The sequence below is a fragment of the Peromyscus maniculatus genome, chromosome 1 (genome assembly GCF_049852395.1).
Source record: "Peromyscus maniculatus bairdii isolate BWxNUB_F1_BW_parent chromosome 1, HU_Pman_BW_mat_3.1, whole genome shotgun sequence".
Taxonomy (NCBI): Eukaryota; Metazoa; Chordata; class Mammalia; order Rodentia; family Cricetidae; genus Peromyscus; species Peromyscus maniculatus.
Genome location: NC_134852.1, coordinates 38708800 through 38780888, shown reverse-complemented (window position 1 = coordinate 38780888; position 72089 = coordinate 38708800). Strand labels below are relative to the sequence as shown.

The 72089-nt window shown below is 42.6% G+C and overlaps 2 protein-coding genes, 1 long non-coding RNA gene and 1 pseudogene across 4 annotated transcripts; 3 read left to right on the top strand and 1 right to left on the bottom strand.

The window, feature by feature from the left end:
• Nucleotides 1-19221: 19221 nt before the first annotated feature.
• On the top strand, nucleotides 19222-25358 carry LOC102919384 (uncharacterized protein C2orf78 homolog). Its single transcript, XM_076576847.1, has 3 exons — nucleotides 19222-19411; nucleotides 21246-22007; nucleotides 23261-25358. The coding sequence occupies exons 1-3, from the start codon at nucleotides 19405-19407 to the stop codon at nucleotides 25138-25140; spliced, it is 2649 nt and encodes an 882-aa protein (XP_076432962.1). The 5' UTR covers nucleotides 19222-19404; the 3' UTR covers nucleotides 25141-25358.
• An 8291-nt stretch (nucleotides 25359-33649) lies between these two features.
• LOC143274309 (uncharacterized) lies at nucleotides 33650-49698 on the bottom strand. Its single transcript, XR_013052900.1, has 5 exons — nucleotides 49599-49698; nucleotides 48257-48367; nucleotides 46163-46327; nucleotides 43814-44021; nucleotides 33650-34505 (listed from the first exon to the last, which is right to left on the bottom strand). It is a non-coding gene; the product is annotated as an uncharacterized LOC143274309 (long non-coding RNA).
• Nucleotides 49699-49744: 46 nt separating this feature from the next.
• Nucleotides 49745-58710, top strand: LOC102914354 (ribonuclease P protein subunit p29). Of its 2 annotated transcripts, none has more exons than XM_006986147.4 (7): nucleotides 49745-49995; nucleotides 52268-52320; nucleotides 53929-54152; nucleotides 55323-55400; nucleotides 55551-55612; nucleotides 57087-57188; nucleotides 58227-58710. In XM_006986147.4, the coding sequence occupies exons 1-7, from the start codon at nucleotides 49989-49991 to the stop codon at nucleotides 58361-58363; spliced, it is 663 nt and encodes a 220-aa protein (XP_006986209.3). In that variant the 5' UTR covers nucleotides 49745-49988; the 3' UTR covers nucleotides 58364-58710. The 2 variants fall into 2 exon arrangements, with proteins under 2 accessions (XP_006986209.3, XP_076432999.1); XM_076576884.1 differs by lacking the exon at nucleotides 58227-58710 and adding an exon at nucleotides 58013-58140 and having other exon boundaries at nucleotides 49800-49995.
• A 2011-nt stretch (nucleotides 58711-60721) lies between these two features.
• LOC107402381 (coiled-coil domain-containing protein 50 pseudogene) lies at nucleotides 60722-61973 on the top strand (annotated as a pseudogene).
• Nucleotides 61974-72089: the final 10116 nt, after the last annotated feature.

The following is a 72089-nucleotide window of genomic DNA, read 5'->3' as shown; positions in this document are numbered from 1 at the left end:
TTGGATGGCATCTAGGATTTCTCTATGCATTTCCCTGATTCCTCCTCAATCTGAACCATTGTATGTCCTCACTCTCTTTGAAGAAATCAGGGAGGACTGTCTTTCTCTTTGCACTGTACTACCTGGGTTGCCTTCTTTCTTATGATTTATGTATTTTATCTAATTCTAAATAATCTAATATTAATCTTCTTACTGGGGTAGCAACAGCAAAGATGTCCTCCTCCTCTCTAGGATCATCTCTCAAATAAATGTTTCTTTTTTTTTCTGGGATCAAATGCTTTATTTCCCTGCGAGACCATCTGTCAACTACAGCCAGGATTTCTTGAGTGGCCCATGTGTTGCTCCATTCTGGTCTGTCTGTGAACATTCAACACTTTGGCACACTCTGTGCTCTAATATTATCAGGGATACTCACACTATTGCCTCTGAGGCATTTGGCACTTCTTTGAGGGGGTGACACACAGGAAATATAACCAATTGATTTGTTATTTTGCTTTTAGTTTCTTGAGACAGGTTCTCTCTCCATAACCCTGCATGTTCAGGAACTATCTATGTTCATCAGGCTAGCCTTGAACTCCCAAACATCATCCTGCCTCTACCTATGCCAGTACCTTTGCCTCTATTTATGGCTCTTCCTCTGCCTCTGCCTCTGCAACTTCCAAGGTACTGACCCTGCCTCAAGAGTGCTGAGACTAAAGGAATGCTCCAACAAGCCAAATGGAATCAAGTCTCTTTCTGTCTATGTGGATATCCAGGTTTCCCAGTATGATTGGATGAAGAGGCCATGTGTAAGCGAACATGCATTGGTACCTACCCAAAACCTGAAGAGATTTAACAGAATGTGTTTACAACTGGAACTCAACTCAGGCTGATATTTCTGAATATCTGCAGCTAAATCAGAGTTCCTAAGAATGTCATCCAGCTGTTGTAGGGGCCTAAGTGCAGAGGTGCACTGAAAGGAGGGGGCATCCCACTTACCAGGTACTGACTTCTTCCTTGATTCTTATTCAGTGATGAAAAGGGAGACTTCCGTGAAAATCACACCTCAAGCCAGATATTCTGTCTGCTGCAGAGCAGAACTCTGCTACTCCTGCACTCTGGATTTCCAGATGAGTACACCACCTGTTGATAGGCACAAGTCATTAACTGCCCCCATCCACAACCTTCAGAATTCCTGGCATTGCCACAAGCCCCATGCCTGGAACAAACAGAGAATGACAACCTGCATGAGATGGCAGCAAATCTATCAGTGCCTCTGGATGCCTATGAGTGCATGAAAGAACACCAAGACCCATCTCTCCTCCCTTTAGCACACCCTGACATGTCTGTACTTCACTGATGCTGGGAGCCTAGGGCAGAAGCTTGCTTCTGACAATGCCACATAGCGAAGCAGCAGTCTTGGTCAGGATGAGCCTGGGTTGCACAGTGTGTTGGCCTCCAGCATGGACTTGCAGTCATGACTACACTGGTCGCAGATGTTCACATTCCTCAACTGCTCAACTCCTTCACTGAACTACATTAATTCCAGGTTCCCACAGTCACCCAATCCACAACCTCCATAGTCATCAGGAGCAATCACTTCCAGTAAAGATAGGGTATCATCAGCACACCATTAAACCATTTGAGGAAAAATGAAGAGAAAGTTTCTAATCTGCTTTATGGAGCTTCTGTGAGCAGAATCCAATGTTAGGATCTGGTGGAGGGAAAGAGGCTGGGACCAGTGTTGTGGCCAGACAAGGGGCTATTTACAACATGGCCAAGCAAATAGAGGGTAAAGCTCAGAAAGCCATACTCTGTAGGCCCAGCAGACCTAGGGTTCATGGGCAAGACCAGACAAAGAGAACTAGAGAAAACAACTCCAAGAAAGCTGAAGGAGCTTAAGCCATGAAGTCATAGAGTCACATCAAGAGGAAGCAGGATCTACCTGAGCTCAGCCATGATACCTGTAAAAAGCCTCAAACCAACCTCACTGTGCACATGCTGGAATCTGTGAAGGTCTGTCACTCACTGTGGAAGAAGGGAGAGAAGAAAGCTGGCATCACCTGAACCTTCAACTCTTTGAACTACTCTGTGCTCTAACAGTATCAGAGTTTGTTACACTTTGGCCTCTGAGGCATTTGGCATTATCTGTTTCCAAGGTTACATATAATAAACAGAATTCATTTATTTATTAACTCACTTTTAGATTCTTGAGACAGGGATCTTCTCCATAGCCCAGCATGTCCTGTGTGGTGGTAATCTAATTGTACTGAAATGTGATTTTGATTGTATGTTAATAAATAAAGTTGCCCGGGGGTCAGAGCTATTAGAGCCATAGCAAGAGTGTGGCGATGGTGGCACATGCCTTTAATCCCATAGATCTCTGTGTGTTCAAGGATACAGCCAGCATTGGAGACATATGCCTTTAAGACCTAGGGGGCTGTACATTCAGACAGTGACGAGGCAGTCACGTGTTTGGGTTTACAACCAATGAGAAGGCAGAACAAAATACTATAAATAGACGAACAGACAGGAAATAGGTCTCTTTCGGGAAGCTGGGACACCACAGGCGGAAGGGTGAGATTTTAGCTCTGAGCTCTGACCTCTCGGCTTTCTCCTTTACATTGTTTCTGTGTTTCTTATTTAATAAGACGGTTAGTTACAGCTATATCTGGTGCCCAACGTGACAAGAATCCATTAAAAACCGCTTGGCTTGGCGGCAGGTCCGCTTTCCCGCAAGGGCGGCAGACCGGGCGGCCGGCGTCCTAGTCCGAGCGCCGACTTCCTAGTCCCAGCGGCGGGCCCCTAGTTCTTGTCCTCAGGCCGGACTAACTGAGCTGCATGCTTAAAGCCTGCCAACTTAAAGCTGGTGCTACAAACAACTCAGACCTGCCCTGCCGAACAGGGCCCTGCCTGTAAAGCCAACGCACATGGTCAGAGCGTAAGGAAGCCAGACCCAAGCCTTGACTCGGCACAAGAGGGAACACGTGGCTGCATTTAAGCTTTAGCCGGCTATGCTTTCTTGTGCGTTCTCTCTTTCCTCTCTCTCTCTCTCTCTCTCTCTCTCTCTCTCTCTCTCTCTCTCTCTGGATTTACACCTTGGACACTAGGTGGCTGCTTTGAAAATCCCCTCGGATTTCTACTGTTCTACGCATATTTGGTAAGTCATAACATATCAGATGTTTTAAAGGAAACTATCTAAAAGAGAATTTTTTCCACATTAAAAAACAAATGGGTTTTATGTGTACATTGGAAGAAAATTGGTTTTTGTTCGATATTTTAGACAGTCTGATAATGGAACAACTATATAATATTAGTATTGGTGGAATTATGCAGGTTATCACTATACTAATCCACATTTTAATATTTAAAAAGATAGTCAATTTAAGTGCCAGGATAACAGCTTTAGAAGAACTTGTTAAACCTGTAAAAATTCAGACAGAAGAAATTAACAGTGAAGTTGTTTCAAGTCGGGATCATAAGGTTGCAGAAAGAAAGCCTGTTTTCACACAGTCACCCTTAATTTATCCTGTAACCATACAGCAGATGCCTGATCAAATGGCTACACAAAATATTTGGGCTCCAATTGAAATGTTGGATTTAAAAAGGTTAAAGGAGGCAATAGTATCCTATGGCATGCATTCCCCATATGTAAAGCAAATGTTAAACTCTTGGTCAACATATAATAGGATAGTACCACAGGACTGGCGGGACCTTGCACAAGGTGTTCTGGAACCCAGCCAGAGACTTCAATTTCAGACTTGGTTTAAGGAGGAGGCTAAAAACATAGAAAAACAATGGAGGGATAAAGGAATAAAAGTTTGCCAGGATCAGCTTATTGGCGAAGGCCAATATGCTTCAGCACAAACACAATGTTTATATGATGTCCAAACCCTAATTTTATGTCGAACGGCAGCCTTGAATGCATGGGACAGAGTTGAGGAACCAGGAAAAAAATCTGAGTCATTTACAAAGGTGATGCAAGGCCCAAAAGAGTCTTTTACAGATTTTTTACAAAGACTGGCTTCAGCAGTAAAGAGAATGGTCTCGGATTCAGAAGCTGGTAAGGCAATAATTGAATCTTTGGCCTTTGAGAATGCGAATGCAGCATTCAAAAGAATAATCAGGCCATTAAGGGCAAGATCTGCACCTATGGAAGATTGGATTAGAGAAACAATTAATGTTGAGGCTGATGAGCATGATGATACATGGGTAGGAGAAGTAATTTCAAAAGGTTTGAAGAGTGTTAGATGTTTTGGATGTGGAAAGCAAGGACATTTGAAAAGGGACTGTAGACAGGTCATTCCGAGAAACAATGTTTCTTCAAGGAACAATGGCAACAGAATGCCCCTTCCTTCTGGAGTATGCAGAAGGTGTGGTAAGGGAAAACACTGGACCAACGAATGTAGATCAACAAAGGACAGACAGGGTAATCCTTTGCCTCAGTCTTCGGGAAACTCCCAGAGGGGCCTCGCACAGGCCCCCGTCGCAAATCCAGTTCAAACCTTTCCTGCAGCCATAGAGGAAATCCCTGCTCTGGAGAGCGATTAAATAACCAAATGCCTATTGGAATAAATCATGCTGGTCAGGATGATGAAACAGAGAGAATAGAAAATTCAGGAGAATACAAAGAAAATTTTTTGGCAAACTTCTATTAATGAACAAAGACCAAAATTAACGATAAAAATAAATGGTGTTTTGTTGTCTGGTCTGGTAGACACAGGTGTGGACGTTGCCATAATTGCACCAGAATTTTGGCATCCAACTTGGCCTCTTCAGGCGGTGAACATTCAACTGTTAGGAATTGGGACATTATCTCAGGTAAAACAGAATGCAAGATGGCTCGAATGTATAGGTCCAGAAGGACAGGGAGGAAAATTAAAACCATATGTGGCTAACATAACTATGAACCTGTGGGGTCGAGACTTGTTGCAACAATGGAATACTCAGATTAACATCCCTCCAATCTCAGAAACAAATCATAAACTAGCACATGTTACTGAGAGAAATATTAGAAGATATTGTTCTAATGAGTGGTCACCAGCCATCCATATTATACAAGAACAGGGCACAATAACTGATGATCTTCCAAAGACACCAACAGCTCTACCGTTAAAATGGTTAACAGACAAGCCTGTATGGGTCCAGCAATGGCCTTTAACAACAGAGAAACTCCAGGCTTTAGAAGAGCTGGTAGAAGAACAGTTGAATGCTCAGCATATTGAAGAATCAACCAGCCCTTGGAATTCTCCTGTATTTGTTATTAAAAAGAAATCTGGTAAATGGAGAATGGTAACAGACCTCAGAGCAATTAACAAAGTAATTCAGCCAATGGGCTCTCTACAATCTGGGATGCCTTTGCCTACTCTGTTACCAAAAGGATGGCCTCTCATAGTTATTGATTTAAAAGACTGTTTCTTTTCAATACCCTTACAAGAAAAAGACAGAGAAAGATTTACTTTTACAGTACCTACTTATAATAATTCTCAACCAGTTAAAAGATTTCAGTGGAGGGTCCTCCCACAGGGAATGTTGAATAGCCCAACTCTGTGCCAATACTTTGTACAACAGCCATTGGAAGTGATACATAAAAAATTTCCTAAATCTATAATTTATCATTATATGGACGATATTTTACTAGCTGACTCAAATGCAGATACTGTAGAAATAATGTTTGAAGAAGTAAAGAAAATTTTGCCTTACTGGGGATTACAAATTGCTCCTGAAAAGATACAAAGAGGAGATTCTATTAATTATTTAGGATATAAAATAGAGCTACAAAAAATTAGACCCCAAAAGGTGCAAATTCGGAGAGATAGACTACAGACACTTAATGATTTCAAAGATTATTTGGAGATATTTCTCATCTACAAACTATTGTTGGGGTAAAAAATGATGAACTGACTAATTTGTTCAAAACCTTAGAAGGTGACAAGGACTTAAATAGTCCAAGAGAATTATCACCTGAAGCTGAGAAATAATTAGCCTTGGTAGAAAAGAAAGTGCATGAAGGACACATGGATCGTATTGATCCAAAGCTGGATTGCATTTTGGTTATTTTACCTTCTAGGCGTTCTCTTACTGGAATATTAATGCAGAGGGAAGATATTATATTGGAATGGATATTTTTACCAAATAAACCAAATAAAAAATTAAAAACTTATGTGGAAAAAATCTCTGACTTGATTTACAAAGGAAAACTGAGACTTCGTCAATTAGCAGGCATAGACCCAGCAGAAATGGTTGTACCATTAACTAAGGAGGACATTGAAAAATTATGGACAGAAAGTGAACCTTGGCAAAGAGCTTGCAGTAATTTTTTGGGAGAAATTAACAGCAAATATCCCAAAAGCAATAGAATTGATCTTATAAAGAGAGCTGATTGGATCTTGCCTCGAATTGTACGGCAAAAACCCATATCTGGAGTTCGTACATTTTATACAGATGCCAACAAATAAGGAAAGGCAGGTTACAAATCAGAAAATTTAAGTAAAGTGGTTCAAAGTCCATATAATTCAGTTCAAAAATCAGAATTGTATGCTATTCTGTTGGTATTAATGGATTTTTCAGAACCTCTCATCATAGTAACTGACTCTCAGTATGCTGAAAGAGTGGTGTTACATATTGAGACTGCAGAATTTATCCCTGATGCTTCAGAATTAACTTCAGTATTTATTCAATTACAAGATACAATCAGGAAAAGGAATAATCCTTTATATATAACTCACATTCGATCCCATACTTGTCTGCCAGGCTCTCTAGCACAAAGCAATGATGAGATTGATAAATTATTGATAGGAAATGTGCTGGAAGCCTCAGAATTTCATAAAAAAACATCACGTTAATAGTAAAGGTTTAAAAAAGGATTTTTCCATAACCTGGCAACAAGCCAAAGAAATAGTAAAGAAATGTCCTACTTGTTCCTTCTACAATCAAACTCCATTACCAGCAGGATGTAACCCAAAGGGTACTCAGAGAAATGATATCTGGCAGATGGATGTGTTTCACTTTGCAGAATTTGGAAAATTGAAATATGTACACCACACTATCAATACTTATTCAGGATTTCAATGGGCAACTGCTTTGAGTTCTGAAAAAGCTGATTCTGTAATCACTCATTTGCTAGAAGTTATGGCCATCATGGGTATACCTGCACAAATCAAAACTGACAATGCTCCATCATATGTCTCTGTTAAAATGAAACAGTTTTTTGCTTATTACAATATAAAGCATATTACAGGCATACCACATAATCCTACAGGTCAAGCAGTTATAGAAAGATCAAACAGAACTCTAAAAGATATGCTAAATAAACAGAAATGGGTAACAAAAAAACCCCAGAAATAGACTACATAATGCTCTACTAACTTTGAAGATAAGCTGTGGGTACCATCAAAATGGATAAAGGTTCTATTTGAACAAGAGAGACCTCTTAATTAGAGGAGGTGATAGTTCATCAACCAGCATGAACATCCAATTTAAACTAACTTGTATCAATAACACATGCCTTTTCATTTAATCAGATAATAACTTGTCAAAAGGAAACATCCCCAAAATTAGTCTTGGGGAAAGGTTTTTGTTTTTGTCTTTTAGGAGAATGAAGGTTAAGTAATTTGAAGAACACTGGACAAATGAGACAACTGAAGAAAAGGGACAAATCATCTATCCCAAGAAACAGAGTGAAACGGTGTATGGGTATATATTATCTAAAAAATTTTATGTCTTCCTAAATGTTTGTTTCTGCTTTTCTCTAAAGATTTAACACTATTGGTCTTCTAATAGTCCCAGTTCAATTAAAATTTAAAGCTGACTTTGGAGTTGGAGAATGGCTCTCTCCTTCTTTAAACTCAAGCATGTTGTTAATAGGAAAATGCACACTCCCTGTATCATGCCAGAATAAAAGAGCCATCTTCTGCTATGGTACAGGACAAAAGCAAAATTAATTAAGGGACTATTCTATTACTAATCTCAACTCTTTGATTCTATTCTGATTCTTTAAACTTTTTTCAAAGTATAAATTTTATATCAAAATTTACAAGATTAATATATATATACATTTTAAACTTTGTTAAGATATGAATGGTCATATAGAGTACTAACTAATTCTAGAAAAAAAGGCTAGCTGTATATATATGATTTTGTGTTCGAGTCTTTTATCAGTTTTCGGCAGGAAATCATGGCCAGGCCTAACATCAACTGAAGTCTCCAGAAAGAAGATGGGGCCCCACAACAACAACAATTCCACGTGGACAATAATAATATCATTAAGCTGACAAACATCATCCACAGATCAGCTTTGAACTACAAGGTGCTCAGAGCAATTTTGAGATGACTAGCTGAGATGATCCAGTCTCAAAGACTACTTGAATAAGGACTTGAGATAAACCCTGAACTATGGCATTATACACAGGCTGGATAATGAAGGATATAGTTACCTTTCCTAGAATTTGACAATTAACCTAAAATTTTTCTTTCAGGATAAAGAAAACTTCGCCCATACCCAGCAGGAAGCAATTTTAAGAATACGACGCCCACATTCCCAAAGAGGTGGTGTGGGGCGCGTGGTTTTTTGGTCTTTTTAATGGGTTTTGGGTCTGGCATAATTTTCAGTATTTAGGGGGGTTGCTTATAAGTTATTGTCAAGGGTTAGGAAAAAGGCTAAGCAAAGGAGATTAGATTTAAGGTTCTTGTTTAAAAAAAGAAAGAAAGAAAGAAAGAAAGAAAGAAAGAAAGAAAGAAAGAAAGAAAGAAAGAAAGAAAGAAAGAAAGAAAGAAAGAAAGAAAGAAAGAAAAGAAAAAGACAATTACTAGTTTTAAATACTTTACATTGGATTGAATTGTTTTATATTGTATACAAATTTGAAACTGATATTGTTAGAAAATGCTATATGTATATTTCTAATTGTATTTATACCATTCATTTAACAATGTAATGCAAATTTCTGATCCTTGAATGTTATTATTATCAACTATTAGGATATAAAGAAATGAAAGCTAGTAGTTAGACATTACAATAGAACTTGTAGTCATATTAGATATGTTTTAAAAATTGAGCAGAGATGTTTTAGACAGGTCATCTTCAAACCCTTCAGAGATCTACAGAATATGGCATTTAAAATGTTTTAATAACTTAGGAAATTTTTCTTTTATGAGACATGTCGGCTCCTGGCAGTACTAATCTACTTCAGAGAAAATATGGGCATTGAAGAAACTGCATATGGAGTCAACTTTCGTTGTGGCAAAAGTTAGCCACTGGACAACAAAGTATCCTCGAATCAACAGGACAAAATGGACAGACAGAACACGAAACAAGGGACTACTGATTCTTGCCAAAACAAGTGTGGTTATGGCTTTATCAAAAGGCATCTTCTGAGGCCAGGACAATATGGCCCCATCCCTGAAGTGGCCTTCGCATCCGGAAAAGGTTCGGTGCCCTTTTCTTAGAAGGCAGCTTAACAGGCAGAGGGCCGATGGATTCTGTTGTACAATGGAACAGCAGCTGAAAGCTCATGCCTCTCAAAAGTAGACTGGCATTTAATAGAGGGATGTGGAGAAGAAGGGGATGCTGAGATGAAGCCATATATACACATCCAAGAAGAATGGACAGCTGAATTTAAAAACTGTCAACAATTTCCAGAATTTAAAATCCTGAATCATGACAGGACACTACTGGAATTCAGGTGTTTCTGGTACGTGGATTGCTCTCACCCAATGTGAGGTTGAACTGTTGACCTTGTATACATCCTACATCACAAATGAGTCTGTCAGATACACTAAGCCTATAGGCTGAAGATGATGCCCAACACTGCGGAGAAACCTCAGGTGACTGCCCAGGCAGCTGGCTGTTTCTGTCAACTCACAAATTTTTTGGAAGTTGCTTGCATGCACTTCCTGTTTTTATTATTGTTAGCTAATATTATTCCCTTCTTGGGTCTCTGATGGAGTTGAAGATTAGTTAGTTATGGTTGAAGATTAGTTAGTTATAGTTGAAAATTAATTAGGATACAAAGTGCATTAGATACATCTTGGATTTACCAAAATAGGATAGATAATGGAATTATTTTCTCTGATTTGTTTAGGTATTTATTACTTGTATAAATTGTATATAGTTATTGTACTTTTGTATATAGTTTTTCTTTTGTTAGTTATAACCTTTTGCTTTTTTTTCTTTTTATTAATATAGAAAAGGGGAAATGTGGTGGTAATCTAATTGTACTGAAATGTGATTTTGATTGTATGTTAATAAATAAAGTTGCCTGGGGGTCAGAGCTATTAGAGCCATAGCAAGAGTGTGGTGGTGGTGGCACACGCCTTTAATCCCATAGATCTCTGTGTGTTCAGGGATACAGCCAGCATTGGAGACATGTGCCTTTAAGACCTAGGGGGCTGTACATTCAGACAGTGACGAGGCAGTCACGTGTTTGGGTTTACAACCAATGAGAAGACAGAACAAAATACTATAAATAGACGAACAGACAGGAAATAAGTCTCTTTCGGGAAGCTGGGACACCGCAGGCGGAAAGGTGAGATTTTAGCTCTGAGCTCTGACCTCTCGGCTTTCTCCTTTACATTGTTTCTGTGTTTCTTATTTAATAAGACGGTTAGTTACAGCTATAGTCCTGAAACTGTATGCACTGACCAAGTAATCATTGAACTCACAAAGATCTTTCTGCCTCTACCTCCTCCTCAGCCAATGCCTCAAGAGTGCTGGGACTAAAGGAATGCTCCAACAAGCCAAGTGGAATCAAGGTTCTTTCTGTACATGTGGATAACCATGTTTCCCAGCAAGCCTCGATGAAGAGACCATTTGTAATTCATGGTGCATTTTTTATACATACCTAAAATCCAAAGAGACTTAGCTGCATGTGTTTACAACTGGAACTTAACTTGGATTCATTTTTTTCTGACAATCTGTTTTGTTTCAGTTGTAGGCTGTACTTGCTACAATGTCTGTGATGCACTGACCTCTAATGAGGTAGGCTTATGCTATGTTGGGGACTTTGTGCTTTTATGGTGAAGTTTTTATTGCTTTTCTACTTCTAAGAAGTAGGGCATCACAATTTTGCTGAGCGATTATATTCAAGCTGTCAATAGAGTTTCATCATCTATCTATCTTAAAAATATCTAAACCCTAACTACTGTGTAGGCCCCAAAATGTCCATTCCAACAAAGGTTATATACAGAGTCACCCAATTAGAAAATGCTAACAAAGACACCATGAAAAGATCCCACCTTCTGTATGCAATGATCCTCACAGGAACAATTTGCGAATAATAGAATGATGAATAGCAATGGCTTAGGAAGGCCTCTGGTTTTATCTCTCTATGTGTGTGGCTTTAACTACAGATTTGGACACTACTGTGCTTCACTTTACACCTTAGGAACAATAGAAAGGTATTTGGACAGATATCTTCCAATCTTGATATTATTATTTTAATCTTTATGTTTTCAAATTAAGTATCTCATAGAACAATCCTTATTAAATAAATCTCAGGAAGCATTTTTCTTATTAAAGCTATTAATACAATGCTCTTCTTATTTGTAATTCTTCTCAGTGACTATTAATTCTCATTGTACTATTCATTGAACATGTTTTTCTTAATTTATGACATTGTATACTGAGCCAAGAAACTCGGTTATCTATACCTACTCATTCCTTACCTCTCAACACAAATCTTAGCAATTGTTCTGCTCCATAGAATTGCCTCCGGTGTCATGAATGGAACCATGTAGGTGTGTGTAATCTAGGATTGATATATAGGGACAGCATCAGGAGATATTTGTCTGGGATTGGATATACTTGGTACAATAAGATTATCTCAACTTAAAAGAACTCTCCTGCAATCACCTTGACTGCATTCATCACTTGAGATGAAATGAATGGTGTGTAGACATCACACATTCCTTATCCATTGCTCTGTTATTGGACAGCAAGATCAGGCCCTAACATAGATATTCCTGGAAAAGGCTGCAATCTGCACTGATGTGCAAAGCAATAACATGATCAATTTCTTGTAATAGTAAGGATGGGATATGTGGAAGACCAGGTGTTGGTGTTTAAAGGCTCTCCACACTGAAATTCATAGAAGGTAGAATACTTCACATTATATCCACCAACTTATTGGTGTTTCCTATGGAAGCAATACTTGGAAGCCCCCTACTTTCAGTTAACTCTCCACTTCTATTCTCAAAACGACCATTTTCCACCAGGGCCTGGTGTTCAAATACAAGTAATGTCTAGAACGACAAGTTTTCATGAATCTCCATGGCTCCTTCTACTATGTACAGTTAAGCTTCACAGCCACAGAACTGGCTATCACTGTGTCCATCTCTTCAATTACTTTCTAAGGTCTCCATGCATCTAAGGTAATCACTTCTAAGACATCACAATGGGATGTTCACTTGATTTTGGAATAGAAAGCCATGCTACACTATTCTACCCTACTGCTCTAGCTCTCAATTCCATTGGGCTCCTACTTGCAGGACAATCCCTGAGCTTTGGATGGACTGCTTTGTGCATGATCCATTTATGAATACCAGCATGCCATCTCACCACAGCCACTAAGTCTCAGCAGCCTAAACAATGTCAACTCTCTCCAACAGCAACAGAAACAAATACCAAAGGAAGAACAGCAAGGAGTCAGACTGTAGCAATTACATCTGCACCTGAAACTACATTAATCTCTTACAAAAGCAAGGTTCAGAAGGGATAATAGAGACCCAGACACTCCAGTGAATGAAACATTAGCAATTGTCTTCTAACTGGGACCTAGAACCTGCTCACTCAAAGGAGATTTTATGGTGGATCATATTACAAAGATAAGAATTCCCTTCTGTGCATGTGCACACATATCAAATTGAAGAGTTGTTGCGAGTATACCTAACCAATGTGCATTCTCTGCACCAGTGTATACATCTCTCTTGACATTTTACTATATGGGGGAGGCAGCCAACAACCTAATAGGACAATTCTTGAGCATTCTCCCCCAAAATGATAGAAGAGCCTGCTTGGTCTATGAAAGCCAGCCTGCAATCAGAAAGGGGGTTCCAGCTAAGGGCAAGTCAGATTCTTCATATCAGATTGGCACTATTCTACTTCTGGTTCATAACTTACAACAGGATCGAAATAGCTTTCATAATCTGGAAGGACCTAAGGACCTTCTTGGCCAACATATCCTGAGGCTTAATCCCACCTCTGGCACTTAACATTTAGCAGGCATATGTCTTCAGGGAGTGCCACTTTCCACCCATACAGGATACCATCTTTCAAATTCTTAACTTACTTTTACTCTTCTTGGAGATGCTGTCCCAAATCATCAGGCACTTGGAGGATATAATGATACCATCCAGGAAAGACTGATTTCCTAACAGGGTGCCTAGGGTCTGTAAAGACCTACCACTGCCTATTCTATCAGGGGACAGGCTTCCTGCAAAGTCACACACTAACCAGATTCTCTAAGAAGGAGGGCAAATCTTGTCCTCTACAGCTGGAAAAGATCCAACCCTTAGAGCTACAGATTCCTCACTAGGACAGAATTCACAACAAGGGTAGGTATGGATAGGAAGTCCTATCTTAAGAAATAAAAAAGTCTTTGTATTCTAGATCCTAGACTTCTATGACAAGTCTCTTTAACTCCTAGTTTTCATGACTCTAGTAGGGCCATTGTGGATCGTAACATCTCTTAGGACTCTGGTAACATTAACCCAACCTCTTCTCACTGAAACAAATACAAGAGCATGGCCACCGTCTGCCCATCCACTTGAGTTTATGCACACATCTGACACACACCACAACACTGAAGAAGCAGGTGCCTCACTCTCTTTTCCTGAACAAACCAGGCCACTGAGAAGGCTCAGAATGAGCAAGCAATCTCTGACCCCAGCACATTATCTCTAATGAAAACATATATCCAGGTTATTCTGTGTGTATTGCTAAACACAACATGGCATGTGCTTACTTTGCTCTCAGAAGTCAACATTTTACATGCATGTTTTCTATCTATTCTGATTTATGGACTTCAGAAGCCCACTAGCTCGGCATGTGGTTTTCTTCCTGAAAATTTAGCCAGCACAAGTATTATCACATGTGTGTCTCCATAACCATATCTATTCCTACAGTGGGGGGGGGGACAAAGGTCTTCTCACCTGACATAGAACACCATTGATACAGCAAGAAATAATTGCACCCAAGTCAACAGTAATGAACTTGTTAAATACCAAAGTTATTTAAAAGTGAATGGTGGATGAGTTACTTGCACTAGGTACCATGATTTAGATGTAGCTGCACGAAGCAAAACCTCACATGTGCATCAAATAAAGAACAGGAAATCCCTAAGTGCTCTTTCATGATTGGAAGCCATCAAGACGAGTGTGAAAAGTGTCTCCCAGGTAATGCATTAAAAACTTCTATGAGCTTAAGGAGGATTCCTGTGAACTTTGCACTTCAGTTTTTCTAAAACTGGGAATTCTAGCTGCTTTGAGTCTCATAGGATCCTCAACCTCCACAAAGAAAGTTACAGTGTGGAGGAAACTGTTACTCAACAAACAGGGATGGCCCTGATCTCTTGGCTTTCCCTCTGTTGGCTTCTCTTGGTTGCTTTACCTCTTTAGATCACCAATGTGCACATTGGATTGAATCGTGCACAACTACCAAGGCCTCCCATAGCTTCCAAAAAACATAACAGACCATAGGATCAGCAAATGTACCAAAGACCCATAGCACTCCAAGGTCCCAGTTGAATTCATCTCATTCCTAAGACTAGCATGAATACAGGCGCATCCATTTCTGGGAACTATACCTCAGAGACCACCCACAATGTACTCTTCCATCAACAAATCTATCCACTGTTGCCTTTTCAGAACCTGTTTTTAACAGGAACCCCAAAACATAAAGAATAATAAACAAACGGGCCAGAAAAATGCTTATATTTTCATATTACTTTGAACACACCTGAGGGGCCATGCTGACTACTGCAATTGAAGTACCAATGCACACTGTCCTACTGAGCTTTTGTTAATATAACACAAACCAGAGTGCTGAGGAAAGACAAAAAAATCAACTCAGCAGTTGCCTACCTGATTTGAGCTTCTAGGAATGACTATGGAACATGATCTTTAATAATATTTGATAGACAATGTTGGGCAATGTTGGGCAATCCTATACCAAAACAGTTGGACTAGAAATATATAAGAATGGTCACTGAGCAAGCCTAAATAAGCATGCCAGTAAGCAACAATACTCTGTGGTCTCTGCTTCAGTTCCTGCCTCAAGGTCCTGCCTTGTACTCTGGTTTGGATGCCTAGACAATGGGCTATAAATTATAAGCAGAAAGACACTCAATCCTGCCACAATTTGATTTTGCTCAGTGCTTTATTATAGTCATGGAAACGCAACATAGACCACACACAAACACACATATACACACAATCACAAACACATACACACACACACACCCCAAAACAAAAATTCTCGTGCATTCTAATGCACTACATTAAGAATAGAATCCTCATCTCAAACTGTAAATAAAAAGAAGGCATAGAATAATCCATTTAAACACACAAGGAGACAGACAGCTCACCTACATTAATATGTCCACCATAAATAAGCCTTGGTTAAAGGAGAAAGTAGAACTTTCCTTGAACACACAAACTACAGGAATTAATAACCACTCAGTCGTGATTTGAAAAGATGACCTGTGGGAGCCCATTGTCAGGTTCCTCGTGGCTTTACCCAGCAGGTCCTCATAGAGAGGATGATTAGGACCAGGGGCCTGAGTACAGGTGTCTGAGATGGTCTGCATTTGGCTGTGCTGGGGGGGGTCTTTTGTTCCACCCCCTTGGCCTCTCTATAAATACCCTGGGACACAGACAGTTGGGGCCCATTGGAAAGGGTTCGGGGCCCTCTTGAGGCTATCCTTTATTTTCTATATGTTTATCTCTGCAATATGAATCCTTCTATCTAATATTTCCTGCTGCTCACACTCAAGAAAACTCTGGGGAGCTATGGGGTTGGTGGGTAAACACCCCACAGACCTGAAGATGACTTATGCACTGAGAGAGAACAACAGCCCTATGAAGTCACAGGATGAAATAAACTGTGCTATAAGAGTAAAGAAGCAAATGAATGTTTGGGAATTGACAAACTGCAACATCATGTGAATCAACAGTCACCCATTAATCTGAACTCTGATAATGGGGTCAACTATCTATGAAAGTCTCAAGGCCATGCCTGATGGAAACCCATGTAGGCTGCCTGCAAACCTTCTCTTCTCTCTCTAATGCCCAGATCCAATCCCACAAACTCATCCTGAGTTCTGTAACAGAACACACTTACAAACCTGGCCTTCTGACACATGCTACTCAATAAAGTAGATCCCACAGCTATATCCCTTGGGCAACAAGTAGGAAGAGGGGAGAACAACAACACTCAGACATCCAGTGTTGATCATCCTTCCAGTCTCTAGCCTGCTCCATTGCCTAGGATAACAACCCACACACAAACTGAGCATGAACATTTTAACCTGGTGCCTACATGGAGCCTTAACCCCTACAATCAAGGGTCGTTGGTGTGAGAAGGTATTCTGCAAGTTGATGAATGAGAAATTGGAAAACCAACAGAGCCACAAACCCTTTGGCTTTATCTGTCTTGCCTGAAAATTACTGTAGGACAATGGTGACACAGAACATGGTGGAGGAGCCAATCAACTTCTGATTTAATTTAAGGAACACCACAAGAGGGAAACCATACCCAACACCACTTGTCTAACAAAGAACCAGGAATGAGATAGCCCAGAGTCTTAGGCTAAGGGCAGACAATACTCATCTAAATATAAAGTAAAAAATTACCAATCAGTGTATGTATTGTAGCTATTAGCTTAGAATTTCATGGTACTCTGAACTCAGAGAACAAATGGGTCTCTGATTCATGTGCCAGCACTCACAACCCTTTCCTCCCATTTGGTAGCCATGTTCAATTTGGTAAAAATAAATGTACATTCATCTTATTTTACTTTAATTCATCATATTTGGTTGTTATCTCTTGAAAACCTTTTCTTTTCTAAAGAGGGACAGGAAGGGAGTAGGTACTGAGAAGTGGGGACTCGGAAAAGAATTAGAGGGAGTAGAGGTTGGGGAAACTAAAATCACTATAGGTTGTTAGATGAAATAAGTTCATTGTTACATTGAAGGAGAAATAATATGCAAATATTTAAAAATAAAAAACACAGAAATGATGGGAATTATAAACAGCATAGTTCTATTTTTCCATCCATCTATCTATCTATCTATCTATCTATCTATCTATCTATCTACTATCTATCTATCTATATCTCTCATTTTCTCTCCACTTTCAGACTTCTCAATAACACAGACCTAGTGATGGTCTACTCATTTGGGTCTACGCTGCTACAAGAGGACACTTTTTTTCCTGAAAGGTCTACAACCTGGAACCTGGATGAACCTTCTGACTTTTAGTCATTGACACTTGGAATGTGTCACATTATCTGACAAGTGGTCAGTCATGAAGGAAACTGCAAGGGAGAAACACAGAGGCAGCCTGCTGGACTATGAAAAAGGACAGTCATTGCAGAGTTTTGCCAAGAACTACAAAACATGAAACAATATGTATAGAGGAACTGCTCTACTGAGCTATGCGTGTAGCTGCATGCCCAGTAATAGTTACAGTAATAGCTCAGTGTAAAGGAGATCCTGAGTGAAAGTTCTGACAACTCATGTGAATGCAGGAGGACATATAAACAGGCTCCAGGGTCAATTTCAGTAAGGACTGACGGACATTGTCATATTAGTAATTTTTCGGGCAGTTAGAATAAGAAATGTATATAAATGCGTACTACAAACATGCCAAAATACAGTCTATAAAACCACCAGTCAGTGACAGAAAAGAATGAAAACAATCTAAACCAAAATGAGGAAACACAAGATTTCCCCATATTTCAACAAAAGATCACATTCCTGTCTGAGAAGATACACTGAGATGGGAAACTGGTTGTTCTTTTCCATACATACAAAGAAAAATAAATACTGGTTTTTTCCATGTCACCCAGCACCTAGTACCAAAAAAATGACTTCTTTCTCCAGATGTTCTACTCTCTATTTATCCTGATCTCAGACTTATGCTTGGCAGAGAATGCTAGAGGCCCAGGATTCTGTAGAGACTGTTGCCAGAAGGAAGAAGGTTCAGTAACTGTCACATTCAATATACTTGTGGATGATGAGAGAAGGCAGCCAGACTCAATGGCTAACAACCTCAATATTGTAAGAAAGGAGGCAAGATACAAAGAATGCCCACATGTCTGAATGCAGGGTGAGACACACAGTGAGTTTCAGAATAACAGGGGCTACAGAGACTTGCCTATCTCAGGAAAACAAAAGTCAAGAAGGAGAGAAAACAGCCAGAGGTATACGAGTCTGGGCAGCAAAAAAGCAACAAGTTTGAAAAAGGTAACATGTGCAGCAAGGTTCACCATCAGCCCCTCAAGCGTTTGCTTCAATGACCAGCACCCAATTACAAGCATCTTCATGATGAACAGAAGACCACTGCTTCTGGAAGTTCACCATGATACTGCCCACCACTGTAAGGATATAGGTTCTCACTTGTCCAAGGATCAAACCCTACCAAAAGGGGGTGAAAAGCAGAGAAGAGAGATGTGAGTCCTGCCTGGAACAACACAGACTAAGGCAGGCCTCTAGGAGAACACACCCAAAGAGAAGATTCTTGGAGTTCATCATCCAAGGTGCACTCAATACACTCAGTCCTGTCCTTCAACAAAGTCACAAAGGAGACCTTTGATCTCTTTCTTGGGTCATGGACAGAGGATGACAGCTCATAAATCTGATCAACTGAAATGGTTTCTCACCTGAGTTCCGTCCACCTAGGTTTTCACCTCCTTCGTGCTCAAGACTACTGACTGTATGTACAGTGCATGCTCATGGGACACTGTCTGCTGCAAGGTGATACCTCAAAGAAACAGAAGACCCAGCTTCAACATGGAACCTTATTTAAAAAAAAAAACTCTGCCAATACCCTAGAGTAAACCTCATGGGAAGGGAGACTTCCATGCCAGGATTGCCTCATTTCACTAGTATACACCTCAGCCTCCATGGCTACTGTTGGTCTCCTGGCATCCTCTCCAACCAAGTCCATCTTTTAGCTCAGAATCCAACATTCCCATTGGCTGCTGCCCTGTTTATGACATCATTGACCCTTCAATCTTACCACCACCTGGTAGGTTCTTGGGGTTTCCATGGAAATGCCTGTAAACAAATTTGGACCATCACAGGTCACCTGTGACAAGTAAGTGCTGTCTGATACCGGACACACTTGCCACTCAGGTCAGCTGATCAGACAAGGACAAACAATTATCTTCCTCTATTGTACTGTGGGTTGCTGATACTCTTCCTCCAACCATGGCAGGTAAGGAAAGAAACTTTAAATGGTTCATTTGATCATGTCTCCCCTTATTTTTACTATTCTTTTAAATCTTTGTTTTGGGGATATCACTTATTCTGATAGTGATATCTTGAATTGAATGTCACATTTAGGTTTGGTTCTGACTAGGTATGTGAGCTTGGACAGTTTAATCTCAAGTGTTTTCCATCAACCTCAGGGAGATGAGAGTGTCACTAAGCTCTGGGCTCTGTACTGTCAAGTCTCAAGAGGCAAGTGAACAGGGAATATAATCAGGCCCTTCTTGACGATGCTAAGTTCAAGAGACACAGGAAAACAAACAAGATGTGCAGAGATCTAGCACTCCTTAACAAGAATGGGACAAGCTCCCTTGCATTCTATTTCCCATTTATTGTTTCAAGTTCAGGGCTGCTCTAAAAGTAATGTTCACACCAGGAATGGTGACACACACTTGTAATCACAGCATGTAGAGCTTGAAGGGATGAAGTTCAGTTCAAGTATAACTTGGTCTACACTGGCCTGTCTCCACATTCACCAAAATAAATATTAAAAATAGACAAAGAGAATGGCTGCCATATTTTGGAGTTACTTGGACTTCCCTAGATTAAAAAGGGCAACTGGGAGAGACTTAAAAGGCATGGATTCTCAGAAGGCAGTTATTGTAGTGGAAGATATATTGAGGGAGTTACATGTAAGACAGACACACAGGAAATTGGGGAAGAAGAAAATAAAGTATGAGGAGTGAGAAAATATAGATATACAAGAAGGCACACTGCAGAGTGTCCCTGGAGGCACACAAAGGTAGTTTGGAACAGAAGGTTGCAGACAACCACAGATGTTAAATCAAAATAACACAAGGCATTATATACATTGTACGTATATACATTTTATAATTCCCAAGCCATGTACAGGCAACCACACTGTTAAAATCAGTCTGAAAAAGGTTCCATGTCACATACACAAAACAATATCCTGCTCTGTTTCCGGCTGTCCAGCTAAATTCTGCAGCATTCCTGGTGTCATATGGGCACTGGTGGTGTTGGATATTGACAACTGGAACTGGGCACTCTGACAGACAGTTGTACACTGCACTATGGCAACTGGCATGCCATTGTGTGGGAGCAATTCTCACAAGGGTTCCTCACTAGAAGAGTTATACGAAATTAACAGTTACTGAGGAATTAACAAAAAAAATTGTCCGAGTTAAATTGAGAAACAATCTAATTCAGAACGCAATATGGATTAGAAATATCAAGAAGTCACACTACACAGGTGCAAACAAGACAAAAATGTTATCAGTTGGTTGTATTCATGAACTCATGTACCCATATGTGTTTATGGGTTACATAAATAGCAAGAACATTAATTATAGAAGGCATGCGACAGGAACAGTGGGAGTTAAGAGGAGAAAGAGATTCTTGTACCTGTCTACATTGAGGAAGATCTGCACAGAACAGGACAAAGGCACAGACATGAGAAACTGTCTAAGGTTCTCCTACTTTAAACACTTCTGTTCTGGGACAGAGGTGTGAGGCAGTGCCACAGCAGAAATCAGAACAATACAAAGCAGGGCAAAGAAGTGTGTTGTCTAGTCAGAGCAAGAGTCAACGTGGATCAACTAGGAAGTCCATGCCAGCACAGAAAGAACAGGCAGCTCACTAAATGAGTGCCATCCTATCCTTTACCAAGAATCATTCTGAACCATTTGTTTGGGATATGTGAGGGAAAATAGGTCTCAGACATTTCCAGATTGTACAATCTGATGATAAGAAAGCTCCTCACAGGAAGGTACTCAGATTCCATCTCACCAAACTTCTTATTTTCCTCTTGCTTCCTACAGAAAATTTTCAAAGTGCACCTTTCTTTGGAACAGAATGTGCTCTGCAGGCCTCTGTACCTGAGCTGACGAATGCCATGCCCATAGCAGGAAGTGTGTGCAACTTCTCCAGGGTCTCTACCCCAGCTGTGAGTGCAGCATGGCTCCTGCCATCAGACTCCAGCACTTGTTGCCAGCAGCTCATGGACAGTGCCTACCCCTACCTACCAGCTGGCACAACCATGGTGACTTCACTGACTGACCAGGGCCAGATTTCTGCCTCACCACTCTCCTATCCAGGTGTTCTCCAGTGGGATCCCACGGGAAACACTGACCAGAGGGGAGCTGCACTCCGGGACTTCACTGTAACTATCACTGACCAGAATACCACATTCTCCTCCTTCTCTAGGACAGCCCAGGGTGATAATATTTTAGATCCCAATGCCTTAGTCCTCTCCTATCCAACACTGTCTGCCAACCTTGTTCAGGCCACACCACCACAGGTACCAAATCAAGGATACAGCCTGGCACCTTCCTACCTGGAGGGCAGCCAAGTCTATTACTATGACCTCAACAGCCTGGGCCCACTGATGGCTGGAGAACTTGGGCAGTGCCTCCAGGCCTGTGACTCTGTGTCCTACTCTGGGGGTCAGGCCTCTGCCCTGCAACCAGAGATAGTGATGATGCCAAAGGAGATTCAGTCAACAAATATCCAAACACCCTTCTCCACCTCTGCCATCTACTATCACACACCTGCTCAAGACATGCCAGATACCAGTCTTCAAGGTGAGTAGAGCCAGGAGGGAGGACTGAGATCAGCACTCAAAGCAGACACAGCTCAAACCTTCAGGAGTGGATGTCCTCAGGGAGGAAAAATGGGAGTCCTGAGAGTTCAGCCTTGGCCTGGCTCACCATCCCCATCTTCAGTCTCTATAAGGACTGACAATGCAGGGAAATGAGTGGCATCCATCCTCCATTAAGACATGTCCAAGGACAGCACCACAGACACACATGTCACTGACCTAGCTAATCAGTCCCATGCACCGTTACACAGTAATCGCCTCCTTTCTAATCTATTCCTCAGGGTTGTAGGGGACACCAAGGCCTTTCTGTTTGGTAACAATTTATTTTCTCTGGGTTGAGTTCTGACTCTAGAGCAATGCAACTCCAAATCTGTCCTGGAGGAGGGATTACTCACAGATTCCCAGAACGGCTGACCCTGCCATTCTCTGCATTGCTGCATTCTCAAGTGCATTGAGAGTCCAGTATACCTGGTGTACCAGTGTACAACTACTAAGTTGTGTATAGTTTCTCTCTCTCTCTCTCTCTCTCTCTCTCTCTCTCTCTCTCTCTCTCTCTCTCTCTCTCTTTCTCCTTTTATTTTGCTATGGTTATTCAGAGGTGAGGCAAGGCTATGCATGATCATTAGAATATGTTCTCTATTACACAGTCACGTCCAAGCCTAAAGACTTCACATTCTAAAACCAATTTTCACATCTTTAATAACAAGACTGCGAAATGTGGAGGTAAAGGAAATTTAGGGTTGTTGAAAAGATTGCCTTGCAGGAGTGAGGAACTGGCTTTGGATACCTGAACCCATTTAGAAACTCAGGCAACAGGGGGAATTTGAGTAATGCCAAGAGTTGGAAGAAAAGAGCAAGTTCTTGAAAATTATGGACCAGACAACCTGCCTGATAGCAAACTTCCACGGAAAGGAGGGTCACTCTTTCAAAGACATGGGAAAGGAAAGAGGACCACACCCCCAGGGAATTCTGTCACCTCCCCATGCTCACTATGCATGCACATGACACACAAACACCGAGGAAAACACAAACATCTGAGAAATGATGATATCACATGGCTACTAGAAATAAGAGAGTGGTCACAAGTCTCCCAACAGAGGTGCTGCCTGTGCTACTCAAGCAGAGCTCACAGGAATGCCTTCCCCACTGCTGTAGGGGTCTGAGTACTGAGGAGCACTGAAAAGTGGGGAGCACCTCACTTACCAGGCACTGACTTCTTCCTTGACTCTTTTTCAGTGGTGAAAATGGAGACAACCCTGGGATTGACAGCTGCAGGCCAGACACTCTGTCTGCTGCAGAGTCCAGACCTCTGCAATGCCTGCACAAAGGATGTCCAGAAGTCACCACCTGTCCATGGGGACTGGTCATTAACTGCCCCCATAGACAGTCCTTCAGAATTCCTGCCCTTGCCTCCTGCTCCAATCTTGGAACAAACAGAGAATAACGACTTGGATTTGATGACAGATGATCTATCAACTCCTCTGGATGCCTACGAGGGCATAAAAGAAAACCAAGACCCATCACTTCTCCCTTTAGCACATGCCAACATGCAGCAGGCCCTGAACTACACTGATTCAGGGAGCCTAAAACAGAAGCTTTCTCCTGACAATGCCACCTTGGGAAGCAGCAGCCTTGGTCAGGATGAGCCTGGAGTGCTGCAGAGTGTGATGGACTCCAGCATGGACTTTGCAGACATGACTACACTGGTGGCAGATATTCACCTTCCCAGACTCTTCAACTCAATCACTGATAGGAACCCATTGCAAGATCCCACAGCAACCCAATCCAAAGACATCAGCAGGGATCAGGTCCAGGAAAGCTCCAGCACCATCAGTGTACCTGTGGACCAAGTGAGAAAGAATGGCCAGGAAGCCTCTGAGATGGTAGATGGGTCTCCTCAGGCCAGAATCCAGCTCCAGGACCTGGAGGAAGAAGAGGCTGTGGGCAGTGCTGGGTCCAGTGAAGGGGCTATTGACAACATGCCTAAGAACTTGGAGGACAAAGCCCAGAAAGCCACACCCAGCATGCCCAGCAGAGCAAGGGCTCAGGGGCAAGACAAGACCAAGAGATCCAGAGAAAACAACTGCAAGAAAACAGAGGAGCTCAAGCAGTCAAGGAACAGAGTAAAGGCAGACGAAAACACCACCATGCCAAAGAACCAGAGGAAGAGGAATCCACCTGAGCTCAGCCACAACAGCTTTAAAAAGCCTCGAACTCACCTCGGCATGCACATGCTAGAATCCGTGCGAGTCTTTCACCCACTGGGGAAGAAGAGTGAGAAGAAAACTGGCATCTCTTCCTCCCGGGCTCGGCTAAACTTCAGCAGCAACAAAGATCCCAGTGCAGGCCCAGCCACCATATCACTTCTGGATGTGCCATGTGATGGCCGAGGCCCTGGTAAAACCCTGAGCAATGCTCAGAGACCCGAGAGCAATGCTCACAGGGAGTGTCGTCCATCTCCATCCCAGTATGAGCTGCCCCCACCTGGCAAGGTCAAGTTAGTACCTCTGCCTTTTCCAGCCCTGGACAAGCCTCAAGCCAGACTGGTTTCTAAAAAGCCTCTCTCCCTGGCTTCACACGGGGCCCCTGCACTGAACCCTGTGAGACCTCATTCTGATTCAGCTCAGCCTACCACACCCAAGCCAGCTAAACCAGCTCCTGCCAGCACTTCTTTGATGGCCTCTGACAAGCCAGTTCTGCCTATTGCTACCAGTGCCACACGAGATAACATAACCAACCCCATCCAGTCTTGCCCTGAGCCTCAGCCAGCTGTCCATAGGCCAGTATCCTACAGGGCATCATCTCACCCTTCACTACAGAGGGAGCTTGCCTCTACTGACAAGAACAAGGCCCCATCACCTCCCAAACCTCAAATCCAACATCTACTGCAAGACTTCAGCCGCCAACCAATTCCATGGAGGAAAGTCGACATTCCAGGGCCAGTCATCTCACAGCCCATCACAGAAGAGCAGAGGCCAGAGAGGGAGGCCATGAAGAGGCGGGCTCAACAGGAGAGAGAGAATGCCGCCAAGTACACCTCTCTGGGAAAACTGCAGCTCTTCCTTCAGAGGGAGAAGGATATGGAAATTTCCAGATATTATGGCTATGCAATGTAAGAGCAGGCCAGGTTTTTAGAGCAAAGTGCTTTTCAATGTGGATAAGAAGAGATATAAATACCAATCCACATGTATATAAGGAGTATAACAACTTAAATGAAATATATAGATACATAGGTCCAAGTGTAGTAATACAGATGACTATGTAGATATAGATGGATATACAAAATGTCTATATTCACATATATTTGAGTACTTAGTAAAACTCCCTAAAAAGTCTTAAGTCTGTTATTTCATCTGTGCGTAAGGTGTCATTCAATATTTATCTTAACTTTGATAATTTAATTTTTACATTTTCTAAGTACAATATCATATTTTATATAAAATAAAACTCAGAAAATACTTTTTAAATATCAAATCAATTACATGCTCTAGTTGTATTAAAATTATTATCCTGGAGTTTTTCATTCACAGGACATGGTATGTCTTGAAGCACCGACTGAGTATCGAGCACACTTCCTCTTTGACCACAGTCTGGCCATTTCTCACCTCTCCCCACAGCACTGAGACATCATTTTTCTGCTACAGAGCTATGCCTCTAATTTCATGAAACACAAACATAGGATTTCATTTATGTAAATATAATCTAGGAACCACACATGAAAGAAAACATGGACAGTTTACCGAGCCTGGTTAATTTATATGATAATCTCCACAAATTCTTTTCCTTCACAAAGCATAGTTTCATCCATTTTATGAATTAATAATTTTCCACTGTGTTAATATATCACATTTTCTTTATACCTTTCTCTGTTTTTGACACCCGGGCTATTTCCATAATGCTGCTGCTGTGAACTGTTGCAAAACCTATTTTTGGTGTCAACCTGAATACATGTGGAATTAGTTGACTGGGTACACCTGTGAGGGATTTTTCTTAATTAAAAAATTATTAAATCATTTGAAGTAAAAATATCCAACTTTAATCCAGATCTTTTGAGATGGGAAGATCTGTCTTTAGTTTGGGCCACACCTTCTGGTGGCAGCCTATATAAAGGACATGGAAGAAGGAAGCTCTTTGCTCTTTGCTTGCTTGCCCTTGCTCTTGCTAGCATGCCTTCCTTCACTGGCATTAGATCTTACTTCTTCTTTGGGATTCCAGAGTATGCTGAAGACCAGCTGAGATATCCAGCTTCATGGACTGAACCACTACTCCACCCTTGGACTTTCAGTTGGTAGATATTCAATGTTGGACTAAGTAAAACATGGCCTGTAAGCCACTCTAATAAATCCCCTTTCTATATATAGAGAGATGGACAGATTGAATGATTCTATCACTTCTGTTCCTCTAGAGAACCCTGGCTAGTATAATTCTGCTGTAATCAATATTGATGTGCAGATATGTCCCTAATATAATGAGTTGAACTCCTTCTTGTAAATACCCAGAAATGGTATAACTGGCTTATGTGGAAGATTCGTTTTTAATTTTTTTAAGAACCTCCATTGTGATTCTGTTGTGTGGTGATTCTAGAAAAGAGCACACATGGACACTCTTATGGCTGAATAGAAAGTCTGTATTTCTGGCTAGCAGCTTCCTTGGAAACTTGCACAAATGATGCAGCCCCGAGCCTCACTGCCTCTGGTCTTTTAAGCACAAAAACCTTGTCCTGGGTTGACATGCTTTAGTGAGCAAGAACAGTTAGCAAGAAGCAGAACTACAGAAGCCATAAAAAGGCAAGGCTAGTACGTTTATGGGCTTTCCTGGATCCTGGAGCTATTGACTTTGTCATTCATGGATTAGGTCTTTGTTCCCATTTCTGCAGGTGTTGGGGCCTACATGCTGGATTCTGAGGTCAGAATGATGCCTCCAACATGTTGTCTGTTGTGCTGAGGTCTGGGGGCCTGTTACAATCCCTGTACCTGATGTAATAGCTTATATCCTCCCCAGTGACATATATTTTTCTTCAATTTGTGTTCTTGACACCGTTTGTCATTTTTTTTATAAATTTATTATGGTTTTTTTAATTTTTATTTTTGGCGATGAGGATCGAACCCAGGGCCTTGGGCTTGCTAGGCAAGCACTCTACCACTGAGCTAAATCCCCAAGCCCTCGTTTGTCATTTCTTGACTTAATTAGTGTCATTCTAACTCGGGTGAAATGAATCTCAATGTAATCTTAGACTTCTCTGACAACCAGTGAGGTTGAACATTTGTGTGTGTGTGTGTGTGTGTGTGTGTGTGTGTGTGTGTGTGTGTGTGTGTGTTGGCCAGGTGAATCCCATCTTTTGTGAACTATCTTTTAATTCATGAGTTATTAACTAGGATGTTTTCTCTTAACTTTTTAGTTCCTTGCATTCTAGATAGTAATCTTCTGTCAGATGTAGAGACCTAAAGACTTTCTTCCATTCTATGGGCTGCCTCCTCACTGTTTCTCTTGCTTGGCAGAAGCTTTTTGAGTTTATGAGGTTCCACTTGTCAACAGTAGGCATCACCTCCTGAATGGCAGAGGCTATTATCAGTCATTGTCTGGTTCTGTATTAAAAGTGTTTACTTTTTTCTCTAACAGTTTCAAGCACTGCATTAAATTCTTAGCACCATTTGGACTTGAGTTTAATACAGGGTAAGAGATAGAAATCTAGTTTTATTCTCCTACAAGTGAGCATACACTTTTCCTAGCAAAAATGGTGGTTCTGTTTTTTCTGCAAGGCCTATGCTTGGTATTTTTGTCCAAAAACAGTTCTTGGTAGCTGTGTGGGTTTATATCTCAGTCCTATACACACCATTATTGGATGTGTCTGTTTTTCTGCCAGTACTATACAGATTTTGTTACTGTTGCTCTGTAATATTACTTCATGTCAGGACCGTCGATATCACCAACATTGTTTTTGCCCAGTATTAATTAAGTTATCTGGGGGACTTTGCAGGTCCATATGAGACTCCTCAGAGTTTTTTCCTACACCTGGGAAGACTGGTATTTGAATTTTGGTGGAGATTACTGTTGAAATTACAGACTGACTTGATAGCTGTTTTCACAATATTAATTCTTGCCATCATATGTAGGGCACAGTTTTTAGCCTTCTAGTGTTTTCTATGTTGTTAGTTTAGTGACCATGAATGCCTTTTGCCAGTTTCTATAATGGAAAGGTTTCCTTTCTGCTTCAGTTATGGCACAGTCTTGCTAGCTACAGTTCAATAGGTCACAAGTTGTCTTTCAGAGTATGAAATATATTATTCCTATCCCACCAGACTTTTTAATTTTATGTTCTTCTTATGAGTTTTCTATTATATACCACTTGGTATTTCTCTCTTGCATCTTTCAATGTCACATTTGTTTCATATAGTTAGTATTTTGAATATATGGTTACCTGGGGAGACCTTTCATTGTATTTATCTCTTCGATATTCATAGTAATAAATACCTCCTGTACATAAACTGGAATATCTTCCCCAAGATTTGAGACAGTTTGTTATGAGTTTATTGAAAATGCATTTAGAACAGAATTCTTGCCTCTTTTCCATGCTCATGATTTATAGAGTTGGGGTCTTAGTTTGGTTTCTATTGGTGTGATAAAGACTGTTTAGTTTTAGATAAAGACTGGCTAGGTTTTTAGCTTGACACAAGCTAAAGACATCTGAGATGAGGGAACCTCAATTAAGAAAATGCCTCCATGTTTAGTTATTCAAACATCTTTCCTTTTGGCATATTGTTAATGAATGTGCTGGATTCATTTATGTCTTCAAAATATTAAAAATCAATTAAAACATTGATTCCAAGAAAGCAAAAGAAAGAAAATGCCTCCATAAGATCAGGCTGTAGGCAAGCTGTATGGCATTTTCTTACCTAGTGATGGATGGAGGAGTGCCCAGCCCACTGTGGATAGGGCCATGCCTGGGCTGGTGGTCCTGCAATTTACTAGAGAGTAGACTGAGCAATATATGAGGAGCAAGCCAGTAAGTAGCACTCCTCTGCACCCTCCACTTCAGCTCCTGCTACCTGGTTCCTTCCCTGACTTCCTTCAATGATGGACTATGATGTGGAAGTGTGAGCCAAATAATCCCTTTCCACTCTGACCTGCTTTTAGTCATGGTTCAAATTCTAGGAAAGGTAACTATATCCTTCGTTATCCAGTCTGTGTATAATGCCAAAGTTCAGGGTTATCTCAAGTCCTTATTCAAGTAGTCTTTGAGACTGGATCATCTCAGCTAGCCATCTCAAAATTGCTCTGAGCACTTTGTAGTTCAAAGCTGATCTGTAGATGATGTTTGTCAGCTTAGTGTTATTATTATTGTCCACATGGAATTGTTGTTGTAGGGCCCCATCTTCTTCCTGGAGACTTCAGTTGATGTTAGGCCTGGCCGTAATTTCCTGCAGAAAACTGATAAGAGACTTGAACACAAAGACATATATATGAAGCCTTTTTTTTTAGAATTAGTTAGTACTCTATATGACCATTCATATCGTAACAGAGTTTAAAATGTATATATATATATATATATATATATAAAATTTATATATATATGTGTGTGTGTATGTATATATATATGTATGTATATATATACATCTATACACATATTAATCTTGTAAATTTTGATATAAAATTTATACTTTAAGAAAAGTTTAAAGAATCAAAATAGAATCAAAGAGTTGAGATTAATAATAGAATAGTCCCTAAATTAATTTGGCCTTTCTCCTGTCCCATAGCAGAAGATGGCTCTTTTCTTCGGGCATGATACAGGGAGTTTGCATTTTCCTTTTAACAACATGCTTGAATTTAAAGAAGGAGAGAGCCATTCTCCAACTCCAAAGTCAGCTTTAAATTTTAATTGATCTGGGACTACAAGAAGACCAATAGTGAAAAGAAAAAAAAAAGAAGACCAATAGTGTTAAATTTTTTAGAGAAGAGCAGAAACAAACATTTAGGAAAACTTATAAAATTTTTTAGATGATATACCCATATGTCATTTCACTCTGTTTCCTGGGATAGATGATTTGTCCCTTTTCTTCAGTTGTCTCATTTGTCCTGTGTCCTTCAGATTCCTTAACCTTCATTCTCCTAAAAGACAAAAACAAAAACCTTTCCCCAAGACTAATTTTGGGGATGTTCCTTTTTGGCAAGTTATTATCTGATTAAATGAAAAGGCATGTGTTACTGGTATAAGTTAGTTTAAATTGGATGTTCATGCTGGTTGATGAACTATCACCTCCTCTAATTAAGAGGTCTTTCTTGTTCAAATTGAACCTTTATCAATTTTGATGATACCCACAGCTTATCTTCTCCTGCAGAAACAAAAGCAAAACCTGGTCCCCAACGTAACACATATCCTGGTTTCCATTCTGAGGTTAGCACATCCTAAAAGTATATAGGCTGATTTAATTCTGTAGTTTTTTCTATTATTCAATGTCTCTCTGCAGCTGTTGTTCCTTTCTCATTGGCACTGAGAAAATTCAAAATTAGTAGAGCATTATGCAGTCTATTTCTGGGGGGTTTTGTTACCACTTTCTGTTTATTTAGCATATCCTTTAGAGTTCTGTTGGATCTTTCTATAACTGCTTGACCTGTAGGATTATGTGGTATGCCTGTAATATGCTTTACATTGTAATAAGCAAAAAACTGTTTCATTTTAACAGAGACATATGATGGAGCATTGTCAGTTTTGATTTGTGCAGGTATACCCATGATGGCCATAACTTCTAGCAAATGAGTGATTACAGAATCAGCTTTTTCAGAACTCAAAGCAGTTGCCCATTGAAATCCTGAATAAGTATCGATGGTATGGTGAACATATTTCACTTTTCCAAATTCTGCAAAGTGAAACACGTCCATCTGCCAGATTTCAATCCTCTAAGTACCCTTTGGGTTACATCCAGCTGGAAATGGAGTTTGATTGTAGAAGGAACAAGTAGGACATTTCTTTATTATTTCTTTGGCTTGTTGCCAGGTTATGGAAAAATCCTTTTTTAAACCTTTACTATTGACATGATGTTTTTTATGAAATTCTGAGGCCTCCAGCACATACCCTATCAATAATTGATCTATCTCATCATTGCCTTGTGCTAGAGGGCCTGGCAGACCAGTATGGGATCAAATGTGAGTTATATATAAAGGATGACTCCTTTTCCTGATTGTATCTTGTAACTGAATAAATACTGAAGTTAATTCTGAAGCATCAGGGATAAATTCTGCAGTCTCAATATGTAATACCACTCTTTCAGGATACTGAGAGTCAGTTACTATGCTGAGAGGTTCTGAAAAATCCATTAATACCAACAGAATAGCATACAATTCTGATTTTTGAACTGAATTATAAGTACTTTGAACCACTTTACTTAAATTTTCTGATTTGTAACCTGCCTTTCCTTCTTTGTTGGCATCTGTATAAAATGTACGAACTCCAGATATGGGTTTTTGCCGTACAATTCGAGGCAAGATCCAATCAGATCTCTTCATAAGATCAATTCTATCACTTTTGGGATATTTGCTGTTAATTTCTCCCAAAAAAATTACTGCAAGCTCTTTGCCAAGGTTCACTTTCTGTCCATAATTTTTCAATGTCCTCTTTAGGTAAAGGAATGACAATTTCTCCTGGGTCTATTCCTGCTAATTGACAAAGTCTCAATTTTCCTTTCCAAATCAAGTCAGAGATTTTTTTTTAAATAAGTTGCTAATTTTTTATTTGGTTTATTTGGTAAAAATATGCATACCAATATAATATCTTCCCCCTGCATTAATATTCCAGTAGGAGAATACAAAGAAAGTAAAATAACCAAAATGCAATCCAGCTTTGGATCAATACGATCAACGTGCTCTTTATGTACTTTCTTTTCTACCGGGGCCAATTCTTTCTCAGCTTCAGGTGATAATTCTCTTGGACTATTTAAGTCCTTGTCACTTTCTAAGGTTTTGAACAAGTTATTCAGTTCATCATTTTTTACCCTAACAATAGTTCATAGATGAGAAATGTCTCCAAGTAATCTTTGAAAATCATTAAAAGTTTGTAGTCTATCACTCCTAATTTGAACATTTAGGGGTCTAATTTTTATAGTTATTATTTTATTTCCTAAATAATTAATAAAATCTCCTCTTTGTATCTTTTCAAGAATAATTTGTAATCCCCAGAAAGGCAAAATTTTCTTTACTTCTTCAAACATTCTTTCTAAAGTGTCTGCATTTGAGTCAGGTAGTAAAATATCGTCCATATAATGATAAATTATAGATTTAGGGAATTTTTTACGTATCACTTCCAATGGCTGTTGTATAAAATATTGGCACAAAGTTGGGCTATTCAACATTCCCTGTGGGAGAAACCTCCATTGAAATTTTTTAACTGGTCGAGAATTATTATAAGTAGGCACTGTGAAAGCAAATCTTTCTTTTTCTTTTTTTTTTTTTTTTTTTTTTGGTTTTTCGAAACAGGGTTTCTCTGTGTAGCTTTGCGCTTTTCCTGGGACTCACTTGGTAGCCCAGGCTGGCCTCGAACTCACAGAGATCCGCCTGGCTCTGCCACCCGAGTGCTGGGATTAAAGGCGTGTGCCACCACTGCCCAGCCATTCTCTGTCTTTTTCTTGTGAAGGTATTGAAAAGAAACAGTCTTTTAAATCAATAAATATGAGAGGCCATCATTTTGCTAACAGAGTAGGCAAAGGAATTCCAGATTAGATTGTGGAGAACCCATTGGCTGAATTACTTTGTTAATTGCTCTAAGGTCTGCTACCATTCTCCATTTATCAGATTTCTTTTTAATAACAAATACAGGAGAATTCCAAGGGCTGGTTAATTCTTCAATATGCTGATCATTTAACTGTTCTACCAGCTCTTCCAAAGCGTGGAGTTTCTCTGTTGTTAAAGGTCATTGCTGAACCCATACAGGCTTATCTGTTAACCATTTTAAAGGTAGAGCTGTTGGTGTCTTTGGGAGATCATCTGTTGTTGTGCCCTGTTCTTGTATAATATGGATGGCTGGTGACCACTCAGAATAATGCCTTCTAATATTTCTCTCAGAAACATGTGCTGATTAATGATTTGTTTCTGAGATTGGAGGGATGTCAATCTGAGTATTCCATTGTTGCAACAAGACTCAAGCCCACAGGTTCAGTTTTGTTAGCCACATATGGTTTTAATTTTCCTTTCTGCACCTATACATTCGAGCCATCGTGCACTATGTTTCACTCAAGATAGTGTCCCAATTCCTAACAGTTGAATGTTTACCTCCTGAAGACGCCAAGTTGGATGCCAAAATTCTGGTGCAATTATGGTTACGTCCACACCTGTGTCTACCAGACCAGACAACAAAACACCATTTATTTTTATCATTAATTTTGGTCTTTGTTCATTAATAGAAGTTTGCCAAAAAATTGTCTTTGTTTTTTCCTAAATTTTCTATTCTCTATGTTTCATCATCCTGACCATCATGATTTATTCCAATAGGCATTTGGTTACTTAGTTGCTCTGATCAGGGGGTTTGAATTGCAAGAAAGGTTTTTGCCCTGGCCTTCAGGGCTTCAACGGATTCTCAACCACCCTAAGGACAGAATGTAGGGACAGGAGACACAAAGGAAATACACCAAGTCAAGATTCTGATCAAGGTGCAACTTTATTTTTCTCCAGGAGGGTTTATATAGTTCCTGCAAGGTGGAGGAGCAAGAAGGTGTTATCTGCATAGGGTGGGGCAAGCTAACAGGATGTTTATGAAGGATGTTTACAGGGTGAAAGGGTCAAGGGCTCTGACTTAATGTCCTGTTGCAGGACAACCTGACTGTAAGATGATATAGTTCCCTGTCTTATCGGGAGTTTGTATTTTTCCACTAACTAGAGATTCTGTCCTTGTCCCTGACAGGTTTGAACTAGATTTGCTATGGGGGCCTGCCTGAGGCCCCTCTGGGAGTTTCCTGGAGACTGAGGCAAAGGATTTCCTTGCCTGTCCCTTGTTGATCTACATTCGTTGGTCCAGTGTTTTCCCTTACCACACCTTCTGCATACTCCAGAAGGAAGGGGTATTCTGTTGCCAGTGTTCCTTGAAGAAAATAGTTTCTCGGAATGACCTGTCTACAGTCCCTTTTCAAATGTCCTTGCTTTCCACATCCAAAACATCTAATATTCCTCAAACCTTTTGAAATTGCTTCTCCTACCCACATATCATCATGGTCATGAGCCACAACATTAACCATGTCTCTAATCCAGTCTTCCAAGGGTGCAGATCGTGCCTTTAATTCTCTTGCACACTGCATTTGCATTCTCAAAAGCAACTTCCAATTTGGGGCCCCTCGAGGTTCACAGCCTCTTGAGGATGTCTGGCTGGGGACTGTGATGGAGGCACTCCTCTTTTGCTCCAGTCTGGTGCCCTAGGAAAATATTCCTTCACCAGCCTTTCGGTCTGTTCCTCACCTCCTGCAGGACTGAGCCCAGCTGGCTCTCCTCAGGCCCAGCTCACCTGAGGAAAGGGTAGCAGATGTGCCAGTTAGGAACCTCGTCACAGCTTCAAATCTCGCACATTGGCTGTCCCTGTGGGGGTCAGAAATTCTAAATGGGCTACCCTGGGCAGGCCTCCTGCTTTAAAGGACCCTGTGACTTTATCCAGCCACCCACCAAGTCCATCGTTCCTGAGAGAGACTGGTTATATCCAGTCCTATGTGCTGTCCAGCTCCCCTGCACTTGGGAAGTCAAGGTCCATGGCCACAGGCTGCTGGACCCATGGCCATCGTTGGGGACTACTGTCAGTCTGCTTCCTCACTGATGGTCTAAACCTTAGAGAGGAGTGATCCCTGCTTCATCTTATGTTACCTTACTGATTTTGGGAGACAGCATGTTGGTCTCTGGCTTCTGCCTCCCTCTGGGCACTGGTCTGTGACCAAGAGCCGTCCCCAGGAGCTCAGGCGCAGATAGCAAAAGAGCAGATTTGAGGCAGCAGTGGTTGGGGGGAGTGGAGACCCTAGGGCAGGGCATAAGCCTCCTGAACCCTGTAACCTATAAATCCCACCCTACCCCACAAATCCACCCATCCTCCGAGACTACAGCTGCTCCCTGAGACACAGACTCCAAGAGCCCCAAGTGGACCAAGACCCATTCGAATAAGAGCTCTGATTGGACCAAGAGCTCAAATTGGACCAAGAGTGCCAACTGGACCAAGAGTGGCTCCCTGAGACACAGACACCTTTACACTGATTGGAGAAAGAGATGGGTAGATGCTGGTGCAAGAATACATTCAACAACATAAAGAGCAGTATGGCACCACCAGAAACTAGTAGTTCTAAATCAGCAATACCTGAACATCCCAACATTGAAGAAGCCGAAGAAAATGGCCTGAAAATGACTTTAAGAAGATGATAGAGGCCTTTAAAGAGGAAATGAAAAATTCCCTAAAAGAAATCAAGGAAAAGACAAAAAATTGAAGAAATCAATATCCCTTTTTTTAAAAAAGCCAAGAAAAAGGAATCAAACATGTGAAGAAAACAGTTCAAGACTTAAAAACTGAAATAGAGGCAATAAAGTAGACACAAACCAAAGGAAAACTGGAAAAGAAAAATCTGAGTAAACAAACAGGAACTACAAATGCAAGCATAACCAACAGAACACAAGAGATGGAAGAGAGAATCTCTGGCATTGAAGATACATAGAGGAAGTAGATACGTCAGACAAAGAAAACATTAAAGCCAACAAAGTCATAACAGAAAATAATCAGGAAATCTGGGACACCATGAAAAACCAATCTAAGAATAACAGCACCCCATGGAAATTTCTCTAAAATTGACCACATACTCAGTCATGAAGCAAATCTCAATATATACAAAAAAATTGGAATAACTTCCTGTATCTTATCAGATCACCATGCCTTAAAATTAAATTTCAACAACAACACAAATTGCAGAAAGCCTACAAACTCATGGAAACTGAGTAATGCTCAACTTAATCACCACTGGGTCAAGGAGGAAATAAAGAAAAAAAATAAAGACTTCCTAGAATTCAATGAAAAAAAGAGTTACAACATACCAAAGCTTATAGGACACTATGAAAGCAGTACTAAGAGGAAAATTAATAGCACTAAATGCCTACATAAAGAAGCTGGAGAAATCTCACACTAATGACTTAACAGCACACCTGAAAGCTCTATAACAAAAGAACCAAACTCACCCAGGAGGAATAGATACCAGGAAATAATCATATTTGGGGCTGAAGTCAATAAAATAGAAACAAAGAGAACAATACAAAGAATCAATGAAACAAAGAGTTGGTTCTTTGAGAAAATCAAAAAGATAGACAAACAGTTATCCAAACTAACCAAAAATCAGAGAGAGAATATTCAAATTAACAAAATCATGAATGAAAAGAACAGACAATGAGGAAATCCAGAGAATCACCAGGTCATACGGCGAAAACCTGTACTCCACAAAATTGAAAAATCTAAAAGAAATGGACAATTCCATATATTCAAATTAAGTCAAGACTAGATAAATAATTTAAATAGACCTATAACCCATAAGGAAAAGAAGCAGCTATTAAAAGTCTCCCAACCCCCCCCCCAAAAAAAGGCCAAGGGCCAGATGGTTTCAGCAAAGAATTCTACAAGACTTTCAAAGAAGAGCTAATTCCAATTTTCTTCAAATTGTTCCACACAAGAGAAACAGAAGGAACATTCCCAAACTCTTTTAATGAGGCTACAGTCACCCTGATAACACAAACCACACAAAGATGCAACAAAGAAAGGGAATTATACACCAATCTCCCTCATAAATGTTGATGCAAAAATACTCAATAAAATACAGACACACTGAATCCAAGAACACATCAAAAAAATCATCCATCATGATCAAGTAGACTTCATCCCAGAGATGCAGGGATGGTTCAACATACAAAAATCTGTCAATGTAACCCATCATATATACAAACTGAAGGGGGAAAAACACATGATCATCTCATTAGATGTTGAAAAAGCCTTAGACACAACCCAATATCCCTTCATAATAAAGGTATCAGAGAGATCAGGAATACGAGGAATACATAATAAAGGCAATTTACAGCAAGCCAACAGCCAACATCAAATTAAATGGAGAGAAACACAAAGCAATTCCACTAAAATCAGATTAAGCCAAGGCTGTCCCCTCTCCCCATATCTGTTCAAGATAGTACTCGAAGTTGTAGCCAGAGCAATAAGACAGCAAAAGGAGATCAAGGAAATACAGATTGGAAAGGAAGAAGTCAAACGTTTGCTATTTGCAGATAAAATAACAGTAAATATAAGGTAGCCAGAAGGCGGAGCTTGTTCAGAACTAAAGAACTGTGCTTTTCTGAGACCCTGGCAATATCTCTTTCAACTCTGCTTGAAAGTGACCCCAAAAATTCCACCAGGAAACTCCTACAACTGATAAGCATCTTCAGCAATGTGGCAGAATACAAGATTAACTCAAAAAAATCAGTAGCCCTCCTACATACAAATGATAAATGGGCTGAGAAAGAGATCAGAGATACATCACCCTTTACATTAGCCACAAATGATTAAAATTCCTTGGGGTAACTCTAACTAAACAAGTGAAGGACCTGTATGATAAGAACTTTAAGTCTCTGAAGAAAGAAATTGACCAAGATATCAGAAAATGGAAAGATCTCCCATGCTCATGGATAGGTAGGATTAACATAGTAAAAATGGCAATCTTACCAAAAGCAATCTACATATTCAATGCAATCCCCATCAAAATCCCAACACAATTCTTCACAGACCTGGAAAGAACAATACTCAACTTCATATGGAAAAACAAAAAAAAACAGGATAGCTAAAAGAATCCTGTACAATAAGGCAACCTCTGGAGGTATCACCATCCCTGACTTCAAGCTCTACTATAGAGAGCTACAGTAATAAAAACATCTTAGGATTGGCATAAAAAACTGACATGTGGACCAATGGAGTCGAATTGAAGACCCTGACATTAAGCCACACACCTATAAGCACCTGATTTTTGACAAAGGAGCCAAAACTGTACAATGAGAAAAAGAAAGCTTCTTCAAAAAAAAATGGTGCTGGCATAATTGGGTGTCAACATGTAGAAGATTGCAAATATATCCTTATCTGTCACCATGCACAAAACTCAAGTCTAAGTGGATCAAAGAACTCAACATAAATCCAGCTACACTGAACCTGATAGAAGAGAAAGTAGAAAGTAACCTTGAATGCATTGGCACAGGAGACCAGTTCCTAAATAGAATACCAGTAGCACAGACACTGAGAGCAACCATTAATAAATGGGACCTCCTAAAACTGAGAAGCTTCTGCAAGGCAAAAGACACAGTAAATAAGACAAAACAACAGCCTACAGAATGGGAAAAGATTTTCACCAACCCCACAGCTGATAGAGTGCTGGTCTTCAAAATATATAAAGAATTCAAGAAACTAAACATCAAAATACTGAACAATCCAATTAAAAAACGGGCTACAGAGCTAAACAGAGAAATCTCAGAAGAATCTCAAATGGCTGAACATTTAAGGAATTGCTCAACATCCTTAGTCATCAGGGAAATGCAAATCAAAATGACTCTGAGATACCATCTTATGCCTGTCAGAATGGTTAAGATGAAAAACAGTGAAGAAAGCTTATGTTGGAGAAGATGTGGTGCAAGGGAAACACTCCTCCACTGTTGGTGGGAGTGCAAACTTATACAGCAACTTTTGAAACCAGCATGGTGGTTACTTAGAAAATTGGGAATCAATCTTCCTCAAGATCCAGCTATAGCACTCTTGGGAATATACCCAAGGAATGCTCAATCATACCACAAAGACACATGCTCAACTATGTTCATAGCAGCATTATTCACAATAACCAGAACCTGGAAAAAACCTAGATGCCCCGCAAAATGGATAAAGAAAATGTGGTACATATACACAATGGAGTACTACTCAGCAGAGAAAAACAATGACATCATGAAATTTGCAGACAAATGGATGGAACTAGAAAATATCATCCTGAGTGAAGTAACCCAGACTCAGAAGGACAAACATGGTATGTACTCACTCATAAGTGGGTACTAGATGTAAAGCAAAGAATGACCAGGCAACAACCCACAGCTCTAGAGAAGCTAGGTAACAAGGAAGACCCTAAGAGAAATGCATTGATCACCCTGGGAAGGGTAAATAGATGAGATCTCCATGAGTAAACTGGGAATGAGGGGGGCAGTGGAGGGTAGTGGATGGGGAATAAGAACATAAGGGAATGGGGTGGTTGATCTGGAACAGGGATGGAGTGGGAGAGCAATGAAAGAGATACCATAATAGAGAGAGAGACATCATATGGATAGAGAGAAACCAGGTACAAGGGACGTTTCCAGGAATCCACAAAGATGACCCCAGCTTAGACTGCTAGCAATAGTGGAGAGGGTGCATGAACTAGCCTACCCCAGTAATCAGATTGGTGAATACCTTAACTCTCATTATAAAGCCTTCATCCAGTAACTGATGGAAGCAGATGCAAAGATCCACAGCAAAGCACCATGCTGAATTCTAGGATTCCAGTGGAAGAGAGATAAGAGGGAGTTTATGAGCAAGTTTATGAAGATCATGCTGGGGAAACCTACAGAGACAACCAAACCAAACTAGTGGGAACTCATGAATGTGGACCAATAGCTGTGAAGCCTCTGTGGGACTGGACTAGGCCTGTGCATAAGCCAGACAGTTGTGTAGCTCGATCTACTTAAGGGGCCCCCTGGCAGTAGGATCAGGATCCATCCCTGGTGCATGAGCTGGCTTTTTGGAGCCCACTACCTATGGTATAGCCTTGATACAGGGGGAGCCACTACCTGGTACAGTCTTGATGCGGGGGTGGGGTGGGGGGTGGACCTGCCACTTCTAAATGTACCAGGCTCTGCTGACTCCCCATAGGAGGCCATACCTTGTTGGAGGAGGGAATGGGAAGTGGGTTGGGGGCCAGAAGGCTGGAGGGGTGGGAGGAGAGATATTGGCATATAAAATGAATAAAAATTCGTATATTAAAAATTCCTTAATAAAAATAGATTTTGAAAATTCATATTAAAACAAAGAGCTAGTTGGACGACCCTAAGCTAAAGGCCAAGCTTTCATAATTAATAAGAAATCTCCCTGTCATTGTTTAGGGGCTAGCTATCCAAAGATAGTCCCACAGGGAAGCTTGCTACAGGAGGCTGTACCAGGGAAGCTGCACCTGCCACATAGCATCAAGAGGGAAAAGTTGATTATAGCCTGCCAGCAGGAGATCCTTCAGGTTCACTGGCAGGCAGCCAAGACCATTGTCAACCAAGTGGTGCCATTAGCACATATCCAATACTGCTGGACTCCATCTACACCAAGCCTCTGGAAAGCCAAGGTGATGAAAACAAATTGGTGAGAGAGCACTTCAATGTTGCTACTTTACTTCCTGGTGGAAAATAAGCATATCACATGAAGATGTGCATGCAGATGCTGCAGCCATTCCAAACGTGGAGTGAGAGACCAGAAGCTGGACCCTGCATGCCACAAGGTCCTGTGGGTGAATAGTACACCATTATTCTTCAAGCAATGGTTGGTGACAACTTTTTGCTATAGTCAAAATGACAGCCATCGGAAGGCGACAGGACACAAACAAGAGCCACAAGAGTTGGTAAGGTAATGAGTCCCAAAAGAGGAAAAAAAAAAGCACTTGCCAACCAGGAGGAAGGAGCCTAAAGACTACACATAGCCAGAGCCCTGCCAGCCCTGGAACACAGAGTCCAAAGCAGAGGACACTGAAGCTCAGGGTTCTGAAGGCTCTCATTCCAGGTCACATGGTCCCGCTGCTTTAGGTTTATGGCAGGTGTGCCGAGTGGCAGAGACAGAAAGCACTGCTCATCTCATAAGTCACAAAGCAAGGAAAGTCAGGAAGGGCCAGGGTCTTACACTCCTCTTTACAACCTAATTTCTCCCATGTCCCCACATCCTAATGGTTCCATTGCTTCCCCTTAGAGCCCTCCCCACAAGGACCAAGCCTTTAAGACATGGGCCTTAGAGGGACATTCAAGATCCAGACCATTGCACCTGAGTAATAGGCCTTCCCCATCTACTTCCTGACCAGCGGTCAAAACATCCCATATCTGCCTTCAGGCCATAAGTGTTAATCATGAAGGTGACAGTTATGGAACCCTCTCTCAGACCACACCACACACACACACACACACACACACACACACACACACACACACACACACACACACACACGGTTGGTCAGCACTCTGACTAAACCCCTGATGCTGCCTTTGCTGTTGAACTATTTCTGCTATTTCTGACTTGCTAGACTTGACACCTCAAGTGTCACCTTTCAACTTAAAGTTTCCTCTCAATGATGACAAAATACATGGATTGGGAAAGAAAGGTTACACTGGGTGGAAAGAGGGGGTGGCTCCCATCTGGATCAGAAGGGGCAGAGTCTCCTGCAAGCTCTGCACTGTCATTTTCTTGTCACTGGAACCCAGAGAGCATAAATGGTCAGACATGTGACATTGGGGAGCAGCTTTTAAACATTTATCTTCAGACTCAGCTACCAGGGATGATTTCCCACTTCCTTATCTGTTAACCAGTGGGTAAAAGAAAATCTCCTGGGCACCCTTTGAGTGTCTGTCTGTCCCAGATCTCATACTGTGATCCATCACACAGCTTTATCCCTTCTAATTAATGTCTAGTCCAGAACTCATGTACTGAAAATTAACATCATTGATTACCATCCAGGAATATGGTCAACAGACATAATTTTTTATCAATGTTACTGATCAATTGCCTAATTTATGTGCAGATTTCATATCCCTTGGCGAATGCTTTCTGCTGGAGATTCAGCATTAACTGGGATCACTTTGGAAGAACAGTGAGAAATGCCTGTGTGCTCTGTGGCTCCAGAAGAGAGGGCATCTCCAGAGAAAGGGGGAACATTTAACAAGTACAGTGCTTGGGGTAGACAGAACTCAGCTTAGAACACACAGAACTTAGCATGCCTGCTTCAGCCAGGCATAGCAAAGAGGTCAGTTCAGGGAAGTGACAAACAGAGGTGAGCTCCTCCCACTGTGTCCCCTCAAGTACTGTCTTCCTGCAACCCTTTACGGGGATCCTTGGTGGGTGGAGTCAAGGGTATAATGAAAGGAAACAAGCTACTTGTCCCTAGTTACATCCACCATAAATAAGTAAGATCCCAGAGGCTCTGTCCTAGTCAGATGGAATCTATTGTTGTTAGGAAGGAAAGTGGAACCAGTGTATGTAGTCTGATGCTCAACCCAGCCCACCTCCAATTTTGACCTCTACCTGCTCCCTTGCCCCCTCCACATCATGACTCTTTCAGAGACACAAGCTACAGATGTACCTTGGGAGATTTTAAGCAGGGTTTACTTAGTACCCTGTCCAGGGGCATTTGCATTTCAGAATATGACCCTGAAGAAAGCTGGTATATATTGCTTTTTATAGTTTAAGCTATATGTTGCACATTAAAGAACAAAAGAGACATTAGAAGCTAAAGATATTTCTGCCTTTCACAAAGCATGGGCCTTTTAAACTGTTGCAAGCAGCTGTGCTGAGGGGCTCTCTTCTTCACAGAACTAGGCTAACCTCGCTCCAGGTCTGCTGTAGCCTGAAGGGGAGGTAGGTCCCTTCCTTCCAGCTAGGTGATGGGACACAAGCAACACAGCCAAACTTCAGTATTTGCTTGCACTCCTTTCTCTCTCTCTCTCACTTCCCAGTACTAGGAACCACCATGGAGGCATGCACAGGGGAAAATGAGGCCTGCAGCCAGCATCTACTTCTCTGAGACTGAACATATCACAAAGGAGAGTACAAGATGAACTGAGTGCATGCCCTTGCAGCCTATAGTGAGAGTCCTTGAAACTCCTCCAGTGTCTCAGGAAAAACTCCCAAATCCAAAGAGCCTCAAATTCATATGAGCCCCTCATATAAGCCAAACCAAGTTGTACTCGATGGAATAGGCTCACAGCAACGTAATCTGAAAACCTTGTATGGTGGTTCACACCTTTAATCCCAACACTCAGGAGGCAGAGGCAGGTGGATCTCTTGAGTTCAAGACCAGCCTGGTCTACACATAGTGAGTTCCAGGACAGCCAGGGCTACATAGTGAGACACTGCCTTGGAAAAGAAAATCAAGGAAACTCTATTGTACACACCATGGAGTCAAGATAGCCTAAAAAGTGACTTTCACAGGTTGAGAGACTAGGAAATTGCATTTGAAAAACTGATGTTGGGCTATACATGGTATATGTCATAGCTCTACTGTTGATATTAAATTTAAACCTAATTTTAAAATATGGTGTCATCTGTTGAACTAGGGGAATGCATGTGATCAGGCCTGTGATGTCTATTACCAATGTGTCAATTTATTCAATGCAGGAAATGATTTGCCCAGCAGAAATGCCCAATGCTGAGATGGGGTAGAGCTCAACAAGTAGATCTGTTGCCTAGAAAGTGGGAAACCTGGGTTCCATCCACAACATTTTGGAGCATCACAAAACAAAGTGAGGGAAGTAAAGTCTAATGGCAGTCTCTTTATTCTCCAGTGACCTCTGATGATATTATTAAACTAAAAGAACAGAGCCAGCAAAATGAGGTAATGGGTAAGGGAGCTGGTTGCCAAGCCTGACAACCTAAGTTCAGTATCCTAAACTAACATGATAGAAGGAAAGAAACAACTATTATAAGTAGTCTTCTGAGCTACACATACATGGCATGGTGAACACACAAATATACATACACCCAAACACAATAAATAACCAACCAACCTGAAGAATGCTGGTGCCATTGGGTCCATGTTCTCCTATATCAACACCTGTAGTTCTGCTGCCAGTCCTCTGTACTGACACCAGAGTTTGGACCAAGTGCAAAACAGGGTCAGGAAGTTCATAATCTGTGCCTTGCATTTTTGAGGGCCTGGATAAAGCTGGTATCTAATGTCAAGCAGTGCTGTCCTGCAGAGTAGTCCAAGCCAGCCTATGAAGCAAGCACAGGAGAACCCACAATTCAAGAAATGCAATGACCCAGAACCCAAAGTGTCCTGAAAAACCTTCAGATTTCAGATTAATTTACAGCTTTAAGTTTCAGATTAGCATTGTTCAATCAGCAAATCCATGCCAACATTGCCACAGTCCAGAAAACTCCAAAGTATGAGACACTGCTGGTTCCAAACATGGTGGATAAGATGAGAAATACTCACCTTCTGCTGTTCTCATAGTATTCCACACAGGGCTTTCTAGTGTGAAAGCCCAAAAAGGGCTGTCTCTCTCACATACATATAACCATTCAAAAGAACCAGAACTGGACCTGACCGTGATTTCCTATAGTCCTGTCACTGGGCAGGCGGAGGCACAAGTATGCATGTGTGTATACATGTTTCATACAACAAATGAAATAAAAGAGTAATGAAAAAGTTTCTAGCTGTCATGATTAACAAGGGCCTCTGGTTCTAATTGCATGCTTGGAGGTAATTTCTTTCTAATCACTAATTTTTTAAGTGGTGACTGGAAACTCCAGTAGAAATGTTTCTCCTTAATCCAAAAGTGAAGTGGGCTACAGAAAGTAATTCCCACTGTCACCAGAAGTCATTAGATAAATGGATCTCATTCACTAACGGAACACATGGTTTGAATCTGCAGTGTCTCCCAGAGGCTCATGTTTTGACCATTTGTTCCCCAGCTGGTGACACTATCTGGGAAGGCGATGGAACCTTCAGGAAGCCCTGCTTCCTGGCAGAAGTAGATTATTAGGAGTGGCCTTTAAGGTTACAGCCCAGACATAGTTCTGGTCATTCTGATGTCCTGGTCAGCCATGACATGAGTAACACTGCCACACACTTCTGCTGCCATGGACTGAGCCACTGCACCATGCCCACCTGCAGATCATTGACCCTGCGCCAAACATACCTTTCCACCCTTGTTTCTGTATGCATAGTGTCAATGGCAGCAAGAAGTAAACTAAGGGGCTGGCACGATGGTTCTGTGGGTGTGCCGTCTAGTTTTGTGTCAACTTGACACAAGTTAAAGTCACCTGAGAGCAGACGAAATGGAGGTTTTGACTAAGAAAATGCCTCCAGAAGTCAGGCTGTAGGCAAACCTGCAAGGAACTTTCTTAATTAGGGATTGATGTGGGAGGACCCAGTCCATTGTGGCTGGTGCCGCCTGGGCTGGTAGTCCCAGGTTCTGTAAGAAAATAGGTTGAACAAGCAATGAGGGGTAAGTCAGTAAGCATCACTCCTCCATGACCTGTGCATCAGCTCCTGCCTCCAGATTCCTTCCCAGTTTGCGTTCCTGCCTTGACTTCCCTCAATGGACTGTAACTGGGGATATATAAGAGAAATAGACCCTTTCCTCCCCAAGTTGCTTTTGGTCATAGTGTTTCATCACAGCAGTTGAAACCCTAACTAAGACAGTGGGTAAATGTGCTGGCTGCCAAGCCTGATGACAGGACTTCAATTTCAGGGACACACAGAGTGCAGGGTGAGAACTGATTCCTTCAGCTCTGCTTAGACCATCACACATGCTGTGGCACACACATGCCAACACACGTAGACACACATAATAACTGTAATAGAAAAAGGGAGGCTGGAGAGATGGCACAGTGGTTAAGAGCACTGGCTGTTCTTCCAGAGGTTCAATTCCCTATACCCACATGGCCACTCATGATTGTCTATAACTCCAGTTCCAGGTACCCGACACACTCATATAGATATACAAGTAGGGAAAACCAATGCACAGAGATGAAAAAAACAATAATAAAATAAGAAGGAGGAAAAGAAAGTAATCCAATTTATGGCCTGATTTTCAAATATTCATGTGTTTAGTAACTGAAGTTATTCTTGAGTTTCTGTATGAAAATGTGCTTCTTCTGTCTTTGATATGACAGCCTGAAGGTCTTAAGACAGCAATCCAACATAATCTGCACAAATGTAGCAAGATGTTAGCTATAAAAGCATACTGGCACTGACTAGAGTAGGTGTGTGTGTGAGTGTGGTACACACATGCCACAGCATGTGTGGGGAGGTCAGAGGTCAACTCTCTGGAGTCAGTCCATGTCTGTCCTGGTGCAATTTGGTGATGGAATTCAGGTGGTCAGATTTAGATGGCAAATACCTTTACCTGCTGGCCATCTCACCAATCCTACTTCAAGTTTTCCATAGTAAGTTGTTGGAGGTGGGTGGAGTCACCATCATTTCATTGAACCTCAAATTCTCACAGAATTTGCATAGATTTGCTGATGGGAAAATGCATGAATATCCATGATTCAAAGTTTACCATTCATTGCTACAAAGAGAAAAAAATTGAGATGTCACTTTCATAAAATGAATTTTTAAATAAGCAAAGGTGTTTCCTCATCCATTTATAAAACCTTTCAATGTATTTGTATAATTGTTCTGTACAGATTTGGTTTTATTTACTAATATTTCTATAACCATCCTAAAAATTGTGATTATCTAACCTGTAACCTGACCTATTATATACCTAAATATAAGAACATCTCACCTGAAAACATTTTTTAAAAAAAAAAGATTCTAGGGGCCGGGGAGATGGCACAGGGGTAAAGAACAATTGCTGCTTTTCCAGAGGTCCCAGAACCCACATTGGGTGGCTCCAAACCACGTGTAACTCGAGATCCAGTGGAGTTTTCTTCTGGCCTCTGTGGCTACTAGCACATGTGTAGCGCACATGTACCCACACACATGTATACACACACACAAACACATAAACACTTTTAAAATCTTTTTTCAAAACATAGATGCTGGGTACTCATTTGCTAGGTAACTCTAAGAGATGCCTAGGAATCAAAATTTTTGAAACCTTTAATTTGTTTGCTTTCTCAAATAGGGTCTCACTGTATCCTAAGAGGACCTTAAACTCTCTATCCTCCTGGCCCAGCTTTCTGAGGGCTGGAGTTATAGGTTGCACTCTATCACCCATGTGATAAATTTAATTTATCAAATAAATCAGCACATACTTCATTTGCTCAGTCCATAGCTGTCAAATATAATTCTGAGTACTTTGCTGTCATAAATAATAATGACAAAAACTCTACTAGGTATCTCTCTTCATACACTGTTTTCTGAAGAGCATAAAGTGGGGACACTCCCTTCTTAAAATGCAAATATTTTAGTAAGCAGGCAACTGTGGTCACTGTTGCTCTGGGGAACCCACAACCCTACTGTAATCTGAGAATCACAGGGAACACTGGCAGATATTCAAAGCTATGCTTGCTATATAAAAACGATTCATTAAGAGATTCCTAATAACTGGACTAGAAAGCGGGCTCAGCAGCTAAGAGCACCTACTATTCTTGCTGAGGATCAGGGTTCAATACACATTGAACACATAAAGGCTTACAACCATCTCTGTAAATCCAGTTCCAGAGAATCTGGCACCCTCTTCTGGCCTCTGCAGGCACTGGCCACACACAATGCACATACCACATACATACGTACATGCAGTCAAAACACTGTAACATAGAGTCGGGCATGGTAGCACATGCCTTTAATGCCAGTACTCAGGAGGTAGGCAGGATGATCTCTGTGTGTTTGAGACCAGCCTCGTCTACAGGGGAGTTCCAGGACAGCTAGGGCTGTTGCACAGAGAAAGCCTGTCTTGAAAAAAACAAAAAGAAAAACCACTCATAAAATAAAAATTCTTTTCAAAAAGAGAGACTCCTTTGCCTCTGTCACTATAACCACAGAATCCATGCTACTTTTGAGTCTACACCCACAAAATGACTCCCATATTTTCAGTTGTCTAACCCCACCCCCACAAACGCTACTCTGGTAATTAAACTCAGGGCCTCAATGTACAAAGCAAGTGTTCTACCACTGAGCTACACCCCTAGTTCACTATTGTCTTATGCTTATCTAAGTTCATAATTGTGAAGGAGGAATAGCTCAGTGATGCAAAGCATAAGTTATGTCCTGGGTTGATCCTAACCATCAAAAATAAATAAATAAATTCATTAATTAAATAACTTTTTAAAGAAAAGAAAACCAAAAGCTCATATATAATAATCTAATGTATGTCATAGCTACTATAGTAGCAGCATATACTTGAAAAAAAATCACTAAAATTTTAAATGTCTCACCAAAAAACAATTATATGAGGTTATTTAGACTGATTTAGCCATTTCACAATATATAAATCTCAAAGTGTTATTTTAAATGCATAAATATATACAATTTTTGTCAAGTAATCTTTTACCATGTTTTAATCCCAGTACTCTTAAGACACAGGCAGGTGGATCTCTGTGAGTTTGTGGCCAATTTGATCTACATAGCCAGTTCCAGTACAGCCAAGACTACAAAGGGAGGCCTATCTCAAAAAAGAAATCAAGTGTTAATTACTGAGTTCACATTTATGAGTCCCCAAGGGCACTTTCTCACACAGTCTTATACATGCTAAACTAGTGTCAGGCCTTTGCAAATGCAACACATATGGTGTCCATCCTGTTCTCAGGCTGGCCTCAAAGTCTAAAGCATATGTGTGTTACCATGGCCTGTATCACTACAGATCAAAATGGCACACAATTATCACCCAAAAACATATAAAGCCTGTGTTTCTTAAACAAGAATTCAGTGCTCTTTGCCCAAGTTTCTCTAAGAATTCTTTTCCCTCTTTGAAAGGAGGTCACACAGTACTCTCAATATTAGAAATCACTGACTAAAGAGACCACAGGGACCATAATTCTGCTTTCTCTCACCCAACATCCAAGTTAGATCCAGCACTCATCAGAAATTAAGGGCGGTGTCTGGACAGAACCTAGGCAAGCCAAGAAGGCTGGGCTGGGCCTTTGTGTCCCAGATCTGCCCGACGAGAATCACTTTTTGTCTTTTATCATATTGACAGAAACTAATGCTCCAAGTCTCAAGAATGCTTTCTGGGTTGGATGCAGTAAGAGAGGCCTGTAAATTCCAATGTTGCAGAGCTGAGGCAAGAATACTGATTATACTTAGGAGCTCAGCCTCGGCTGCATAGAAAGTGTCTGGGCTACACAGGGAGACTTTGTCTTCAGAAGAAAAAATAAGTAAATTTTAAAAAGCAAGCATTCTGAGACTAAAGCCAGCTAAAGCTACTCTATTTTACTCATAGGAAAGAGAACCTTAAACGAGGTCATAAAATTACATAGTAGCTTAAATAGAAGAAAATCCCCGGCCACCATTACAAAAGATAACTAGTAATCCTGTGAGTGAATTCTAGGCCAGCCAGAGACACATGAGTCCCCTGGGGGGCAAAAAAAAAAAAATCCAGACGATGGTGGCTCATGGCTTTAATCCCAGCACACAGGGGACAGAGGCAGGCAAGTCTCTGAGTTTGAGGCCACCTGGTCTACAAGAGTGAGTTCCAGGATAACCAGGGCTCTTACAAAGAGAAACTAAAACTCAAAAAAAAAAAAAAAAAAAAAAAAAAAAAAAAAAAAAAATCCTAAGACCTCAATACAGCCATTACGTCCACTACTTCGGGACCATTTCTGCCCTCCATAGTCCCAATCTCCCTCGCATCCTCTCCATGACAGCTTGCCTCTCTATACGTCATTAATCCTGACCCGCAACGGGACTGTTCCCGCCAGGAGAGCCATAAACTGAATAGGCCACAAATAACAGACTCCACCGGCCACAGAACCGACGCTTAGCGAGCCCCTCCCTCGGCAGCAGAGCTAAACCCAAGGCGCATGCACCGCCAGAGCCCGTCGCGCTTTGATGGCGTCACGCAAGGCGCCGTATCCAAAATCTGGTCGCATCCATTGATGCCGCCTGGAGCAAGTCTGTTTGTGTACTGTGCGCACGTTGTTTCTTGGGCACAGCGGATTTTTCCAGCTGAAAGGTAAACAAGAAAGAGTCCTGGTGGCTGAAAGCTGCTGAACAAAGCGAAGAAAGGGAAAGAGTGAGTGAGACCTTACGGAAACGTCACCAAAGCGCTCCGGAAGCGTCCGACAATGAAGGGTAAGCTGGATGAGAGACACGAAATTGGGCCGGGATGAGAGTACAGAGGGTCTGGAACAGGAAGCTGAGTCAGGGATACCTGTCGCAACAGAGTCCCAAGACAGTTTCCAGGGAAACCGTGTACTGTTGACTCATAGTACACAAAAGAAATCGAGGCACAGAGTGTGAACGGCCGTATACACAGTCTCTAAGTTAGGAATAGATGTCAGGATCGAGTGTGTTCTCCCCAGGGGAGCTAGGGCCGCTCAGGGGAACTGAAGAGGTGGATCCAAGGCCTTGGCCAGACCTACTCACTACCTGCCTAGATAACTGCTGCCAGGACCTGCTCCCCTCTACCACCTGGCTTTTCACCCTTTGTCAAGTAAAAACCTTAGGCGCAGTATCGCAAACCTAAGGCTTTGGTATTTGAGCAGAAAAGAGATGTTCCAGGAAGGGAAGCAAGCACTGGAGCAGTATAAGAGGGGAGAGAGGATACTGTAAAGATTTAGCCTCTGATCTGTTGATTTACACTCCTGCCATGTCCTTTCATCAGAGATCAAGTGCCTTGGCATATCTCAACTTCAGTATTATTTTTTGCATAACTAGGAATAACTATGTTTAAAATTCTTAAAAAGATTAATGAGATTAAAATAAATGTGTACACATACCTATGAGTGTATATTTGTGTCGTTTTAAATCTACTTGATAAGCAGTGAGTGTACCAGAGCTATTACGTGTGTACTGCTGCAGAAAGATTTCCAACTCTGATTCTAGGCATCTGGGGTAGGTTTAAAAAAAAAAAAAAGTTATTCCTAGGGTCCCAGGCCCTGCACATTAATCTCAGTAAACAAACTGGAGTCTCAATCTGCAGTTCAAGGGAGAACTAAATTCTGTATGTAAAACTGGTAACTACCTTGGTTTGTTTGCTTGGTCAAACATGTACTCAGGGAAACACAGGAGAACAGAGGTGGGTTTTTGTTTCTTTGTTTGTAATTATTGTTGCTGTTGGGATAAGGTCTGCTATACAGTTCTGACTGAGCTGGAAACAGACTGTAAACAAGGCTGGCCTCTCCCTCTGAAGTGATGGGATCAACTGTGTGCGCTACCACACTCAGCTCAGGGACTAAATGTACAGATCGTAGTGTGAGCTACGTTTTCTGGTCGTTTGCCCTTTCTTACCACATTTACAACTGTACTCTGTCCACCAGTGCCATCGTGATGGTTTCCTCCAAACAAATAAGAAACAGAAGCATGGAGGTTTAGAGAGATTTTGGCATCATGCTGGTCAGATTTAGAATTTGAAGAAAGACAGTTGTATTTTATCTGTCAGGATGTGTTCCAATTTTATAGATTCTAAACAGTAAAAAAAATCTGTTTTAAACTTCTTGTAGTCAGCAAAATGTAGGGTTTCAACCAACCATCCCCTAACCATTAATGTCACCTCAGTTTTAGTGTCTTCATTCCTTAGTGAGCAACTGCCCCAGCATAATTATAACTTGTATTTTAAATCAGAACTGTTCTAAATGTGATTCCAATGAGGAATTTTTTGAACCTTCAGAGTTTGGAGAGTAGGAACTAAAACCCCATGTTTTAATAAGATTCCAGAGGTTCTTAAAACACATTAAGCTTTGAGAGGTACTCTTTTTTTTGTTTGTTTTTTGTTTTTGGTTTTTCGAGACAGAGTTTCTCTGTGTAGCTCTGGTGCCTGTCCTGAATCTCGCTCTGTAGACCAGGCTGGCCTCAAGCTCAGAGAGATCCACCTGTCTCTGCCTCCCGAGTGCTGGGATTAAAGGCGTGGGCCCCCACTGCCCGGCTGAGAGGTACTCTTTTTAAACCTCATCCTGGGAATTGCTAGGACAAATCTGGCCAGAGGGAAGAGTTAAGAAGTATCTAAGATAGTTGTGGTGGTACATGTCTGTAATCCCAGGAACTAGCACTTGGAATTCTGAGACAGGAGTATTAGGGGTTTGAGGCCATTGTGGTCTATGTAGCAAATTCTAAGTCAGCAAAGTGAGACTGTGTCATTAAATAAATATGTAAATAAGCAGCATTCAGTAGGACCAGGGACATGGATCCATGGTGAAGCACTTGCCTGGCATGCATTAAACCCCACTGAGTTTAATCCCCTAGCACTGCAGAGTAAAATAAAAGGATCATCCAAGAAAGCTTTGCCTTTTCATATTAACCAAGTATTCCATCTCTAAATAAGTGTAGGTCATACTTAGAAGAGCCTTGGATATTACACTCATTCCTAACAGGAAGTAATCTTCTGTTTTTGTATTTCATTCCCCAGCTGTGATTTACCATGCCTTTTCTCATAAAGAAGCCAAGGAGCACGATGTACAGGTACAATCTTTCAAAGGTGGCCTGGGAGCGGTAGACTTGAGAGCAAAGAAGGTTCAATGGCTTCGAAGACTGGTCTAGCTGTCCTTTCCCATGGATTACTCTTCACCTTTACAGTCAGCATATTAGGCCCCATAGAGGTCTTTTGTGCTGGTGTCTCCTTGTGCCAGGCTCCTTTCATAGGGTACCAGAGGCAGCTCTGAGGGACTTGGACTCCTAGATTTCATGTCATCTCCCTCTCCATGGGGAATGACAGCCTGTGCCTACCTGAATCCTGACTTGCTCTTGTTTCTGTGTTCAGTGCTCAGGCCATTTCATAAGTGAATGTTATAAATTCTGTCTGTCTGTCTGTCTGTCCGCATGCTTTGTCAGTTGGGTAGAAGGATCACCTGTGGCTCATAAAGAGTACATGTCCTACCAGGCTGTGTGGCGCATGCCTTTAATCCCAGTTCTTGGGAGGCAGAGGCAGGCAGTTCTCTGAGTTCAAAGACAGTTAGGGATACACAGAGAAACCCTGTCTCAAAAAAGCAAAAGAGAGAGAATATCCTTGAAATCATGATTTTAAAAGGCCTTGATTTTATTTCCCTATGAAAGAGAGACCACATAAGTGTTTAAAAGAGCCAAATTGTTCTGATATTGATGATGGATTGTTTAGCCATCCCATTTGAACTGCTTCAAAGATTGTGTGTTCTTTCTTTTTACCCACTGCTTTAGCAGAGAGAAGGTATCGGTCACTGTTGATATGTTAACCTAAGTAAAGCTGGCAGTTAGCCTCAGACTTGTTTTTACTGTTTGGTTAGTGCAAAAAGAGCCCAGCAAATGGTCCAGCCAAGAGGTAGGTCCTCAGGAACGAGCACTGCCCGGGTTGGAGCAGATGAAAGCCGAGTGAGGTGCCTGCTGCCCAGTGAAGAATAGACTGTTGCTGCCCCAACTTGAGGGGTGGTGCTGAAACTAGAGTGTCTCAGGCCTGGGTGCAACAGTGAAGTGGTTTCACCCTCCCTTGCCAGGGGTATTACAGTCCTGTGGATGAGAGTGAGTAGACCCTGAGATGCCCTTCATGCTTTCTGCCTCAAGGAGGACTGGAGCAGACCTCTCCAACAGCAGCCACATGGAGGCCACAAGGCTGAAAAGCAAGGAAAGGGGACTGTGGTGCTCAGTGTCAGATTTCCTCCTCCTTGACCTGCCTGGAACCCCCAAGCAATTTCCCCTAGTTCTGGAATGGCTCATTTCCCTAACAGCCCCAGCTCCCTTCCACTTCAAGCTAGTCTTGTGGTCATGACTTATTAAATAACCTGTATCATGCATTTCTCAAGCTTCCTTCCCCACAAGGATTAGAGAAGCCTTGCATTACAAAGTATTTTGAATGCTCAATAGAGTAACCTCAGAGAAACAGGACTGGAATTCAGTTTTTGACCTGGCTGCAGTGTAGGACAGTGTCACAGTTAGCATGTGAGTGTTACTTTCATATCTTGGCAGTTGTGTGTAGCAAACACTTGGAAGACAAGGGATTTGTAGTCTAGATCATCAAAGCTGGTGGCTCTCAGGAACCGGGTCTGAGGGCCCTGGAGTCTGAGAGCAGAATAGTAAACCACACCACCTATCTCTGAGCAGGAGCTGGGGAGCCAGCGGGCTGAGGCCTTTGTGAGGGCCTTCCTGAAGCAAAGCATACCTCACTGGAGCCAGCAAGACTGTGAGAGCCATCTGCAACGCAAGGCTGTGGTCTTGGAATACTTCACTCGTCAGAAGCCAAAGCAGCAGAAGAAGAAATCCAAAGGCCTCACTGCCAAACAGAGGAGAGACATGAGGCTCTTTGACATTAACCCAGAGCAACAGAGGTACCCCCATCTTTCCTAAAGGCCTTGCCACTCATCATTGCCTCGTCTTTCTGGTCAGGGTGTAGACTGGAGATTCCAGGGGCTCACTAGGCAGCTCTGCCCCCTTAGTCTCAGGGGATTCCCTCCTAGGTGGCCTCCCCCTACCAATTTTTTTATGTCTTGGCTTGGCCTCTAAAAGTCAGGCATTGGTGAGCCTGAGAACTTTCATCATTTAGTGTCTCTCCTAGGCTCACTAATAAGTGAGTCTGTTACCCATAGGCACAGACTGTCTTGGCTTTCTAGAAAAGAGGAACTGATATTCCTTAATATGGACTTTCCTATAGCTTTTAATATCACTAGACAGAATCACCCACTCAAAGGTCACCGCCAAAGAGAGGTACTGCCTACACATGTCTGAAGTTTCTGAAAGGAACATATCACTTTCTTGTGGGAGGATGTCTCCCTTAAGACAGTTCTGAGTTTGTGTGTACAGCCACTTTTTATAGGCTTTGTATAACACGCTATAAACACATAGCCTTCCATGTCCCAGAAGGCATGAGAGTGTCACTTTACCCTGGAACTGTCTCCCTGGGGTTCTTGCAAGAAGTTCTTGTTTCAGGTTTGAGCCTGGTGTTCTTGACTCTCTGACCCTGGCTTTGTGTGAAAGGGCACCAAGACAAATGGTAACAACCTCAGAGAAAAACTTTGGTCCTCTCCCTCACCTTCCAGACAATCCTGCTACCTTACACAAGCACCTACCTGGCCACCTGCACCTCCTGTAACAGTAGGTTAAACAAGACTGATGTTCATTTCTCTTGGGAAAAGGAGTTTGAGTGAACAGCACCTGGGTTGTTATGGCTGATGCTACATTGCCACCTTCAGACACTCTTCCTGCTCTGAACCAGGGGCTCCACCATCACACCTGCAGGAAAGGCATCAAGGAAAGGGCCACCTCTTCCCTTCTCAAGAGCAGAAATTTAGCCTTGAGAAGGTTCTACCAGGGAAGAAATTGATGTTCGAGGAGGGGAATGCACTCGGCCTTGGCCACATTGTCATTGGGGATCCTGGGGCTTACAGGCAGTCTCAAGTGCTCCCTCATGCTCATTCTCAGCCCTGAGCCCAGCTGTGCTGAACACTAGAAATCCCAAGCTCATGTTTCTGACTTTGTACCTGTTCCTGACTTTATGACAGATACAGTCTCTTCCTCCCTCTGCATGAACTCTGGAAGCAGTACATCCGTGACCTGTGCAACAGGCTCAAGCCAGACACGTGAGTTTATTTCTGAAGCCTGCCATGGGATTAGACCTCAAGTCTTGAGAGCACTAGAGATGCAGCCTGAGAAACCATCTGGCTGTGGGTGTTTGTGATCCTGCTTGCTTTGTTACCAACGCGTCTTTGTGGGCTCTCTTCACCACCTAGGCAGCCGCAGATGATTCAGGCCAAGCTCCTAAAGGCAGATCTTCACGGTGCTATTATTTCAGGTAATTTCTATGACAGCATATGATCATCTGGGGACTGTTACTCAGTGACAGTATTCAGCCTCTCATCTGTCACTTGGCATTCCTGAGTTATCTCTAAGTTACAAACAGTGAGGATCTAAGATGGTTGTGACCTGACCCATCCTGGACACACACTAAGTGCTCTCTGCATGTCATCAGCTCACACTGTTGGCACGTAGCCTCGAACTGAGACTGTTGGGGACAGATTCCCACTCATCATGGTTTCCTGGGTTCCATTACCAGCACAGACCTTTCCTGTGACTGCCAGACTCATTCACCCTGTGGCACCTAAGAGCTATGTGGTCATCCAGGAGGCACCTCTAACACAGAGCTCGTGGTTTCCCCTGAGGTCAGCTCTCTCTGACCTGGATTCCTCAACTCCGCTACTGTTACATCTCCATATCCAGTTTGTTCAGACTAGAAACCTAGGAAGTACATTCACATTACCTCTTTCCTAATCCTCCACCTCAAGTCGATTAATACACCTAGTTCCTGAATCTAACCTAATCTATCTCTAGCTTCCTCAAGTTGCTGTGGAAGCTTTTTGTCACCCTGCCCCAGCTCATGCACCCCAGATTAAATGCCCAGAATGAAAGCTGTCATCAGACTACCAACTGCCGCTTGCCTGTTCTAAGCCTCTAGCAGCTTCAGATCCACTCAGAGTAAAAATCTTTGGTGTCCTTGGGTGGCCTCTGTGTGACTTGCACACCTGGTACCTTTGCTTGGGTCCTTCTCTCAATGAGGGGGCTCTGCAGGTTCATTGAATGACTCTTGCTGTAACTCAGGTACCTTTCCTGATGTCACTTCCTGGGTGCCTACCACCACTAAAGTTTCCCCTTCACTCTCATTATTCTGTTCTTATTTTCCTCATAGCCATTATCAGTATCAAGAAACAGAATTGCCCATGTTTTGCTATATACTGTCCTCCACGAGAGCTTCAGCTCCACAGGAGCAGGATACAGGCCATCTCATTTAGTGTCCTGCTCCAGCACCCACATAGGCACATAGTTCGCTCCAAATGCTGACTTCCTTAAGGCAGAGAGGGGACTGCTTGTGAGGAGGTTCACCCCTCATTGCTGGACAGCCCTCTAAAAGGACTACATTCCAGGAACAGTTCAGGGATCCCAGAAGTGAATAATGGATGTCCTGCCCATGGCACTTGCTCCATCAAAGCAACAAGTCTGGTCTTTGTTGGTTCTGTATATGACCTCTTGGCTCCAGAACCCTGGCCAAAACCAAAAAAACATTTAAGAACAGCCCAGAGATTGCAAAGCCCAGGACAAGGAGTTGGGAATCTTGGGGTCTTGCTGGCTTGGTCATTGCCCAGCTACAGAGCCACTATCCTCTAGGTACTCTCTTCCTCAGCTTTGAAGGACCAGGTTCCCAGTCCCTAAGGCCAGGCTGTGACTGCCAGCACTACCCAGGCCTTGCCCTCAACTGCTTCTCTCCTTTGCAGTCACGAAATCCAAATGCCCCTCCTATGTGGGTGTCACAGGAATCCTTCTGCAGGAGACCAAGCATGTCTTCAAGATCATCACCAAAGAAGACCACCTGAAAGGTGTGTGTTGTGCCCCTAGGGTGTCAGATATATATCCCCCTTCCTGAGGCTCCCAGGTTCCACTTGGCTGTGGGGTCAAACAGGCTGCAGGTGCTTGCTATGTTATGAACTCCAGAGAGAGGTTCCTGCCCCTCTGACTCCCAGGAGACATCTATGAACACAGTCAGCAGCCTGTCCATAAAGAGAACAGAAGAACTGCTTGGCTGGGTCTTGGGCCCAGATCTGTTTGAGATTCCTACCTGCCAAGGTCAAATGAGTAACTAAAAGACAGGCAGCAGGACCCAAAACAGCCTGCCCCTGGAGTGCTGAGAACTGTACCCTTGCTGGAGACACTCTAAGTCTTAACATGGTTAGCGCTGCTCCAGCGGGTACTTTTGAATCTTCCAAGATCACAGTAACTGACCTTGCCCACAAATCTAAGATTGAAACAACAGTTGGAAGGTTTTGTACTCATTCATCTGTTGATGCTGGAGATCAAGCCCAGGACCTCTCTGTTAATCCTGTGCTCTGGGTCTGAGCTACCCCCACAGCCCTGCTTCATTGTTTTTCCATTTCCCTGTATGTTCTTCTGCTCACATTACAACTCTAAGAAAGTAGTGTAGAAGTTTCCCCACTGAGCACAAATCTAAGAACCAGTGCAAAACTGTATGGGGAACAGTCTAGAAACAGGTCTGGGAGCCTTCCCTTCTGGGAGTTGAGTTAATCACCTCAGAATCTGGAAAATAGGCATTGAGTTATAGTTAGACTGTGAATCAAATAGCCTAGGTCTTCTTGGGTACTTCTGGCTTGGGTCTCCTCATTCCTATACACTTTTCTTTTTCAAGACAGTCTCATTATGTATTCCTGGCTAGCTTGGAACTTGGTATGTCTACCAGACTGGCCTTGAACTCAGAGATCTGCCTGCTGCCTGCCTTTGTCTCCTAAGTGCTGACAATACAAAGTGGCCATCTCACTTACCTTGTACAAACGTGTATGAATAATGCTCTGCCTGAAAATGAATGCACTGGCTATGTTGTTCCTCATCCTTTTTCTTTTCAGTTATCCCCAAGCTAAATTGTGTGTTCACCATAGAAATGGATGGCTTCATTTCCTACATTTATGGAAGCAAATTCCAACTTCGGTCAAGTGAGAGGTCTGCCAAGAAGTTCAAAGTAAAGGGAACGATTGACCTGTGAACTCTGCCACTGGAGACAGAAGTCCCTGGCAGCTGAGAACTGAAAATACATTAAATACCCACTTTTCCATGAAAGCTTTCTGGTTGTGGCCCACCTGTAGTCCAGGGAAAGCAGACTGGCCGAAGAACTTGGAGCAACACAAGAAGAAATCGGGGTAGAGATTTGCCTCTCTAGGGAGGAAAGACTAGCAGAAAATGCACCAGGACTAACCTTGGGTGATTTGAAGAAGGGGGTCGTTTGGTTCTATCCTTCATACTTTCCTATGTTTCCCAAACATTCTGTGCTGAACCAGTTTTTCAGTTAATAACAAAATACACTACAGGCATAAATGGGCTCAAACGAAAGAATCATTCTTGACTTTCTGGGTTGAAAGGGAAGGGGCCATCTACCACCTCCCATTGCTTTCACAGTGTGGAACATCATGGATCTGACTGGAAGTCAGTCCTGCTCCAAACTCTGCACTGCCTACAGTTTGCTGCTCTCACATGGAGGCATAGAGAGCTTGCTAGATGGCTCAGGGCTTCACTGCAGCAGTCAGAATGGAGCAGAGAGGCAGGTCTGCCAGTACCTGTTGGCTACTATTTGGATAGATTGGCCAATGTATCCAGCAATGATACCTTTGGCATCTTAGTTCCATTTTTGCTGCTGAAATTATAACTTTTCTACTGTGTAAGGCCAGATGAGGTCTTTCTGCATAAGGCCATTGGAACTGCAGGTCAGGGCCAGCATGAGGAATTGGGGGAGGGGGGGCGTCCAGCCACTCAGTGCCAGTATTGGGGAGGCCTTGTCCTTGAAACCTGGTTCAGAGGTATCAGTTTTCCCTTGCTTGTAAGAAGTGTCTGCTGGCCAGCTCAGAAACTTGCCCTGCCAATAATAAGTGACAACCCATCCAACCACTCACCCCAGGTAAGCGGTGTGCTGGTAGTCAATTCCTTGGTGCCTCCCACTCAGACTACACTGGATGGAAGAGGAATGAGTGAGCCTGATGTCCTTTATATGACAGAAAAACAGAAAGCCTACTTCCTCCCAGAAATCAAAGTGCACCCCCAAGTCCTAGAGACTCTCCAGGCCCTGGTTCTATCTACATCATCTAGACATTCCTCATGGCACTGACCCTCATGTTGTCACATAGTCCTTGCCACCCAGGTTCAGGGCACACATGAGCCCTCAGCCTGAAAGTGGTCATTGTCCAAGGTCTCATGGACTGGGAGATCTGAACCAGAAAGCCTGGGTCCAGAGTCATGTTCTTCCCAGCAGTACAGCTACAGGGATGTAAAGGAGACTGCTAAACGTATGTATATGTTCCTTATTTACCCAGCTCTCTACCAAGGAACTCTGTCTTCTGTGTGGAGACTGCTGTTCTAGCCAGCCAAAAGTGCATGGGTGTTACAAATTTGGAGCAGACCTGTTCATCCCTGTGATGTAAAGGGCACACTATGATGCATAAACACAGTTGCTTCCCAGAAAAACTGCTGGTGCCACTTGCCAACTGAAACGTTTTTCTGCTGGCCCCAACTCAAGTTTCCATTGACTAAGGACCTTCTGTCTCAGGGGAGACAATGTGATGCTCATCTGCCACAGAGTCTCTGCTCTTTGTCTTGTCTGGGATGTGCTGCTATTGTCTCCCTGATCTTCCCAGGGGACCAAGGTCCACAGCATCCTCCCAGGCACTGGTCCTAAGGAAACTGCACTTGGTACTGCATAGAGTATGGCTAGCCAAGTCCCCATACTTTCATGGTACTTGGCACTTGTGACTCTGTCTCTAAGGAGCAGGACTATGATAGAAATGAGATGGGTGGTATAGAGAGGCACATGTGACAACCAGCTCTGATGAATGTAAACCATGCACTACAGAAACATTGGCCCCAGGGAGAGTATCATAGAAGGCAATGGGAAAAGCCATTGGCACCTCAAGAAAGGACTCAGACTGCTATCGAGATTAGGTTGTGCTAAGGGTTCCTCCTGACTGCAACAGCCACCTCTCGCTGTCCTATGGTCTATCCTCAAGAGGGGGAGCTCTAGTGTGTCTCTTGTAATGATACCAGGCCATTGAATTAACATCTCATCCTGTGACCCATTTATCCTTAGTTACTCCTTAAAGATCCTGTCTCCAAACATAGTCATGTTGGAAGTTAGAGCTTCAACATAAGAATTTGAGGAGGGTAGTGTACACCTCAGTAACAACTGTGAAATGTTCCTAATTAGAAAAGGTTGCCTATACTTCCCAGGAAGGTAGGAATATCTGATCTGGACCCCATACGTAGAATGGCTTGGGATTCTCTGGTGTTTCTTTGGTGTATGGTATGTGTAGGCCACCAGCCAGCTCAACCTAACTGCTAGACTCCAAGCTCCTTTATTTTGGCAGCATGTACAGTATCCAGACTCCTGGAGTTATCAGCAGCCAAACTCCTCCCTCCTTGTTCCACTGGGAACAGCACAGTCTGATTGTAGATGTGTAGAGTGATGGGTGGTTTAAAAAGTACACTTCTTCCCTGGCCCGCACACCTGCATGGTGGGCATGCACCAACGCCTGCATGGTGGACATGCACCAAGGTCTCCGTGTGCCCAAGGCCGAGAGGCCTCCATGGCCGACGTGAGTGTCAATCAATCCAAGCTGCCAGATGTGAATGAAGTGTGTTGAGATTTTGCTGTCCTGGAGGACCACACCCTGGCTCATAGCCTTCAGGAAAAAGAGATTGAGCATCATTTGGCATCAAACATTCAGCAGAACTGTCTGGTCCAGCATGATCTTCAGGTGACTAAGCAGCTCCAAGTGGAAAACCTGAAAGCCCAGGCTCAGCTCCAGAAACACACTACAAAGACATTGAACAGCATGGTTGTAAAATTGCTCAGGAAATTCAGGAGAAGCTGACTATTGAGGCTGAGAGACGACACCTTCAGGAGAAGAAGGATGAGGACATAGCACGTCTTTTGTAAGAGAAGGAGCTACAAGAAGAGGAAAAAGAGGAAGAGGCACATTCCAGAGCCTTCTGGGGGCAGTACTTTTGGAGATGGCTACTTATGAAGATGGAGGAATGAAACCAAGGGGAATAAAAGAAACTCTGTACTCCTGCACTAGTGACCCACGGGGATCAGGAATGGTATGATGCTGAAACTGCCCAGAAATTGCAAGAGAGAGAACTTTTGGCTACACATGTGAACATAAGAGCAGCTCAGGGTTGCTCAGGATGAAGAAATTGCTCAACTTTTGATGGCTGAAGAAAAGAAAGCCAAAGATCAAGAAAGGTCATCTTTGGACAAAAGGAAACATGACCCTGAGTGCAAGTCAAAAACAAACTCAACACACGCAAAGTCAAAAGAGTGAAGAAGCACAACATTCCAAGATTGACAGGCTGTCAGGACCACTGCCACCTACAGTGATGGGCCCTGAGGATCTGGACTATACCCATTTTACAAACCAGCACAGTGCCACTCGTCATTTCTCAGAGTCCTCACGTAAAGGTTTCCATAATAAGCGGTAAAACAAAACAAACAAAAAAATGGAATCTGGGGGCTGGAGAGATGGCTCAGAGGTTAAGAACACTGACTGCTCTTCCAGAGGTCCTGAGTTCAATTCCCAGCAACCACATGGTGGCTCACAACCATCTGTAATGAGATCTGGTGCCCTCTTCTGGCCTGCTGTCATATATGCTGTATACATAATAAAAAAAAAAAAAATGGAATCTGGACTTGCTGTAGCAGATATTAACTAAATGATACAAAATGTACTCCACATTGGCTGTTCTCCTTCTATGTGCCATTCCTGGTTGTTACTCTGAAAAAAAAAAGTACACTTCTTGCTGTGGCATTGAGGGCTTTCCAGAGAGGATTAATTGAAAGAGAAGATCCACCCTATACATGGGAAGTATCATTTCCTAGGTTCAGGAGCTGGATACAAGAAAAGAAAGCTTGCTACAGCACAGGCATCCTTGCTGTCTCTGCTTCTTGTCTGTTATGTGTCCTTTTCCACTGTGTCCTCTCTGCCGTGATGACTGAAGCTCAGAGCAAAATAATGCCTCCTCATGTCATTTATGTCAGTTATTTTATCACAGGGACAAAAAGTCTAACATATAGGATGGGCAGAGTTGGCCCCTGAGGGGAGCCATGGGATATCAAGAATCTAATCACGGGCTGGAGAGATGGCTCAGAGGTTAAGAGCACTGACTGTTCTTCCAGAAGTCCTGAGTTCAATTCCCAGCACCCACATGGTGGCTCACAACCATCTGTAATGAGATCTGGCACCCTCCTCTGTGTAAATAATAAATAAGTAAATAAATATTTAAAAAAAAAAAAAAGAATCTAATCACACCCAGGTTCAGAACCATCATAAAGAACCCAGGAAATCAAAGCAAGGCCTGAAAATGTCTGCTACTGTTCTCCCCACCAACCAGGGGAAGTGGAAAGGGGACATGCGGCCACTAGTCTCAATCCCATGAGACATACCTTAGATTGCACTCAGCTCATTACTGGTGGGGAGAGATGGCAGGAACTTCTACTAACTTTCAAAATCATGGAGCAGGATACAAAATTCTGATCAGTTTATGAATCAGTTATGAAATCTTTCAGGGTCTCCAAACTACCATCTGTCAAATGGGATAACTTGACTGCATGAAGGCCTCCAAAATCAGGCTCCTGGAATTCCTGCACCAGAATAAGCAGGGACATGTCTGCAGCAGGTGATCCTATGCTGCACTTCAGCCATATTGAGTCAGACTCCAGGAGTGGAACCAACATAGCTGTGTGTTTATGTAACACCCCACCTGCTTCCTCCAGACACCAGTATTTGAAGATGGTACATTCCAGGTGGCATCTAAGTCTCTTCCAGTCCTGATGTCTGATTTGACCAGGCTTGAGCCAGGCTTTTCTGGATGCTGAAAAGGATCACCCAATGACCAGTCTCTCAGGTTCTGAAGAATAAACATGAAGATTGTTCCCCAAATCCATCAATTAGGGTAAAGGCTCACTTTCTGGACAATGGCCTTTGCTTTAATTTAGTTTGCATTCCTTAACTACAATGCCTCATTAAGACATCTGTTAAATGTCTATAATATTAATTTAATAGAAGGGGTTCCAATAGAACTGTATTGAATTGTCTATTTAATTAACCTCATAGGCCTTTAATGGAGGTCTTAAATAGACATGATTAACAAGAGTACTAGACAAATTAAAATTAGAGTCAATAACGTTCTTGGTAATTTCTCATGAGCTGTGAAGGACAAGCATTGCTAAGTAGGCAAACACAGAGATGACTGCAAAAGAAAAAATGTTGGAGCAGCAGGAAATCCAGAATGGACAAGGCCCTGACGGTTCACCATTTTGTGTCCCAAGAGATTTTAACAAAGAAAGATGTTTCCCAGCCACCAAGTTGGTACTCATGAGCAAAGGCCTCAGCCTTCATATGCATTTACAGAAAATATTTTCTCACTTTCTGTTCCATCCAGCTGATCTCCCAGGAAGGGAGAAGTGTGGAAGGGAAGGAGATAGGGGAAAATGAAAGGGATAGAGGAAGAGAGAGAAATATAAAAGAGAGGGGAGGGTCATGACATTGGACCATAGACCAGGCACAGTGGGACTGAACAGGATAAAGCAGGTTGGTTGGGATAGTGTGTTGAATGGGATGAGATGTAGAATACTACATTGCTTCTGCCTCCACCAACCACTCACCAGCTCACTCAAGTGATACATCTTTGCAAAGCTGAAGGCTATCTTCATATTTATCTCATCTGACCTCCCTCCAGTTAGCATTTAATACGGGCAACCATTCCTCACCCAGGAACCCCGCTTTATCCCTACCCTCCTAACCTTCACCCCCTTCCTGGCCACTCCTTAGAGTCCTTAAATGGATGTTCTTATCCAAGACATGGAAATGTTGGGTTGTCCTCAGCCCCATTTTGGACTTCTCTTTAACTTCCCTCTGTGTCTGGTCACATGCCCACAGCCCCAGGTAGACCTAAAGTACTCAAAATCATATTGTCAACCAGAGAGGAGGTATGATTTCATTGTCTTTCTCCCCTAAGTTAGAGTAAAAGCTTGGTAAGAAAAAAAGACTGCGTTTTGATCATTCTGGATCCTCAATTATCTAGAGAAAACCTGACCCAAGGTAAAGGCTTATTGAATGGTGGTGTGAAAACACTGCCCTTTGACCTCTCCACATAAGTACATCTACACCCACCCAATGGAACTGTCTTATTGTCTCTGTAACACAGGGACAAGGTCTGCTTCTGTGTTGCTTCCTCTCTTTTATCCACAACCCCATCCAACCTTTCTTGAAGTCCTACTGAGTGTCAGCTTACATCGGAACTCAAGGCTCCTCTCCTCCCAGCTCTTCTCACAGTCCTATCTCTCGACCTCATCCTCCCATACACCAACTGCCCAGTCACAGTCACAGTTATCCCATAGCTTCCCTGACTCCATACTTGGGCACATACAGACAAGGTGACCATTGGAACATAACTCAGTCTGTGCCATCCTTCCACTAAAAGCCAAGAAGTAACTTCCCCCTAACTTGATTATCAGTCATGCTCCGGACCGGAATTCCCAAGTCCCTCCATGATGATCCTAGGCTCCCCCTCCCCAGTGCCTGTCCTGTCCACTCTAAACCCCTCAAATGTGCCTCTGCTCCACTCTCAGTATTTGCACTTGAGTTATTTCTTTGTGGGACATTCTTTACCTCGTCTCTCAACCCCATGTCAGCCTCATCTGCATTTGTCTCTGTTCTACTGGAAGGTTCCCTCATGGCCTTCCCAGCTCATCCTCACCTTCTTAGCTCAGCAGCCCCTCCTCCACCAGCCTCCATCATTTCTTGTATGTCCTACAGCCCTTCTCAGCTAGGACTTTGCCTACCTATTTGCCATTAAAACCATCAAACATCCCCATATGGTGCAGAATACTGCTTTGCATAGAATGGGTTTAGCAGTCTCTGGTCGTGTTGGCACACACCTGTAATCTAAGCACTCAGGAAGCTTCTGAGGTAGAAGGATCATGAGTTCCAGGCCAGCCTGAGCTGCATAGAAAAACCTGTCTCAAAAAACACCACAAGAGCTGGGCAATGGTGGCACCCGCCTTTAATCCCAGCACTCGGGAGGCAGAGGCAGGCGGATCTCTGTGAGTTCGAGGCCAGCCTGGACTACCAAGTGAGTCCCAGGAAAGGCGCAAAGCTACACAGAGAAACCCTGTCTCGAAAAACCAAAAAAAAAAAAAAAAAAAAAAAACACCACAAGGAGCCAGGCAGTGGTGGTGCATGCCTTTAATCCTAGCACTTGGGAGGCAGAGCCAGGTGGATCTCTGTGAGTTCGAGGCAGCCTGGTCTACAGAGCGAGATCAAGGACCGGCACCAAAACTACACAGAGAAACCAAACTGTGGGGCGGGAGAACACCACAAGGAACCCAAGGAAGACCTTAAAGTGTAGTCCTTGGTGGTAGACAGCCTTGCCTAACATGCTCAAAGCCCTAGGACCCATCCTCTCTACAGGAAAAAAATATGTTCATAAATATTTGTTGCTTATCCAGTCATAATGGTTCATACTAGTAACCCAATCACTTGGAAGGCTGAGGCAGAAGGATAATCATGACTTCCAAGTCAACAGTGAGTTCCAGGCCAGCACAAACACACACACACACAAACACACACACACACACACACACACACACACACACACACACACACACACACAATGTATATTGTCCCATTAGAGAGAGAGTGTGCCAAGGGTGTGACTATGAAAATGCACTACAGACAATCCAATGGAAGCATGTGATGATATTTTATTTGTACTTTAATAAATAAAGCTTGCCTGGAGATCAGAGGGAAAAGACCAGCCATTATAAGTAAACAATGATGTCAGGCAACGGTAGCACATGCCTTTAATCCTATCACATGGAAGGCAGGAATTTGTCTGGATCTCTGAGTTCAAGGCCATACTGGAAACAGAGCCAGGTATGGTGGCACACACCTTAAATTCCAACACTAGTTAACCATGTCTGTACAGACAGACAGGAAGTGACAAGAGTTGGGCAGGAAGAGGAAGTGATGTAGCTAGACAGAGAGAGCAAATCAGATGGCAGAACAGCAAGGTATATAGGCATGGGTAGACAGGAAGAATCTCGCATATGGAAGCTGCAGAGTTGGTGAAGTAAGGTTAGCTGTGGCTTTCCCTATTTCCCTGATCTCTCAAGTTTTCACCCCTATATCTGGCTCCATGGTTGTTGTTTTTTTTTTTTAATTTAATAAAACCATTTAGAAATTCATCTATAGAAGCATGTTTTCCCAACTGAGATTCCTCTTCCCAGATAATTATAGCTTGTGTTGAATTGAAAAAAAAAAAAAAAAAACCAACCAGGACAGCCTTTCCCCTGACTCCTTCCTTACCTGTAGGATATGTCCAAGAGGACATGCATCCTCTAGCCCTTTTCAGAGACCCAGAGGCCACATTAAGTAGGGCAGAATTGCATACAACTACTAAATAAGATGTGGATAGTCCGATGAGGACCCTGTGACTCTCTTAGCCCCACCTTCCAAGAGGGAACATCAACAGCCAATAGACCAGCTGTGATGATCTTTAGAAAGCAAACCCAGTTGAACTCCTGAAGATGGGTGCACTTTGGCTCAGAGGCTAGTCCTGTGCAATAATAATAGTAATAATAGTAATAATAATAGCTTTTTAGTCTACAGATAGAGTACTTGCCTAGGTTCCGAGATACTGGGGGCATGGTGAATCATCTGTAGAAGAACCATGAATAATTCTACTAAGTGTAGGCTTAGCAGATATCTGAAATAATTAAACCATTGCCCTGGTTATCTTATCCCTCATAGTAGGGCCCTGGCTACTAAGGGCCTTTGCCTAAGAACTGCAATTTTAAAGCAAGAAAACACCAAGTCCAAAGGAATGCAGGATGTCCCCAAATACATGATCTGCCACCTCTCAGAATATTGGCTCTTTCTCTACCCTGGACCTCTGGAGACTAGGAGTTCAACAATGTCTCAGTCACTAGGGTATGGTTGCCTTGAATCTGCTGGTCCCCACCCCATAGGTCATCCCCAATTTAGTGAGTGAGGCAGTGACTAGTAGAGATGGGGCCATGAGACTATAAAGTAGGACAGGAAAGAGACATGCCTATGTCCTGTGGGAACCGACCTTAAGATGAGGCCAGACATCTTCACTAGAGTAAGGCAGGCAGGAAAACTGGCATGGGGTAGGACCTAGGAGGTACCCAGATAAGGTGCAATTGGAAGCTTCAGGCTGTGAGTGGCCTGGGAAGAAGCCAGGGAAAAGTGAACAAGAGTGGAGGGGTGGACCAGAGAGACCAGGACAAGGACCATAAAAGACCAGTGAGGAGGTGGCTATACCTCTGAGGGATGGATATCTGTAGCCTAGACCAGGGTTAGCATTGGAGGCTGTCTTAGTTAGAGTTTCTTTTCTGCAACAGAACACCATGACCAAAAGGCAAGTTGGGGAAGAACGGGTTAATTTGGCTTACACTTCCACTTTGCTGTTCAACACCGAAGGAAGACATAACAGGGGAGGAGGCCTGGAGGCAGCAGCTGATGCAGAGGTCATGGAGGGGTGCTGCTTACTGGCTTGCTTCCTATGGCTTACTCAGCCTGTTTTCTTATGGAACCTTGCCCAGGGATGGCACCACCCACAGTGGCCTGGGTCATTCCACATTGATCACTAATTGAGAGAGTTCCTTACATCAGATTTCATGGAGGTGTTTCCTCAGCCAAAGCCTCTTCCTCTCCAATGACTAACTTGTGTCAAGTTGACACACAAACCAGCCAGTACAGAGGCACACAGAAGCGTTCTTTGTTGTTTGTTTGCAGTGCTGGAGACTAAACCCACAGCCTTGAACCTGCAAGGCAAACACTGTACCCATGACCTATAATCCCAGCCTTTTCTTTTTGATTTTTGGCTTGTTTGGTTGGTTAATTTGCCTTGATTTTTTTCTTTAAATAGGATTTCTCCCTTGGTAACCAGGCCGGCCTGAAAATTACTATCTAGATCAGGCTGGCTGGGGAATGCCAGATCTCCCTGCCTTAGCCTCCCGAATGCTAGGATTATAGGCATATTATAGGTGTATTCTATCACAGCCATCTCCGAAACAGTTATGAGGCATGAAATTAATACCCATGAGCAAGGTTTCAGAAGCAATCTCTGCCTCTTTGAGCCTCCATGTACCCACAATGAGGTGGCCCGAAGGAAGACAGGCTTACTAGGGCAGACATGCATTATAGGCTGGTGGATGGAGAAGCCCTATTGCCATCAGGCCTGAAGGGGTGGGGACAGGCCTGCAACTAAGGGCTCAGAGAAAAGGGGAGTGAGAAGGGAGGCAGGAGAAGCCTGTTAGGTCCCAAAGATCAGAAGCAAGATGGGCCCAGCTGAGTGGTACCAGAAAAGTGGGTCCTTGCCTGTCTTGTTTTTGTGACTTTAGGCAAGCTGTGGATGTCGCTCTGTATAAATAAACACTAATTGGCCAGTAGCCAGACAGGAAGTATAGGCAGGACTAACTAACAGAGAGGAGAATTGAGGGAACAGGAAGGCAGAGGGGGACACTGCTGGAGCCGTCGCAAGGACAAGGAAGATGTAAGGTACCAATAAGCCACAAGCCACGTGGCAAAGTATAGATTAATAGAAATGGGCTGATATAAGAGTAAGAGCTAGACAATGATAGGCCTGAGCTAATGGCCAAGCTGTTTAAATAATGTAAGAGTTTGTGTGTTTATTTTATAAGTGGGCTCCGGGACTGGCAGGACATGGCAGGACCTGGAAAGAAAACTCCAGCTACAACCATGGTCCTCCTGGTATCTCAGCATCATTTTTAAAATAAAAACTATAAGTGAAGTGTGTAAGGGATAAAGTTCTTGTGTGTGGCTTCACCCCAGAGTTGTGGATCTATAGCACTGTCTTCCAAACCAGGGACCAGGCACTTTCCAAAGCTGTCCCTGTCACAGCAAACTACAGCTGGCCCTAAGAAGTCCACACTGGTGGCCCATTTGCTAGTTGAGCACACAAACACATCTACCTAGAACCAATGTAACAGCGGGTGGGTCACATGGCTGGACCTCTCTCCCTCAGATCATCTATGTCTCTAGAACTTAAACTCACCCTGAGTTTAAACCCCATTGACAAGAAATAACCAAGACTATTTTCTGCAAGGCAGGAACCCCTGCCAGCTCCATGCTCCTACCTGTGTTTGCTACAGGATTTACAGACTGCAATAACCATCGAAAACTCTAATATCCAGCAGCCTAATTAACGTAGCATACAGTTACAATCCACTCACTGACGCTTATGTTACTCTGTGGAGGCCCTGACAGCTGCCCGGGCCCCATTCCAGGAGCTTTTTATGGTGGCAGACCCTTCTTAGCTGTGTTGAGTAAGACATAGCATAGCCTTGAATAATGAAGACAGAGGGACTCGGGCTCGTGGAGTAGGGCATCTCAAGCTGTGTCTGGAATCTCGTCACAGCTCAGTCCTATGCTGGCTCTTTTCTTTCTGAAGAGGTCTGAGCTGCCCCTCAAAACACATGTGGCCATGTTCCCCTTTGGGGCAAACAACAAAAGTGCTTCTCCCCCAAATCCCACTAGGTCTGCACATCTGGCTCAGTGCCTTCCCTCCCTTCCTCATGCCAGGCTTCCTTTTGTCCTTTGGCTCAGATGAAACTGCTGAAGTGATCAGGGTTGCCAGAGTCCTCAACCAACCAGGGTGACTGGTTCAGCAACACCAGCTTCAGCTTGATTCCAAACATAAGCCTGGGATTTCTTCCTGCCATGGGCCTATGTCTTCATCTCTTCAGGATGCTGTCACAAAAGGATCACAGATCAGGTAGCTTATAAAAGACTTGCATGGCTCTGGATGCTGGCAAGTCCAAGGTCAAAATTTTGAAAGATTTGGTATTGAGTAGGGCCCCATTTTTTAAGATAGCTGCCAAGGGCTGATGTAGTCTCTGGGAACTCTTTCAGAAAGACACAATGCTCACCAATCATGACCCAATCTCTCCTAAAGACACTACCCCCTCATTTGTTGTTTATTTTAGGGACAAGGCTTTGCAATAGAATTCTGACTGGACTTGTAACTTGCTAAGCAATCCAAAATGGCCCCAAACTCCTGTCAATACTCCTGGCTCAGCTGAGTATTCAGGCATGAAGCACCACAAACAACCAAATCTCCTAACACCATCTGTCAGTTTGAGTCTTGAAATTTACCTGTGGGCTCGTGTGTTTGATTGCCAGTTCCCAGGTGGAGCTGCTATTTTGGGAGATCTGAGCTTTATAGCCTGGCTTTGCTTCCATCTTGTGCTGTCTGCATCCAGGTCTACACCATGTGAAGTAACAGCCACAAGCTCCCACCACACACACCAAGCTGCCCCTTCTCCCCCACTACATTGCTGTGAAATAAATGCGAATCATGAGCTGAAACAAACCATCCTCTCTTCAAGTCAGGTATCCTGGTCACAATCACATAAAGATAACCAGTCAATTGTCACATATGGGGATTGGCTTTGACATGTGAGTTTTGAGGGAACACAAGTATTCAGCGTTCAGCAGTCTGTCTAGCTTCTGTCAGTGTCTCAGAGGAATGGATGCTGGGTGTCACATTTTAGGGAGACCTTGCCATCCCCTCTAACTCAGCCTGTCCCCTTCTCTTGGAAACTGACATTCAATGGCCAATCTATTCTCAGTCATGGGCGAAGGGTGGGCCTTGCAGCAACTGTCCCACTTCACCCCCTCTTGCTGTGGGATGTTAATGTATGTCCTGTGGGAGCCCTTCTTGGGTTCCTTGTGGCGTTACTCAGCAGGTTTGCATAGAGGATGATTAGGACCATGGGCCTGAGTGCAGGTGTCTGAGATGGTCTGCACTTGGCTGTACTGGGGGATGGTCTGTATGTCAAGTTGCTCTGATTGGTCAATAAATAAAACCTGATTGGTCGTGGCTAGGCAGGAAGTATAGGCGGGACTAACAGAGGAGAAATAAAAGAACAGGAAGGCAGAAGGAGACGCTGCCAGCCACTGCCAGGACAAGCAGCATGTGGAGATGCTGGTAAGCCACGAGCCACGTGGCAAGGTATAGATTTGTAGAAATGCGTTACTTTAAGATATAAGAACAGTTAACAAGAAGCCTGCCACGGCCATACAGTTTGTAAGCAATATAAGTCTCTGTGTTTACTTGGTTGGGTCTGAGCAGCTGTGGGACTGGCGGGTGACAGAGATTTGTCCTGACTGTGGGCAAGGCAGGAAAACTCTAGCTACACCCTCTATTCGCATATGGTGCTCACAGGAAAGTGTGGGGCTGGCGTCTCTCAGGAAGAATCCGTGTCCAGCTCAAACCTGTAGTTAGAATCACTGGGGAGTGCCCAGAACATTGCCAAATTCCAGGATCACTGCATCTCCAAAATTAAACCAAAACTGCTGGGGCATGGACCCTAACATCTACATTTTTTCAATTAACAAAGCCTTCATAAACCATTCACCTCTGTGAGCCTGTGGTTTGGGGCATGCTTGTAATCCCAAAGCTTGACAGACTGAGACAGGAAGAACATGCATTCAAGGCCAGCCTGGGCTACATAGTGAGATGCTATTTCTGAAAACCAACGGCAGGAATGTGGCAAGATTATGGGTTCCACCCCCAGCACAGAAGAAGGAACGGAAGACTATGACAAAGAGGAAGGAATAGGATCAAACCCAAGTAAGTACTTATTAAATTTTCTGATTTTATTCTTTTTTTTTTTT

Coding starts and splice junctions, on each gene's coding strand:
- LOC102914354 (XM_006986147.4), top strand. Junction 52,321..53,928: donor CCAAGGAGCACGATGTACAG/GTACAATCTTTC, acceptor ATCTCTGAGCAG/GAGCTGGGGAGCCAGCGGGC. Junction 55,613..57,086: donor TCACGGTGCTATTATTTCAG/GTAATTTCTATG, acceptor TCTCCTTTGCAG/TCACGAAATCCAAATGCCCC.
- LOC102919384 (XM_076576847.1), top strand. Junction 22,008..23,260: donor GCCAGATACCAGTCTTCAAG/GTGAGTAGAGCC, acceptor ACTCTTTTTCAG/TGGTGAAAATGGAGACAACC.